Below are 71,632 nucleotides of genomic sequence, written 5' to 3' on the forward strand. Positions count from 1 at the left end.
GGTCATAGCACTTGACCTCGCACTCGTAGGCCTGTTGGAAGGAGGTGCCGATGGTGATGACCCCATGGGGTCCTGACATCTTTAGATTGAGGTATGTATAGTTGGGGATAGCCATGAACTTTGCTTAGCATGGTCGTCCCATGATGGTGTGAAAGGTTTTGGGGAACCCAACCACCTTGAAGGTGAGGGTCTCAGTCCTATAATTGAACTAATCCCCGAAGGTGATGGGCAGATCGATCTGTCCCAGTGACATGGCCTGTTTCCTAGGCATGATGCCATGAAAAGGCGCTCAGGGTGGGCGGAGGTTCGTCCGGTCGATGCCCATCTCGTCGAGCGTCTTGGCGTACATGATGTTGAGGCCGCTGTCTCCATCCACCAGTACTTTGGTGAGTCACTTTGGGCCGATGATTGGGTTGACGACAAGTGGATACCTCCCAAGGTGCGGGATGGTATCTGAATGGTCGGTCCGGTCGAAGGTTATGGCGGACTCTGACCACCGAAGGAAGGGAGCTGTGGTCGGTTGGGCTATGTAGACCTCGCGATGCGTGACCTTCTAACAACATTTGGAGTCGTAGGCCACCGATCCTCCAAAGATCATATGGTAGCCATCTGGTGTTGGAAAGCCGTCGTCCTTCTCCACGGCGTCGTCCACAGTGGGGGTAGGTTCCTTTCCCTGCTCTCCTTTGTTGGAGCTTCCAGACAAGAAATTCCACATGAGGCCGCAGTCCTTGAGCAGATGCTTTACGGGAAAGGCATGGTTCGGGCATGACCCCTTGAGTAATTTTTTGAAGTGGTTCAGAGTGCCCACCATGGGCTTCTAACCACCCTTATAGTCAACAGTGGCCATGAGAGAGTCCTCGCGCCATTGCTTCTTGTTCTTCCTTTTGGCAGAACGATTAGAGGTGCCTTCACCGGCACCCTCATCCCGCCTTGCCTTGCCCTCAAGGCAATCAAAGATCGCTCTGACCGCCTCTTCTCCTAAGGCATGGCTGGTAGTGATGTCTAGGAGTTCCTTGGTGGTTCGTGGGCCCTTGTGTCCTAGCTTATGAACCAAGGACTCATAGGTCATCCAGGACAGGAAGGCTCCTATCACGTCGGTGTCGGTGATGTTAGGGAGCTCGTTGCACTATCAGAAAGCACCGGATGTACCCGTAGAGGGTCTCATTGGCCTTCTGATGGTAGTTCTTGAGGTCCCATAAGTTCCTAGGGCGCTTGTACGTGCTTTGGAAGTTTCCCACAAAGATCTCCTTCAGATCTGCCCAACTCTAGATTGTGTTGGACGACAGGTGTTCCAACCACGCTTGTGCCAAATCGGCTAAGAATAGTGGAAGGTTGCGGATAATGAAGTCATCATTATTCACACCACCGGCTTGACAGGTAAGTCGATAGTCTTCAAGCCAAAGTCCAGGGTTTGTCTCCCTGGAGTATTTAGGGATATTGGTAGGTGGTCGATACCTTGGCGGGAACGTAGTGTTGAGGATGTGTCGGCTGAAGGCCTAAGGCCCTAGCAGGCTAGGGCTCAGGCTTTGGTCCTCGCCACTGTCGTAGCATCCGCCACATCAAGGATGATAGCCGCGGTGGTCTCCTTCCCTTGCGTCGCTGTAGGTGCACCTATGGGCGTCGATGGTGCTACGTGCGTCGGGGTTACGGCCGAGACATTGATGTATCTAGGCCGCAGCGCGCTGCCTGCCGCCTTGTGGTGCTTGGTGGACTGATGCATCCCTAGTGGGATGCACCGAGGGCGTACGCTGGCTGGTGTCGAGCTCACGTCACCGGGACAACAAGCTTTTCGCCTGCTACACCGCTGCATGCTAGAGCAACATGCGTATTTCATGGTGGGCCCGACGATCCTCGGGCGTTGTGGCCTCTAGAAGGCCATGAAGCAACGCTAGTGTGGCGATGATGTTCTGGCTTGCCCGAGCGAAGTGAGGAAGGGTTTCATCATCGGTGATGATCCTTTGGTTTATGTCACGGTCCACGGTGCGTGCGCGCCCACCATTTCTATGGCGTTCGATCTCCTGATTGACCTCCACGTACTCCCGAACAAGCTGTTGTCCGGCTTCGTCTATCTCCTGCTTTTGGGCTCTCAGCTGCTGCACCCCTACGTGAGACGGGGCCGTTGTCCCCCCTTCGGTTCCGCCATCGAGGTTGCCTGTCGGAGTAGTCTCCTCCATGGAGATGCTTTCGACGTGTCCCTCGGGGGTTTCCACCATGAAACATTCCCGAGACGGGTGATGGCTCCCCCTGCTGGAGTCAGAGCTAGAGTCCGACCCTAGCCCCTCCATGAGGAGGCCATGGAGGGATTCCGTGATGCTTTCGATCCTCTCCATGAACTCGTTGTTCACGGGGGACGGGATCGTGCGCTGTGCCACAAGGTGGCTAACGGTCGTCGCGGCGTTGCGGAGACCGAATAGAAGCACCATCGGGGCACTCTGTGCGGAGTGTTTTGGAGAGAGGGTGAGGCGGCATGGGTCCTCCCTAGAAGGCTAGGGTCCAGGGGAGACACCGGGCTAGCGCTCAAGCCTCCCATAGCTGGAGCCAATGGAGGGGAGGGACTGGATGGCGACATGAGCCCACGCCAACTATCCCTCCACCGTGATGATGAAGTCCAGGTCACCAAAACGCACGTGTGTGTCTGATACCCAGCTGATTGTGTGGTTAGCCATCCGAGGCCTGATTTGGAACGCGCAAAGGCCCCTACCTGGCACGCCAACTGTCAGTATTTCAAACAAGCACTAGCTAGTAAATTTATAATTGCTACACGTTATGCTCAGATGGTGTACTAAAGGACACAAGGTTTATACCGGTTCGAGTAGAACATCCCTACGTCCAGTCTATAGCTGCTCATGTTATTGGTACCGAAAAAGGTTTGTAGTAGGGGGTACATACGGTCGAGAGAGGGACATGTACCAAGTCTCTGGTGGAAAGGTCAAAAGGACGCCAAGAGCTTGGTTGCTGCTTGGCTGTGTGTTGTGTGTTGAAAATGATCGATCAAAAGTCGGTCCCCTTAGTGGGGTGCCCTGCCCTCCCTTTTATAGACCAAGGGGGGCAGGGGTTATAGATGGGAGAAAGAGGGAAAAACAAAGGTAGAGAAGGTCCTTCGGGGGAGTCGGGTCTTCCTTTTCATGTGTGCCTGCCCTGCTAACATGGTAGACCGTGTTAGGGATGGCGTGTTCGCTGATCCATATAGGGCCGTGCCCTAGCCCCTATCAGCAAGTGGGTGCGTCCCATCCTACGCCGGAGGATGGTGCGGCGTGTCAGAGGGCCAAGCTGCGACCCTTCAGGGAGTAGACAGGGAAGTGACCCTACGTCCGTAACTGTAGGTGATGTGAATTCTATCTTGGATCATAGTGGTTGTCGCATGCTTGTGTTAGTATCTACGTCCGAGGGCTGATGGCGGCGCCTACAACACTGTGGGACAAAAGTCAGCGCCTACAACACTATTTGGGCACTGTTAGGTCAAAAAGGGCTTAAAGCGCCCATCCCATTGTATCCTGACGGTGCCTTCCTGTATGCGTATAGGGCATGGCCCTCGATACTACGGTTGACTCGAATGTCTTGTCGTACCCTGTGCTCGTCTTTATGAAGGATCAGGGTGCAGTCATTGGGTGAGGTGGAGCTAGCCCTTAGTCGTCAGGCGAGGCAGTGCTAGCCCTCAGCCGCTGGGTGAGGCGAAGCCCGCCCTCGGGCGTCGGGCGAGGCGAAGTCTAGCCCTTAGCCATCGGGCGAGGCAGAGCCTGGCCTCGGACGTCAGGCGAGGCAGAGCCTGCCCTTAGCCATCGGGCGAGGCGGAGTCTAGCCCTCGGGGGTCGAACGAGGTGGAGCCTACTCTCGGACATCGGGCGAGGCGGAGCCAGCCCTTAGCCATCGGGTGAGGCGGAGTCTAGCCCTTGGGGTCGGGCAAGGTGGGACCAATCTTCCGTCGTTCAGGCAAGAAACGCAGTAACATTCTTGTCTGACCAAAAGTATCAACACTCGATGGTTATTAGTTCTACCTCACTGGGTACCCCGGTATTAGGTCCCCGACACCGGGCGTTCCTGTGCCGAGCAAAAACCCAAGAAGCGAGCCCCACCTTACGTACAAAAATATTTCCTCCACATATCACTCCCATTCCTATTTATTTTATTTTAAGTTTTAATCCGATTAACTTCCACCAATAATTATTTCACGCAAAAGTTCATACCTTGCACTAACCCATAGAGACAAAATATTTAAGTACTATTTAATTACTTTGCTCAATATAGTTTGTCAAAAATGGCATTTTAAACATAAGCTCAGATATTTTAAATTTTAAAATCCAAGAAAATCATTTCAGAAATTTTTCTTAGGCCTAAATCTCGGTACTAAATGAGCTCGTAACACCAAAGGTGTTACAGAAGGACTGGCAGTTGGAATATATTGATAACTTATACATATGATGGAGAAGTAAACTATAACCAATATTCTACTCATAATAGGGGTAAGTCAAGAGATAAATGTATATGAATAGTAAGCGATAACTAATCATTGATCACTCAGAGTACTCCTTTCTATGGCATTAGCATGGCTAAGTAGATATTAGAGAAATAATTCATAAGTCATTCTTAATTACAAGTCAAAGCATACATTGATTAGTGCAATTACACTTAGTAGTCATGGCTAAGATCAACTCCATATCTACACATAAGGGATATTACTAAGGAAGATCAAGAACAAAGCATGACTTTCGTAACTAGATCCTACTTGACCTATATTCGGGGAGTGGACTACAAAGGACTCAACGGGAGTGTCACATCCGCGATCTACCACATGGCCCGGAATATAGGGTGCATCCGTAGGTAAACAACATATAAGCACCACGCTTACACAATGTCGACCACTCACCCTATGTACATTAGGGCGAACACTATACGAACTTATGCTTGAACATGATGATAATCTAGCTATACTAAGCATATAATCAAAGTAGACGATGAACATAATAACTAGGAACATGAATAATATTAAGAACAATGTCGAAGCAATTGTAGCAAACATATGAATAATAAAAGATACAAAAGAGGGTACAAGGGGCTATACCAAGACACGCTCTTGACAAGATCAGAAATCCAAGCGAAACTTGCTTCCCTCTAGATCTAGCCTAGCTAGCTATGCCCTAGAATATGGTGGAGCTCTAAGGTTCTTCTCTAATTAGGGTTTCTGGATGATGACTTGATGATCAGTGTTATGCCCTGGGGGTGGCATGGGCTGGTATATATAGGGGGGAGCGTTAATCCTGAGCCTCGGATCAAACTGACTTGAAAGAACGGCGTAGATGCAAACCCTAAGGCGGTGGAGAACCAACGTAGGAAGGAGAGGTAACAGGTGGGCCTAGGGGGCGGTCGGCCCCACCTGGCTGTCTCTCGTGGTCTTCTTCGGTGGTTTGCCTTCTGGTGTCCTCTAGAACCTTCTAGTGTTTTTTCGTCTTGGATAAGCGCGATTAATTCTGACGTTTGGGTCCACCTTGACGGTTTTCTAGATAAACCCTGCTGAAAACACAGATTTACAAAAACTTATGGAATTTGTTAGTTTAAACCCCTAAACCTATGTTGATGATTATTTTCATGCCCTTATACAAGTTATATTGACGGTTCATGATGGTTGTTAACTACCGTCAACAAACTCCTCTAAGGTTAATCTTTGCTCGTCCCTGACCAATGCTAAACTCAGCAATGGATCAGTAGTTTCTTCAATGTTTTCTCTCCTCAAAAGTACACATGCGTTCAAACAAGAATTCTCTTCCGGATTAGAACAAACTATTCTGACTTTCAAACTTACCCATATTACCTTCAACCATAGAGCTTCTTAGCCTTCACTTGGGTCTTGAGCAATTAAAAAACAGAACAATCAAGTCAAGCACTATGTCTCAAGTTCTTTGTTCAACCATTATTCCGGAGTTTTTATAGGTTTTCAAAATAAAACTCAGAGCTTCCATTGTATGACATCCTCAAGTCTCTCAATATATGTGATATTTATGGATCCTCACCAAGACAATAGTGATATTATGTCTTTCCTTTCCTACAACTAAGCCTTATGTGGAGCTCATAGGAGTGGAAATAGCATGAAAGAGCATACTTACAACACATATATTGTAAAGTCAAACCTCGGATCAAAGAGAGTTGAGTCATACAATCAAATCAAGATGTGCATGTGTGTGGATATATGATGGATATATATATAGTGGCTAACCTAATTTTACTATGCTCCTTGATAACATATCTCTCTTTTAAAACTTGGAAATACTTTTGCAAGAGAACATAGGCTATCTTATTCATTATTTCTTTCTCTTTTTTAGGCGGGCGTCTGAGTATCCATTGTTTTAGATATCTCAGACACTTGTCCTTTTTTTTCCAATTCTTCTTTTTTTATCTTTTTTTTATGAATAACTTTTGCATAGCCTATGCTTTCTTTTCTGCAACAAAATTTTTGAGAGATAGAAACAAAAACTTTGGAGCATTTATTTGGTGGATGGTAAAACCTATCAGACATGTTTTTGCTATTAACTCCCAGTATAGAAGTAAAACATTTTTGGGTGAATTTAAATGGAATGGCATATTTTTGTGCCTACTACCAGCGTAGGAGTAGTGCATATGTGGGTGGTGTGTACGTGATCTTGATTTTAAGAGCAAGACAAACCTCTCATAAGAATCAACAAAGCTTAACTAAACTCAATGCAAAACAAGCAGCATATATGTGTAGAAGTTTTCCTAGCCTAAGAACATCTCCAAGAGAGTTGGGATCCAACTTGCTATTTATAGTTTTAGCTAACATGCAAGAAATTTGGCATCGAAGAGACTAGTTAACGCCATTGCCATTTCATTTGGCGTGCTATCCCGTGAGAGTTGGAAGCCAAATTTGGCTGGACGGTGTGCCTCGCTATATTGGCGTACGTGACACTGACAGCTAGTATCATATTTGTGTTGCTCCAAAATTTGATTTCTTTCTCCTCCTTTCATAGAATATGAAGTGTGAGACATGGCTAGTCCGTTGGAGTCTGCTTTATATAGAGAGAATTTTTATAGAGTGGCTAACCAAATAAAGATATAGAATGCTCTAAGTATCGCTATACACAACTTACCGGACACGGGTAGTACAGTAGTTTAAAATTCAGACTGTATGCAGGCTGCAGCTGAGAATTAATGCACATCATCACCATTTCCATCTTTTCTGAATGCGGGTCCACGAATCACTTCCCACGAACGACGCCTCCTCGCCGTCTTCAAAGAAGGCGCCGGTGATTCCGGTAGCAACGTCACCTTTATCACGTTGCCCGCGCCTTCCTGGGGCGTCAGGAGCCCCGAGTGTCAGGTTATATCAGTCTTGATGTAGCCAGGATGAACGCAGTTGACGCGCAGCGCCGGTTGCTTTGCCGCTAGGATCCTCGAGTACGCGTTCATGGCCGCCTTAGCCGCCTTGTACGCCGCGAACGCTGCCGGCCACCCGCGCGCGTCAACCTCGCCGGCCTCAAAGTCTTTCAGGAACATGTCCACCAGCTCGTCCAGCCTCTCCTCGGTTAGCTTGTCAACGTTGTACAGCTCTTGTTTCAGCTCCTCGTTTCTGAAAAACTGCATTTGCAATCGCAAGAAATATTTTCTTTCCGTTTCAGCTGACCTCTCTACAAATAGTACAAAATATAAGATGTCTTGTACTACATAACTATGATGTGTTGGCATTGGATCGGAATTTAGAGCAGCGAGTGATCAAAAGAAGTTACCCTAAGCAGCCCAAAGTCTGAGGAGACATTAACAATTCTTCCATCGGAGGAGGCTTGCGGTAGAGGCAGTAACGCTTCGATCACATGCTTCGTGCCATAGTAGTTTGTCTGCAGGCCTTTCTTTGCGGCGTCATAAGTCTCCCGGGTATTTCTCCACAACCATTCAAGCCTCTGAGCCCTATCTATGCCACTCAACTACCACAAGCATCAACAAACAAACTTTGTTCAGTTTAGCCTACGAGCAAAATGTTCAGAAAGCTCATGTAGATTCTTCTACATTGCTCCAGATGTACCGGTTGCTGCCTGTTCCATCGAGGCATTGAGCAGAGCACACTAAGAAGGAAAAACCTCCAATTAGCTAAAGATGTAGAGCTCACCTCTTCTTCGCTCGTTACTGACCCATCATCAGCAGGACCCCGGGCATATTCGACGCCCCCAAATGCAGCATTATTTATCTATGTATGTACAAACAGAGCACCTTCATCAACCAAGCAACCATGCAGCATCACAATACCTGCTGCCACAGCAAACCTTGAAAGCTTGGAAAGAAGGCTTACCAGAATGTCTAGCCTCCCAAAACGGGTCTTCAAGAAATCGGCCAGCCTAGCAATGCTCGATGCATCTGTGATGTCTAACGGTGGAACATGACATCGGAAAGGCCCAGCTCTCTGAGCTCCTCGACGGCAGCCGCGCCCTTGGTCTCGTCCCTAGCTGTTAAGACAACGGTGATGCCATTCCCGGCCAGCTGCCGGCACACCTCTAGCCCAATCCCTTTGTTTCCGCCGGTGACCACAGCAATCCTAACAAATTAATGAATCATGCAACCGGGATGATGACTCTGTAACACAGATCAGATCGTAGCTAGACTAGTACATGTCAAGAGTGAAGTGCATACCTTGTGCTTGGGAAACTAGAGATGGCTCCCTCCATTAGCGTGCACCACGAGCTCTGCTTCTCTGGTCAACCTGGTGGCTGGTGCTGTATGCGTAGTAGGAGTAGGTCTTATCAACAAGCTAAAATAAGTTGAGGATATAGTATGTACAGTACCTCTCAACTTTATGCTCTTTAATATTGTGACAGTGGAACCACAAGAGGCCGAGTTCAGATTGCTGGTTCACATTGGGCATGTCTAAAAGAGATGACAGGACAAGTCCCTGGATTTTTAATCTTTTTTTTTCATTTGGGACAAATCAACATGGCATCATCAGATCGCATATAAAGATATAAATAAACCGACCAAAGCCCAAAGGAAGCAGCTGTCAGCTGCCGCCATCATTCAGAACCAATAACCAAAAAAGGTAGACATGCTAGTGACATTTAACAGGTAAGCACTGAAGCATGCAGAACCAAAAGCGTGAAAACAAATGTTCCCAAGATAGAACGCAGGAAAGCCTGACATGGCTCTGAATATTCCGAATTGAAATGTTACTACACTTCAATAGGCAATTCACTAGTGGTCATTAAGTTGAGGAGCAATTTCAATTTTCATGTAGTGTGAAGTTTGGTGAGTACCCAACAACTTGCTAGACTATACTATATTCAATAACTCAGAAGCAATACATACTGAATTACTGATTCTGAATCCAACTCCAACCAATTTCTGGAGGGACTGGCCATGTAACTTCTCAGTTCTCACCAATTTTCTGCTTGTGAACATCTTCACCTTCACCCCTAGAGAAGTCAAAAAGACAATGCATTATGCTCCAAAGTAGCTTGTAGCCGCCACACGCCCACGGGTACCATATCGAGAGTTCGAGACAACAAGCCAAATTAAAGAGGCGACCACATATTAAGTAATGTCCTCTCAAGGACGTTTGGTTTAGAGACTTTTCCCCAGTAATGATTAACAGTGCCATCACTTTACATTACTTAATGATTAACAGTAGTGTCCTCTCCGGAGGGACCCGATGCGAGCCTGCTCAACGCGGATGCCGCCCACCTCCGGCCGTTAAATGATTACGCGCCATTGCTTTGTCCAACCAAACAAAATCTTGTTAATGAATCCCACCATCGATTCCCCCCACAATCCACTTTCATTCCCGTTGCCATTACCAGTTTGCCAACCAAACACTACCTAGTGCGACCAAATCTGTCAAGCACTGGTTCATTGCAAATATACAATCATGACCAGAGATGTTATACAGAAGATGAGGAATCCAGGTGTTGAGCTCTACGGTTTGCTCAACGTGCTAGTTTGAGTACACAAGTCGAGCTATAATACTTACTGGCACTAACTATTTTATAGCCCTTTCTTTTATTCTGAAGCCGAAAAGAGAAATATCATCACACAAAGGACGCCTCGCCATTCAGATCAAAATAAGCACCAGTTGGTCCGTCGTCAGGCAAGAGAGCAACCTTCACAGGGTTGCGGGCACCCTCTTCAAGTGTCAATACCCCCATATGCATAGACATATCGGTCTTGACATAACCAGGTGTCAGACAGTTGATACGCATTGTAGGATACTTCTTAGCAAGAATCCTAGTATATGCATTAAGGGCTGCTTTGGCAACTTTGTAGGCTGAAGAGCCACCTGTTGGCCACCCATGTGCCTCTAGTAAGTTGGCCTTGAAATCTTCAAGGAACAAACCCAATAGTTCTTCCAGTCTCTTTTCAGTAAGGTTGTCAATGTCATCAAATTCCTTCCTTAGTTCTTCACTGTTGAAGTGCTGCTCAAAAGGATAACATTTGATCTTCAGTAACTAAAAGTGAACAAGAACAAGGAAAGCCAAGTGGACTGAAACAAAGTTACATTTTATGCATGAGACTCCCAGTAGAAATAATGATCGGTAACATCATTTTAAGTTCTTCCATATACTGAAAGAAAATTGTGGAATGTGGAGACAAACAAGAATGCCCCTCCGAAAGGCTACTGGTTGTTGTGCAACAAAAAAAACTCAAAACAAAAGGTGGGAATTCAAGCATGCTACTGCAAAAATATTCTGGCAAGCACTATGCTGGTGATGAACTGTGAGGAATTACATTAATTATTTAAATTTCCAGTTCAAATGCTTTGGGATTTGCGGAACTTACTCTCAGCAGTCCAAAGCCGGAAGAAACATTGACAATTTTTCCAGAGGATGATAACTGAAGAAGAGGAAGTAGTGCCTCAGTGACAAGTTTGGCACCATAGTAGTTCGTCCTCATACATTGTTTAGCTTCCTCGTATGTCTCTTTAGAATTTTCCCTCATCCATTCAACTCGTTGGTTCACATCCATACCTTCAACCTATCCTTGCATAAACATATTAATTAGTCCAAAGTTAAACAGATACCTTTTATTTTCCTAGACCTGTATGCAAATATATTAATGTAATAAGTAAACAGTCAAATTGTAAGCGAAGGTACAATCTAACAAGGATTTCACTTTTCAAATATTGTGATTGCCTTGCATAACTTAAGGATCATTAATCTTAAAAGAATATGTTTACCACATAACATCTCAACATCTTGAAAGACAGCAGCAAACAACTATAGAAACAGGAAGCTATAATAACTACAATAACTTTGCTTTCTTGTGAAGTATAATTACACAGGAATTGCTCACAAACTGCTCCTGCAAAGCAACAGTGCGTTATAATATTCTATTTAGTTAAGACTTAAGAGTACCTGATCCTTAACTTTGGCAACCAAAAGTGGATCCCGATCAACACCTGAAACCCCAGCATTATTGATCTACAAACAGCAAGAGTAACAAAATGATGGTGATGCCTTGCAAATGATTCAGACAAGAATCATTTTGTTCAAACACTAATATGTGATAATGAGGAAAGTTCACAGACGCAAAAGCTACACAAAATTTTCATTAGATTTTTTGTTTTCTGGATTTCGACACAAAACGGACTCTATACTGGCAGCAGAGTTTAGAAGAGTGGCACAATCATGAAGGTTGCTGCTTGCTCGAAATGCTGAATTGCCGATGGAGTATCTAAAACAGAACTGAGAGCAACATGGCCTAGCTCTTTTGTTGCTCGAGTGTATGAGTATGGCATCGGGTGTGCTTAGGGCCCCCTCGCGATGTACTGGTCTTTTGCTCACTTTTAATATATGTAAACAATACAAAGTTCAATTTACATTGACGAATAAAACGTGTAGCTCTAACGATCTCTCTACTGAATCGATTCCCACTCTCCCAAATTCACAAGCGAGCAAAGCGAGCGAAACGGATTAGGGATCCATACCAGGATGTCAAGCCTCCCGAACTGACCCCTAATGAAATCCGCCAGCCGGGCGGCGCTGGAGGGGTCGGTGACGTCAAGCTGGTGAAAGAAAACCTCGGCGGCGGCGCTGGAGGTCCTGATGGCCTCGACCGCTTCCAACCCCCTCGCCGTGTTCCTCGCTGTCAGGACGACCCTGAGCCCCTTGGTCGCCAGGTGCCGGCACGTCTCTAGCCCGATTCCCTTGTTTCCCCCGGTGACCAGCGCGATCCTGGACAGCACGGGAGAGCCAACGAACTCGCGAAATCAGAGGAGAAAGAAAAACCGCCCGACACCAGCTAGCAAAAACTCAAATTACCACTAGCCTACCTATTGCTCCACGGATTCGAGACGGCCGCGTCCATTGTTCCCTCTCCGGTTCGGGGCGGCGCGGGGCGTGCGGAATGCCGAATGCGGTGCCCTAGCCTTGAGTTGGAGAGGATTCACGAGTCCACACAGCCCGCACCTTTTTCGAAAAAATACATTGGCCTCTGTCGCTATCAAACTGCTCGCGGCCTGCCAAAGTGCCAATGCAATGCAAGCGCCCGCGTGCGTGCGTGCTTTTCCCCGTCGTTTCTTGCTAGAGCTTTGGGCTATGCCGCTATGCGGTCAAAAAGTGGCCCGGTTCTGGAGCCCAGGGCACGGTGAGGGTGCGCACGAAGGCCCAATGTTTCTTTTCGGGCTGAGCTGCTTTACGGCAGCAGCGCAGCAGATACCCGATCCAATTCCCATATCGGCGATCTCGCCGAAAGAAGCAAGAAAAGCGATGTGTTTGTTTACCCGTGTGCCCACGCATCGCAATCCAAGACAACCAGTGAAGTCGTACGAGCTCTGGGACAAAAAAAAAAACACTCAGCACGAGGTTGATGTCAAAGCTTGGATATATTTACCCTGTTACGTGCCCTGCTTATATAGTAGTAAAGTCTCCGTGTACGTGCGATCTCACATATGCCCTGTTTACTTCGCTGATAAGGCATGATTAAAAGTATTATTGACTGATTTCTTATGAGAAAAAAATATTATTCGTGGCGCAGTTTTCTTCGATGATGTTCGGTGGGAAAACAAGTAAACAACCAAGTAAAAAAGAAAGTTTACAAGCTGCCCCAGCGGTCATACGAATCAAAGTATATCTGACGCACTAAAAAAAGGACATCCCCCTAACTATAAATATGCTGAAAACAGAAATTATGGCTAGAAATTATAAAACAATGGGCTCGGCGGCAGCCTGGGGCCCGGCCCCGGGCGTGCGCGCTCTATCTATCCCTTCATGCAGCCCGATGGCAGAAGACAAGGATCGTGATATCTCTTCCGGCAGCGATCGGTGACGAGCACGCCGTGCCAGTGGCGAGTGGCGTCGTGATAAATGATAACATATTCAAGTAACACCGCGGGCCGCGAGTGCCGAGTGCGATGCCAATTGCCAACGGCCGCGCCGCCGTGCCGAGGTCAAAAGAGATGATAGAGAAGTGTGTCCCCTTCTCTCTGAGTCACAGATGCTGTGATGCGATGTTTCTCGTGACGTCGAATGCTCCAGCCTCGCGGTCTAGCAAATCGCATTTCACAGTCACACTCGGAGAATATTTTACAAACAGTACCAGTACAAAATCAGTACGGCGAGAAATTTACCACTCTGGGATTACAGTTACAGTACAACTATGTCACAGGAAAGACCTAGCAACGCAAGACGGGCAAAGGCCTACTCTGACAGCGACCGTGTCCCTTGTTCACCTTCCGCCGGAGAGGCCGGACACCGAAGAGAACCCGCCGGAGACGGGGCTGACGCCCGACGTGACCGTGGACGGGAACGACATGGCGAAGGAGTCGAACCCGTCGTTCTGCGTCAGCGCCAGCATGGTGTAGCTCACGTACGTCGGCGCCACCTCGGGCATCGGCGTGTCGCCCTCCAGGTACTGCACGACCTGCCGCATGCCGGGCCGCGCGTCGGGCAACGGGTGCGCGCACATCAGCCCCACCCTGATCACCAGCCGGGCCTCGTCGGCGTCGTACTTGCCGCACAGCCGCGCGTCCACCGTGTCGAGGGCGGCCCCCTTGCGGTCGTGCTCCTGCACCCAGTCCAGCAGCACGTTCTGCTCATCGGGCGCGATGCACCCGAGCGGGCGGCGGCCGCAGGCCACCTCCAGCACGAAGACGCCGAAGGCGAACACGTCCGTCACCGGGGTCGCCTTCCCCGTGCGCACCAGCTCCGGGGCGAGGTACCCCATGGTGCCCACCACGTGCGTCGTCTGCGGGTCCACGCCGTGGTCGTACAGCCTCGCCAGGCCGAAGTCGCCCAGCCGGCCGTTCATGTCGCCGTCGAGGAGCACGTTGCTGGCCTTGATGTCCCGGTGGATGACGATCTTCTCCCAGTCCTCGTGGAGGTAGAGCAGGCCGGAGGCGACGCCCTTGATGATGTGGAACCTCTGCTCCCAGTCCAGGACGGGCCTGGTCTTGTCGTGCAGGTACTTGTCCAGGCTGCCGTTGGACATGTAGTCGTACACCAGCAGCAGCTCTCCCTTCCGCCTGCAGTAGCCCAGCAGCTGCACGAGGTTCCGGTGGCGGAGGTGGCCGATGCTGACCACCTCCGCGATGAACTCCTTCATACCCTGCTTCGAGTCGTGGGAGACCCTCTTCACGGCGATCTCAAGTTTGGCCTTGGGGAGCACGCCCTTGTACACCCTCCCGAAGCCGCCGGTGCCGAGCAGCATCTTGTTCTTGAACCCCTTGGTCGCGTGGTAGAGCTCCTTGTACGAGAAGCGGTGGGGGCCGAACTCCACCTCCCAGTCCTCGCGCACCTCGGCGTACCTCACCCGCCTCCGCACCAACAGGAAGGCGCCGATGACCAGCGCGAGGACGAACGCCGCGGTGGCGATCGGGAGCACGATCTCCAGCACCTTGGACCGGGGCTTGGGCCCGAACCGCGGCAGCGCCGGGAGCTTCGAGATGTCCAGCGGCGGGGCCGCGCCGTCCGTGGCGAAGCTCCAGCCCAGAACGTAGTGGCGCGTGTAGATGACACCCGTGGCCGCCGAGAAGCCGACGTAGGCGGTGTCGTCTGTCCCGACCGCCGAGAGGTTGACCGGCGCGGAGATGAGCGGATTCCTGGGCTTGGGCACGTCGAGGGGCGCCATCGTGACGTCCAGCCGCGTGGTGGCGCCGTCGTAGTCGACCCAGACCTGCATGGCCTGGCGGCTGATGAGGCTGAGGTTGTTGAACACACCCGTGGCGTCGTCGTAGTAGCCGGCGCTGTGGTTCTGCAGCGACCTCATGCTGTTCACGTTGACGCCGAGGTGGTTGCTGTTCATGTCCTGGAACTCCGGGTTGAGCATGGTGTCGAGCTCGACGAACAGGACGCGGTTGCCGTCCTTGCCGTTGTCGGTGACGTTGAGGATGCCCAGGTACTGCCCCGCGTTGAAGGTGGACAGCCTGGTGCTGGGCGCCACCACGAACGCCATGCCGTTGTCGCTGAGCACGGTGAAGTTGGAGACGATGGCGAAGACGAACGCCGCCGAGAAGGACCTGACGGCGCCGCCGGGGCCGCCGTCCCGCAGGCGGACGGGCGCCGGGTGGAACGCGTGGCCGGCCATCTGGCTGGTGCCGTTGCTGAGCACCAGGAGGCCGTTCGGCGCCACCACGGACATGCCGTCGAGCGAGAGGTTGGCGCCGCCGAAGCCGTTGTAGGTGAACTCCTCGGCGGCGGCGAGCACGGCCGCGTGGTCAGAGGAAACCGCGGCGAGGAGCAGGAAGAGTGGGAGGAGGTGCAGGCGGGGGCAACCCATCGCGTCCGCGTTCGCGAGCCGCGTTACGCTGCAACACAGGCGCTCTAGACGGGAGCGATTGGAGTGAAGTAATAGAGGAGTAGTCTACGACTGAACTTCGCTCTGGCGTTTCAGTGCGAACGATCCGATGCTGTGAGCCTTTGACCCCCGAGGGCGACTTCTTGACTTCTTGTTCAAAACCGCCCCCAAGATCACGAGAATTCAAGAGGGCGTTGGTTCGTAGCCTGCCTGGTGAGGCAATCGGACCCGTCCACGGTCACAGTGCGAGGCACATGTTGCTTGGCGGACGGGTACGTCAGCCAGGCAGGCCCCCGCTTGCCATGCCAACCTCGTCCCACTGATTTTCAACGCCATTGCTGATCCAAGTCAAGAAAATGCCGATAAAAATATCCAGTAGCCAGCGATGACAGGAGTGAGTGGTTAAGTGTCACATACTCGCATGTCACATTGCAACACAGCACGCTTGGATTAGAGCAGGTAGCCAGCCAGCCAGGTACTATCTACTGAGAGTAACCAATTTGGCTTGGTGTCGTCTGGTGGGCTGCGCCCTTTTGACTGTACGCCACTGTGGCCTGGTTTAGATTGAGGTTAGGAATCTGTATTTGGTACTGTAGCATTTCGTTTGTATTTGATAATTATTGTCCAATCATGGCCTAACTAGGCTTAAAAGATTCGTCTCGTAATTTACAATCAAACTGTATAATTAGTTATTTTTTTATCTACATTTAATACTCCATGCATATATCCAAAGATTTGATGTAATGGAGAAAGAGTGAAAAAACTTACCATCTAAACAAGGCCTATCTTTTCTTACACTTTCCGTGCCCTGGTTGTTTAAGGTTACTCGACATGATCCAGAATCGCAGGTAGTCAAAAGGACTGGCTTATTGTACTGGCGCTAAAATCTCGCGGTAGACGAGTGTGAATCTCTTTTGTGGTGGGTGCCGTGAGGACGGCTCGCGTTTCCCTGACTTGAGTGAGCTCCAACCACCGCAGAAAATGAGGCCACTGGAAGCAGACAAACGACGAGCCCCGCCCCCACGGGATGCAAGGCAGACCAAAACAAAACGCAAAAAAATGGCAAGGGGCTGCAGGGGAAGCTTCTTGTGACCACGCGGTACGGGAAGCCAGCCACCAGCCCACCACTACGGAAGCCTGTGGCCTGCGGGCGGGGCCTGCGCGGCGACAGGTGTGCGGCAGATAGGACGAGTAATTGCGCTCACGTAATCGGCGACTTCAATCCGTGGGAACGCGAAAACAAGAGGCCGGCGGCTGACCCCTTGACCTGTGGATCGGACCAGCGGCTGGGAGCGGGGAGTCGGGGACCGAGGGACAAGGGCACAAGCATCCGCACCAGGGCAGGGGGCAGGCACACGAGGAGCAGGCGTCACGCGTGCACACCGACCCGACCCACACCTGTTCCAATCGTGGTATGATTTCGCAGGGTAATTCAGACCGCGACGGCCAAAAAAGGAACCCAAAAGGTGAAGACGCATACGGCCGGCCGCGTTAAACACCGGGAGCCCCCCCTGACGACGCCACAGAGGCCAAATCATTCGCCACAGTCGCCACTCCCCAACCGTTCGAGGGAGGCTCAGCACTAGCAGCCATGCTGCCGCACCTCGCCTTGCTTCTCTTCCTCGGCCTCGGCGGGCTCCTGCTCCTGCCTGCGGCGATGGCCGCCGACGAGCAGTTCGTCTTCGACGGCTTCAAGGACGCGAACCTCAGCTTCGACGGGATGGCGACGGTCACGCCGGACGGGCTGCTCATGCTCACCAACGGCACCAGCCAGCTCAAGGGCCACGCCTTCTACCCGGCGCCGCTGCGGTTCCGCCGCGCGCCCAACGGCACGGCCACGGCGATGCAGTCCTTCTCCACGGCCTTCGTCATCGGCATCATCGGCGCGTACGAGGACCTCAGCAGCCACGGCATGGCGTTCGTGGTCGCCAAGAGCAGCAACTTCACCTCCGCGCTGCCGGGCCAGTTCATGGGGCTCGTCAGCTCCGCCACCAACGGCAACGCCACCAACCACCTGTTCGCCGTCGAGTTCGACACCATCCTCAACTCCGAGTTCAACGACATGAGCGGCAACCACGTCGGGGTCGACGTGAACGGGCTCAACTCCGTCGACGCCGACAACGCCGGCTACTACGACGACGCCACCGGCGCGTTCAGGAACATGAGCCTGGTGAGCCGAAAGGCGATGCAGGTGTGGGTGGACTTCGACGGCCAGACCATGCAGGTCAATGTCACCATGGCGCCCCTGGAGGCGGCTGCCCGGCCCAAGAAGCCCCTGCTCTCCACCACCGTCAACCTCTCCTCCGTCATCGACGACACCGCCTACGTCGGCTTCTCGTCGGCCACTGGCATCCTCTTCTGCCGGCACTACGTGCTGGGCTGGAGCTTCAAGATGAACGGCGCCGCCCCGGCGATGAACGTCTCCGCCCTGCCCACCCTGCCGGTCACGTTCCCGAAGCCGAGGTCCAAGACGCTGGAGATCGTGCTGCCGATAGCGTCCGCGGTGCTCGTCTTCGCGGTGGCCGCCGCCGTCTTCGCGTTCCTGCGGAGGCGGCGCATGTACGCGGAGGTCAAGGAGGAGTGGGAGGCCTCGTTCGGGCCGCACAGGTTCTCCTACAAGGATCTCTTCCACGCCACCGACGGGTTCAGCGACAGGCGGCTGCTGGGCATCGGCGGCTTCGGCAGGGTGTACCGGGGCGTGCTGGCGTCCAAGATGGAGGTCGCGGTGAAGAAGGTGGCGCACGGGTCGAGGCAGGGGATGCGGGAGTTCGTGGCCGAGGTCGTCAGCATCGGCCGCCTCCGGCACCGCAACCTCGTGCAGCTGCTCGGCTACTGCCGGCGCAAGGGCGAGCTGCTGCTGGTCTACGACTACATGCCCAACGGCAGCCTCGACAAGTACCTCTACGACCAGAGCAAGATCGCGCTTGGCTGGGGGCAGAGGTTCCGCATCCTCAAGGGCGTCGCGTCCGGCCTGCTGTACCTCCACGAGGACTGGGAGCAGGTGGTGGTGCACCGGGACATCAAGGCCAGCAACGTGCTGCTCGACAGGGAGATGAACGCGCGGCTGGGTGACTTCGGGCTGGCGCGGCTGTACGACCACGGCACTGACCCGCACACCACGCACGTGGTGGGCACCATGGGGTACATGGCGCCGGAGCTCGGGCACACGGGCAGGGCCTCCAAGGCGTCGGACGTGTTCGCGTTCGGCGCCTTCATGCTGGAGGTGGCGTGCGGGCGGAAGCCCGTGGTGCAGGACGCGCGCGACAACCGCCTGGTGCTGGTGGACTGGGTGCTGGACCGCTGGCGCGCCGGCTCCGTCACGGACACCGTGGACCCGCGCCTGCAGGGCGACTTCGACGAGCGCGAGGCGAGCCTTGTGCTGAGGCTCGGCTTGCTGTGTTCGCACCCGCTCCCCGGCGCGCGCCCGGGCATGCGTCAGATCGTCCAGTACCTCGACGGCGACGCGCCGCTGCCGGAGCTGTCGCCGACGTACCAGGGCCTCAACATGCTGTCGCTCATGCAGGACCAGGGCTTCGACCCCTACATCATGTCGTTCCCGATGACGTCGACGGGGACCAGCACCATATCTGACCTGTCCGGAGGGAGATGAAGTGTTGATCGTCGAGTCAGTTTAGTTATCGTACCCAGTGTCTAACTGGAGTTCAATCCTGTTCTGTACCTGGTGCGTGTAGCGCAGCACGGCAGCAGTGAGCAGTGCGCTTGAATGTAGTGTGGATGACTTGAATGTAAAGAGTCTGTCTACCCAACAACCATGTGTTTTATACAGTTTTAACATATGATTTTTTTTTGTACCATAGAATTAAGATCCAACAGCCTACACTCTTCTTCTACCTCCAGCCTCTAGCCTTCTTCTATCTCCAGACAATCACAAATCACAAGATCATAGATCCACAGATCACAAGAAACAAATTTTTTCTATAGAAGGACAAATCACAGCAGAGGAGGAGGAGAGGCCTACTGGAGCCGGCTCACGAGCACGCGTGCGTCAGAGAACGAACGAACGCGTGCGTCAGAGAACAAACGAACAAACTACGTGGTCAGAGAACGCATGCGTCAGAGAACGCATGCCTCAGAGAACACGTGCGGCGGCAGCACGGAGTGCTAGCATAAGGGAGGGAAAGAGAGTTAAAAAAATTCATATGTTTTTTTTTGCGCTAAAACACACGTGTGTTATATAGCATTTCTGAAGATATATGATCGGGTTAGCTTGATGTTCAGATTACAAATTACTAATCACACCTGGAGATTGAGGTTTCATATCCCAAATCCCAAGCCACTGCACATGACTGAGTGACCGACTGAACTTGCATGAGGTTTCAACGGAGCGTGCAGAGTTCATCCTCCAATTTTAACTCGCTTAAGCCTCGAAGTTGAAGGCAAACTTAAGAACTTACTAGTACGCGTTCCAATTTTCCAAAGGTATCAAAAAATTATTTGGCCCGCATTTTCTGGCATAGTGACGGTTAAGACACGGTTTTTCTCATCTGTAGCCATTTCGATCCATGAGAATGAAGGCTAGGTTTGGCTTGTCAACAAAGTTAGGTCTCGACTGTTCTTCGGTGCCTTCGATTTGCACGACATTTTTGCATCTTGGGTAACTCGAAGATGGCGTCTTTATTATATAAAAAAAAATCGAAGATGGCAGAAATACCATGCATGCGTATTAGTAAGAGGTGATTCAGGCTTTGAAGTCATGGCTGATGCAGGTCTTTGGTGCCATCACGCAGGTCTTTGATGTCATGGCTGATGCAGGCTTTGCGCCTTTGCCCATCCAGATACAGAGCATGTGTGAAGTAGATTCGAGCTCCACCAAAACAAAAGATGTGCTATGAGATCAACTGCATCGAATTAATTTTACATTATGAGCAACCATGCAGCAACAAGTGTCAGAGCACAATTGTTTAGGGGAGTGGAGGCGCCAAAGCACTTTCCCTCCAAAGTTAGTTAAGCTTAGATAAACAGAAAAAAAAAACAATTCATTGCAAGGTTGATCTATAATATGATACCTCCAAGCACAAATAGATATTGGTTTGGCTTCCCTGGTCGTGGTCGTTTTTTCACTTACTTCCTGTGAAGCGTGTTAACCTAGTTATGTGTTTTTCTTCCTCCTTGCCCCTAGCAGCTTTGTATGGGACTGTTCTTAATACAATGATACGTAGCAATGAGTCGAGAAAAAGCATAAAGACATTAACATACTGCAAGAGGTGAGTTGCAAATATTAAGTGCCAGGCTAAATGCCAGTCAAAGTCATATCATGGAAACTTTAATATTTGTTATTAGACCACAGGGCCATAACAGTAGTGTCAACATATCAAAGTCTATTTGAATTCCCCCAAAAGCACCATAGTATCACCACCAACAATACAACAACAACAAAGCATTTAAGTCTCAAACAAGTTGGGGTAGGCTAGAGTTGAAAGCCAGCAGAAGCCATCAAGGTTCAGACATGTGAATAGCTGTTTCCATGGTCTAGATTAGTATCAGTTTCAAAAAAAAATGGTGTTTGATTAATTCCAGGTATGGACCTATCTATTACCAGTAGAAGGGAAAGATCAGCAGCTCCAGTGTCTTTTTTTTCAATTTGAAAACCCTTACTGGACTAGTGGACCTAAGTCCAGACAGAGCCAAAATGGCAAATCTCGTTTTCCTTGGTGGCAGGGCAGATTCCTCCTAATCCATTAATAAAAAATGAGATAGGAATCCAAGCAGAAGCTGCAAAAATAAAATAAAATAAAGTAAAAAAAATCGGTTAGCTTAGAAAGATGGCAAATAAAAACTAAAAAGACCATTAATAATTTAACAGACCCCAAGAACTGAAAACTGCTATGCATTTTCAAGACAGACTGCAAGTACAACTTGTGACAAGTAATGATGGGAATATTGGGAGTTGCCACATTGAGCTCAGCCATTACATTACAATATGTTTCTCTTGGTAATATTTTTTTTCTGAGATACTCAGATTGATTAGGCAGATATACAGGTTCTTGGTAGTACATTTTTAGAGAGGGAGAGAGAAACTATCAGACTAAGATTGTTAGGCAGACATACAGGTTCATCCAATCATGAAGTTGAGAGTGCTGCTCCATTACCAATCACTGAATTATTGCAACTTTTATAATGAAAAAAACTTTTGAATTTACATTGTGGGTGCCTCTGATTTGCAATTTAATCATGCAAGTGAACAACATCGTTCTTCAAGTTTCAGGCAGGTTTCACCAATTTTGCTGGGTCGGGGGAAAATACCATTTAGTTTAGCCAGTTCTTGACTTCTTGATCAGTATCAGACATTTACAAAGTCTAATCGCTAATTTACAGAACTACCAGCATGCAAGCCCCTATTAGGAGTGGCTACCTGGCCAAGGACCTGGAACCAGTTTTAGTTTTGAAATCCTTGTCAGCAAACATACTTATTTTGCAAATAATTGTTATTTGCAGGAACAAGTACCACATGCGCACGGCATGAAACACTATAACTTTCATCAATTTCACAGAATATTATTTCCTTTTTCACTGTATTTGAAAATAGGTACCTGATACACATGAGAGCTCACAGCACCAAATTGTATTCATTTCCTATTTGAAACAACAAAATTATAGTAGTCCTCCTCCCCATATAGTCTCCTGAAAGATTAGAAGAAATTGGTCATTAAGATGAACTGACAAGGAAGGATATGTGGACAGTACATGTTGCAGAATAAGTGATGTATAGTTAAGAAAATAAGATCTGCTGAATTTTCATAAGGACATGTGGACAGCAACGGCAGGCTTTTCAATGTGGATTTCAAAAATCAACAGACCAAGGTGATATGAATCCACTATTTTCAAAGAGTGGGTGGATTGGGGGAGGGGGCTGGAGTATCAGAAACATGACATGGACGGATAGCTAGCATCCTGGACCTATCGTGAAAGTAAGGTGATATGGTATTTACCATAGCACAAATTTTAGTAACACAGGTGGACACAACAATCAGTGGATAACATTGTCCATGAGTAAACTAGTAACATGTTGCAAACCTCCAAGTAAACTAGTAACACAGGTGGACACAACAATCAGTGGATAATGCAAAAACATACAGCTTAGTGAACATGTCATGTGCAAAAGAAAACAATTAAAGTTGTATGAACTTACGCTACATCTTCTGATGTATCACACTTTATAACACCTTTCCCCTCAGGAAGTTCAAGGCAAGAATAGTGCATTATCATTTCTTTCAAGGTATGTTTCGTGCTCTTCACATCGTTGTCCCACAATATGCTCTGCCACATAGTTATAATGCAATATGATGTCAGTACCAATTGCCAAATGCAAGCTGTGATCGCTTGTGCTACTTGGGCTGCAGCTGCAGCTGCAGCTGCAGCTGCATACCTTCCAACTGTTGCTGCTACTACCCAGCAGTTTAAATGTGTGCAGCTGCAGCTGCAGCTGCAGCCCAAGTAGTAGTACAACCCATCAGGCTGAAACAGGGAAAAAAGAGCACATAACTCCTAACTTTTGATAGACACTCATAGAAGTTTCAGTATGTTTTTGTACCCATGCAAAATGAATAGGATATCCTCTAACAAACACAACAGTAAAATTAAATACCTTTCTCACATACTCTCTCTTGACATCCTCCCAAGGTGTTTTTCCTTTGGCACAAAAGATAGAGGCATTCCACATGGCACCTCTAGCAACCATAATAGAAGCAGCACCTAACAGTAATAGGAACAAATATATCAACTACAACTGAAAATAACAAGAAACGAAGGTCCATCTACCAATACACATTAGACAACATGTACCAAGGATGAAAGTATCTCAGAGTCACTTATTCAGAAACCATTTTATATGCATTCTTCATGAAAAATAAAGTGATAGTTACTTCAGCTGTTTAATGGCATACAGCGTTCAGGAAACGATTGAAGTTTTGTGGCAGTCCGAATAGATGCATATTAAAAAAAGCAGTTTCAAGATTGCTAACTGATAGAGGTGAAGACCCAAATTTAACAGAGCAAACTAACAAATGACAGGGCAAATAGAAACAAAAACCTGTAGCATCTTTAATTCTCTTAAAATCCTCATACTCAAAGACATCTCCATTAGCTATAACAGGAATTGACAGCGCTGACACAACATCGGCTATCTCATCCCACTTGGCAGGATCTCTTGGTCTATCTTTAATCTTTCTGCGTTTCAAAGAGGCGTAACATAAGCGAAACCAATTATAAACAGGCATACTCAAGAAAAGAGGTGGAGATATTGACATCATTGAAAAATGCAGATAGCTAATTGCATGCTTCCAAAGCTAGAGCAAGAATGGTTTCAATTATCTACCAGACCACCATAACAAAAAATACAATTCTATGTGTCATTACCTTCCGTGGACAGCAAGAGCAGGAACACCAGTTTTCTCAATCCGGCGTGCCAACTCCACAGTGTCTTTAGGTGTGTTCAGAAGACGGATTTTACATGTCACTGTTGTGTCCAAGTTCCTCCGCAATGTTGTCAAAATCTATATGTATACTATGCATAGCCTGAGTAAGAGCAGTGGATGTATGTAGAAAAGGCAAAAGGAATCAATTAAGAAATGTACATCATGTATAAGCTCAGGCTTGGAGAGTAATGCAGCACCCATCCCTCCACTAAGCGAAAAAGACTTTGGACAGCCCATGTTGATATCTATAGCAGAAACATCCTGGCACCTGTGAGGACGAAATACTTTGGTTAAAGAAATATCCAAAGTAAAACTATGTAGTCCAATGCTATCGATTGGCACAAACACAGAATTTATGTTAGCAACTTCAGGACTTGGATACTAAAAGGTTTCAGAAATAGAGCTTACACAAGCTGAGCAGCTTTAAGTGCCCTCACAGCATTTGATGTGCCCATTTGGAATACAACCCTACCCCTTTCTTGTGGGCATGTACGGAAAACTACACTGTCAGTCCCTTTCTCCACAAAATCAGTAGTCCCAAGAGATTCTGGTAAACAATGTGCAACATGATTAGGATGTGTCGAATCATACAGCCCCAGAGCAATGCAATAAATCTGAACAACAGATGGAACAAATAAGACAGATACTGGAAGTGCTATGGAGGCACCCAAGCTTCACATTTAAAATAGCTTTCTCTTCACTTCATGAAGCACTCATAAAGTTATTCTAGCATTCATCGAATCGTTCCCCAATAACCAACTACAATAATTTTATCCAATAGTCCTTTAAGATGAATATACCCAATTATTGACTTCAGATGCAACATTATTGGGGTAAAGCTATTTGCAGTCCTATGATACTCAACATATTAGATCTTAAAAGCAGGTGATAAATAGACTAAAACACTAATGCAGTGGAGATAGTTGTAGGACCAACAGACCACATCAGATACCAAATATCAATTGAATTATAATACCATTTGTAACACGCTCACACTTCAACAATTTGTGATCAATAATTTCTTCTCCATAAGTAATATCAGCACCATATTCAGCAGCCAGTAGCCTAAATGGCAACGTGCCCTGCAAAAATAATTAACAAAATAAGGCAGATGCTATATTTGATAGTAAGTTTGCAAAGGAAACTAGAACTAGATTAATCGAAAACTTCATAACCATGAGATGAACAACATGTCACAAACTAAAGGGAGTGATGATGCTCTTGACTTGAGCTGTTAATCAAAACCTCCGAACTTGTGATCGGTTACTAACCATGCTGTTAGCAATAGTGGCATGGGAGTTTATTGGTAAATGGAAACGGTGCATGTTCATTTAGTGATATTGTCTATTCATAAACTTCAACGGAAATACAAAAGAAGAATAGAGTAAAAAATAGCTAACCCCCTGATGGAGTGATTCTAGTGGGGGAGTTGGGAAGTGATTCTGGAGACTTTTTTTGAGTGATTCTTGTGGGGATTGAATAGCAAACCGTGAACAGCAGGAATTTTAGGTCTCAGTGTAAATTGAGAAGTGATTATTGCGTGATCCCTACTAGAACCTGTGCAAATTTATTGTTGAGAAGCTGCTCCAAGGAGCGCTACCAAGTGCCAACCGGCCTTAAGAAAGGGGAGGCCCAAATCCAGGGATCCAGACGTTTCGAACTACTCCTAGCTCAAATCCAAAGTCATATGCACTAGAGGGGAATCGGCTAAGTAAATCCAGCCAACGGATTCGTGGGAGGGGCTCGGGTCGAGAGGAGTTACCACGCGGACCATGGGCGCGAGCACCAGCTTGTCACGGTAGTCCATCCCCACCTCGTCACTGTGCCGCAGCGCGGACCGCGGTTGCTCCGCCTCTGACTCCTACACCTTCGCCCCCGCGAAACTTGGAGACGAGACGAGGGAGGGAATACGCGGTGAAACTTGCTATGGAGGAGAATAGGCCAACTTGACGGCGCGCACGCGCTGGTGCGGGAAGCAGAGCAGAGGGCATCGTTTCTTCTCCGGTCTCGCAATCGGACGTCGTCTGTCCCATGCTTTGGTTGGGTCGGGCTGCTGAAAAGCGTGGCTATTACCCTCTGCTGGACCGAGAAGCCCAAACCCCGCAACCTGGTGGGGCATGTCATGTCATAAGCCGCCTGCCTTTTGGGGGCTTTGTAGACACGTTCTGGCCCACTTTACACAGGGCCAAACTGGCGCAGAAAGCTCTTGTGTGCAAGTTCGAGGCGCACGTGGCGATTATCGATCGGCTCAGTCCTTCGGACATGCTCATAGCGGTAAGGTTTACGTACGTGTATTCATAGGGTGAGTGTGCGCACATATTATGGACATCTACATTGTACTATATAATTCTAAAAAAAACATACGAGTTAGGAAAAATATACTTCTTGCTCAAAAAATAGGAAAAATATACTTCTGCTAAAAAAATAAGAAAAATATTCTTTTCACCCTCCTAGCTTTCATGGTCATGCGATTTACCCTATCATATACATAACACGCCACGTCAGCCACAAGAGGTAAACTGAACTAAGTTCAAAGTTCAAGTAAATTGAACTAAAAATATTTTCAAAAAGTATATAAAAACATAAACAATAATTTTCAAAAACTATCCAAATAATTTTACATAGAAAGGTAATGCAATTAAAAATCCCAAAACCTAGTTTAATATTAGAAAATTCATAGAAAATTTTTTAGCTCAAAAAACCAGGTTTAATATTTTTTTAGAATCATGCTCTATCTTATAGTGCCTACTTGAAATTTTAAATCTTAATGGACTCATTTTGTAGTCTATTTGCTAGTGGAATCCCTCGTTATCTATTATAATTAGTCGATGTTGATTGTCTGGACTATGTAGAAACGTTGGTGAATCGTAGGACTTAGGACCATAGTGGGTGTTAGTTTCCTGTTCTAGATAATTTTTCAAAGTACTTATTGTCGGGGACCTAATACCGGGTACCCAATGAGGTGGAACTAATAACCATCGAACGTTGACACTTTCGGTCAGACAAGAACGCTACTGCGCTTCTTGCTCGAACGACGGAAGATTGGTTCCGCCTTGCCCGACCCCCGAGGGCTAGACTCTGCCTTGCCCGACCCCCGAGGGCTAGGCTCCGCCTCGCTCGACGTCCGAGGGCGGGCTCCGCCTCGCCCAACGGCTAAGGGCTAGACTCCGCCTCGCCCGGCGGCTGAGGGCTAGCCCCGCCTCGCCCGACGTCTGAGGGCAAACTTTGCCTCACCCGACGACTAAGGGCTAGCTCCACCTCGCCGACGACTGCACCCTGATCCTTCATAAAGACGAGCACAGGGTACGACAGGACATTCGAGTCAACCGCAGTATCGAGGGCCATGCCCTATATGCCTGCAGGAAGGCACTGCCAGGATACGATGGGACGGGCGCTTTAAGCCCTTTCCGACCAAACAGTGCCCAAATAGTGTTGTAGGTGTTGACTTTTATCCCACAGTGTTGTAGGCGCCGCCATCAGCCCTCAGACGTGGATACTAACACAAGCATGCGACAACCACTATGATCCAAGATATAATTCACATCACCTACAGTGACGGACGTAGGGTCACTTCCCCATCTACTCCCCGAAGGGTCGCAGCTTGGCCCTCTGACACGCCGCACCATCCGTCGACGTAGGATGGGACGTACCCGCTTGCTGACAGAAGCCAGGGCATGACCCTATAAGGATCAGCGAACACGCCATCCCTGACATGGTCTGCCATGTTAGCAGGGCAGGGGGCATACGAGAAAAGGAAGACCCGGCTCCCTCGAAGGACCTTCTCTACCTTTGGTTTTTTTTCTCTTTCTCCCATCTGTAACCCCTGCTCCCCCTTGGCCTATAAAAGGGAGGGCAGGGCACCCCACTAAGGGGACCGACTTTTGATCGATCATTTTTGACACACAACACACAGCCAAGCAACAATCGAGCTCTTGGTGTCCTTTCGACCTTTCCATCAGAGACTTGGGACCTGTCCCTCTCTCGACCATTTGTACCCCCTACTATGAACCTTTTTGGTACTAATAACATGAGCAGTAGCAGACTGGACGTAGGGACATTTTGCCCGAACTAGTATAAACCTTGTGTCCTTTAGTACACCATCTGATCCTAACATGCAACAATTATAAATTTACTAGCCAGTGCTTGTTTAAAACACCGATAGTTGGCACGCTAGGTAGGGGCCTTTGCGCGTTCCAAATCAAGCCTCGGATGGCTAGCCACACAATCAGCTGGGTCCCAGGTGCACACGTACATTTCAGTGACCTAGACTTCATTGTCATGGTAGGGGGAGAGCTGGCATTGGCCCACGCCACCACCCAGTCTCTCCCCTCCATTAGCTTCAACTACGGGAGGCTTGAGCGCTAGCCCGGTGTCTCCCCTAGACCCCAACCGTCTAGGGAGGACCCACACCACCTCACCCTCTTTCTAGAACACTCCGCACGGAGCGCCCCGACGACACTTCCGTTCGGTCTCCACAACGCCACGGCTACCGTTAGCCACCTTGTGGCATAATGCATGATCCCATTCCCACGAACAACGAGTTCATGGGGATGATCGAAAGCGTCACGGAATCCCTCTATGGCCTCCTCGATGAGGAGCTAGGGTCAGACTCTGGCTCTGACTCCAGCATGGAGAGCCATCACCCCTCCCGGGAATGTTTCATGGTGAAAACCCCTAAGGGACACGTCGAGAGCGTCTCCGTGGAGGAGACTACTCCGGCAGGCAACCTCGGTGGTGAAACCGAAGGGGGACAGCCACCCCGCCTCACATAGGGGTGGAGCAGCTGAGAGCCCGAAAGCGAGAGATAGATGAAGCCGGACAACAGCATGTTCGGGAGTACACGGAGGTCGATCAGGAGATCGAACGCCATGGAAACGGTGGGCGCGCACGTGCCGTGGCCCATGATGTAAACCGAAGGATCATCGCCAATGATGAAACCCTTCCTCACTTTGCTCGAGCAAGCCAGAACATCACCACCGCAATGGCCTTGCTTCATGGCCTTCTAGAGGCACAATGCCCGAGGATCGTCGGGCCCACCGCGAAATACGCACGCTGCTAGAGCATGCGGCGACGCAGCAGGCAGAAAGCTCATTGTCCCAGTGATGTGAGCTCAATAGCAACCAGCATACGCCCTTGGTGCGTCCTGCTAGGGATGCATCAGTCCACCAAGCACCACAAGGCACCGGGTAGCACGCCGCGATCCTAGTACATCAACATCTCAGACACAACCACGACGCATGCAGCACCATCAACGCCCATAGATGTGCCTACAGCGACCCAAGGGAAGGAGCCCACTGCAGCTATCATCCTCGATGCGGCGGATGCTACGACAGCAACGAGGACCTGAGCCCGAGCCCTAGCCTCCTAGGGCCTCAGGCCATCAGCCAACACATCCTCAATGCTACATTCCCACCAAGGTATCGACTGCCTACCAATATCCCTAAATACTCTGGGGAGACAAACCCCAAACTTTGGCTTGAAGACTATCGGCTTGCCTGTCAAGCCAGTGGTGCGGATAATGATGACTTCATTATCCGCAACCTCCCACTGTTCTTGGCCAATTCGGCACGATCATGGTTGAAACACCTACCATCCAATGCAATCCAGAGTTGGGTGGATCTAAAGGAGATCTTTGTAGGAATCTTCTAGGGCACGTACAAACGCCTTGCGAACCCATGGGACCTCAAGAACTACCATCAAAAGGCCGGTGAGACCATCCATGGGTACATCCAGTGCTTCTCCCAATAGTGCAACAAGCTCCCTAACATCGCTAATGCTGATGTAATAGGAGCCTTCCTGTCTAGGACGATCTACGAGTCCTTGGTTCATAAGCTAGGATGTAAAGGCCCACGGACCACCAAGGAACTCCTGGACATTGCCACCAGCCACGCCTCAGGAGAAGAGGCAGTCAGAGCGATCTTCAATCGTCTCAAGGGCAAGGCAAGGTGGGACGAGGGTGCCAACAAAGGCACGTCCAATCGTTCCACCAAAAGAAAGAATAAGAAGCAACGGTGTGAGGACTCGCTCATGGCCGCTGCTGACCGCAAGGGTGGTCGAAAGCCCACGGAAGGCGCTCTAAACCACTTTGAAAAAATGGTCGAGGGGCCGTTCCCAAACCATGCCTTTTAAAGGTCCTAATATGGCTAGAGGGGGGTGAATAGCCTATTTAAAAATCTACAAATCAACTAGAGCAATTTGATTAGTATGACAAATAGCGAAATGCAAACTTGCTCTAGCTCTACAAGGGTTGCAAGCCACCTATCCAACAATTCTAGTTGCAATGATTATTAGGCACACAACTTGCAATGTTACTACTCACTAAGAGCTCTCAATCTTGCTACTCTAAAGAGCTCCACTAGATGAACTTAAAATAACAAAGCAAGCTCTCAATTCTAATTACACTAAAGAGCTTGCCACAACTAGTTTGCAATAATATAAATGAGTGAGTAGGGTGATTATATCACCGTGTAGAGGAGTGAACCAATCACAAGGTGAATATTAAATCAATCACCGGGAGAATACCAAATGGTAAGAGACAACCAATTTTCTCCCAAGGTTCACGTGCTTGCCAACACGCTACGTCCCCGTTGTGTCGACCAACACTTGGTGGTTTGGTGGCTAAGAGGTGTTGCACAAACCTCGTCCACACAATTTGAACACCACAAGAACCTACCCACAAGTGAGGTAACTCAATGACATAAGCAATCCACTAGAGTTACCTTTCAGTGCTCCGCTGGGGAAGGTACAAATCTCCTCACAATCACCGGAGATGGCCACGGATAATCACTGACTCATGCCAATCCTCCTCCACTGCACCAAGCCATCTAGGTGGTGGCAACCACCAAGAGCAACAAGTGAATCCCATAGCAAAACACGAACAACAAGTGCCTCTAGATGCAATCACTCAAGCAATGCACTTGGATTCTCTCCCAATCTCACAATGATGATGAAACAATGATGGAGTTGAGTGGGAGGGCTTTGGCTAAGCTCACAAGGTTGCTATGTCAATGCAAATGGATGAGAGAGTGAGCTTGAGCCGGCCATGGGGCTTAAATAGAAGCTCCCATGAAATAAAGATGTTGTACACCTTCACTAGGCACAACTTGGGGTGACCGGACGCTCCGGTCAGTTCGACCGGACGTAGGACCCTAGCGTCCGGTCGCCCGATGCTTGCCATGTGTCATTGGCTTCAAACATCGATCGCCCGATCTCAATGGTCAAGTGATGACCAGATGCGTCAGTTACAAAGTGACCGAACGTAGGACCCCAGCGTCCGATCATTTCTAGTAAGGTTCCAAACACAAAATTTCATGACCAGATACGTCCAGTCATGCTCGATTAGACTCACCCGATGTCTGGTCACTCAACGTTTTCTCTGTGCGCCTCACGTCAGCGTACGTCAGCACTGACCGAACTCAGACCCTGAGCGTCCAGTTAGTTTACACGCCAACGTCTAGTCACAAGACCGAGACCGTGTGCTTACTGCTGTCACTGACCAGACTCTGAACCCAGCGCCCGATCACTACACCACTAGCGTCCGGTTACTCTGTGAATCCCTATTTTTTTGTATAGGGCACCAGTGGCACCGTCGGACTATCCGTACTCTACGGGTGGACACTCCATCGGTGAAGTTTCTAACCCTTGCTCAAATGTGCTAACCACCAAGTGTATCACCTTATGCACATATGTTAGCATATTTTCACAAATACTTTCAAGGGTGTTAGCACTCCACTAGATCCTAAATGCATATGCAATGAGTTAGAGCATCTAGTGGCACTTTAATAACCGTATTTCAATACGAGTTTCACCCCTCTTAATAGAACGGCTATCTAACCTAAATGTGATCACACTCGCTAAGTGTCTTAATCACAGAAACAAAATGGCTCCTACTATTTATACCTTTGCCTTGAGCCTTTTGTTTTTCTCTTTCTTCTTTTCCAAGTTCAAGCATTTGATCATCACCATGCCATCACCATCGTCATGATCTTCGCTATTGCTTCATCACTTGGAGTAGTGCTACCTATCTCATAATTACTTCGATAAACTAGGTTAGCACTTAGGGTTTCATCAATTAACCAAAACCAAACTAGAGCTTTCAATCTCCCCCTTTTTGGTAATTGATGACAACCCTTTCACAAAGATATGAGTTGAAATTCAATTGAATCCATGTTGCTTGTCCAAACATATTTACCATGTATAAAAAAAATATGGACAAGTTTCATGAATCCCATATGGTAGCGATTGCTCCTCCTACATATGTGCTAAGAGTTTGGATTGAAGCTTGCACATATGCTTAGATAGGAAATATAGGATACAATGTCTACCAAATGATGCTAAGGTATAAGAGATGAACCTTTGAAGCGTGATACCAATCAAAGTGCACCAATATACCATCCTTAGCACCATTGGTAACTAGACATATATAAAAACTAGAATACCCCAGGAGAACAACATTATAAGCAAGGGTCTAGTTTCCATAGAATGACCATAAATCTAGTTACTTTAGCCTATGCATGCTAGTTTCTCATTTCATCATTCAAGCCTATAACTAGCATACACCACACAAGCATGGATATTGAAATTTAAAACTTGTGCCATGCAAGCAAATATATGAAATGCACATTCAAATACAACATACAAGTTTATGAGCTTGCTCCCCCTACTTGTGTGCATTTTTTATTGATCCCCTTACAATGTCATTTCATTTGTTTGCTCCTCCTATCTTACTATCTTTGTGAATTTCTCTCTCCCTTTGTCAACAATTAGCACAAAAGGTGAGCTCAAATTATAGATAGTTTGAGGTGAAACCATATGAAATGAGGATTATTTTCCCAATTTGGTTCAATTTAGATCACTTGCAAAAGATATTTAACTCAGTTTGATCCAAGGACAAGCTTCTTCACACCTCTAAATAAGGGTTATCTTGTACCATGTTGAGTTAAACACTTATAGCTTATTTTTCTAGATCAAACACTAGGTTTACAAGCCTACAAACATGTCATATGTTACCACTAGACCATTTCAAGTATACAAGCAATAGTGGTACCATATAAGCATCAAATTCATTTGATTTTCATGAATGAGCCTAGGATATGATAGGAATGACTAGATGCACTAAACAAGTCCTTAGCAATGGATGGATGACATGTCAATCAACTTTATCTTGCTTTGCTCGAAGGAGAGGCATGTCATATAATGGGTTGTGCATCAACACATATTTGAGAAATCAAGTATGTTCAATTCATTCCTTAGCTTGCAAAACCTCTTCTCATCAAGTGGCTTGGTGAAGATATTAGCAAGTTGATCTTTGGTGCCTACACTCTCAATGCAAATGTCCCCTTTTTGTTGATAATCTCTTATAAAATGATGGCGGACATCAATATGCTTTGTTCTTGAATGTTGAACCGGGTTGTTGGTGAGCTTTACGACACTTTCATTGTCACATAGCAATGGCACTTGCTTGAAATTGATTCCAAAATCACTCAAAGTAACATTTATCCAAAGTAATTGAGCACAACAACTACCGGCTGAAATATACTCCGCTTCAGCGGTTGAAAGTGTTATACTATTTTGTTTCTTTGATGACCAAGACGAAAGTGATCTTCCCAATAGTTGACATATGCCTGATGTGCTCTTTCTCACAACTTTGCATCCCGCATAATCGGAGTTCGAATATCCAATCAACTCAAATCTTGCTCCTTTGGGACACCACAATCCAATATTTTGTGTATGCTTCAAGTACCTCAATATTCTCTTTGTTGTCTTCAAATGACTTTCTCTTGGTGAGGCTTGAAATCTAGCACACATACATACACTAAACATCACATCCGACCTTGATGCGGTCACATAGAGTAGGCTTCCAATCATAGACCGATACATCTTTTGATCCACCATGTTGCCACTAGCATCACTATCCAAGCTTCCACTTGTTCCCATTGGTGTACTAATAGCTTTAGCATCATCCATTCCAAACTTCTTAAGCATGTCCTTGATGTACTTGCCTTGGCTCACAAATGTGCCATTCTTCATTTGCTTGATTTGAAGACCAAGGAAGTAACTAAGCTCTCCAATCATGGACATCTTAAACTCACTTGCCATCATCTTGCCAAACTCTTCACAAAAATCTTAATTTGTTGACCCAAATACGATATCATCAACATAGATTTGCATTACAAACAAGTCATTTTCAAGCTTCTTGGTAAAGAGAGTGGTGTCAACCTTTCCTATTTTGAATCCCTTAGAGAGTAGGAAATCCCTCAATCTCTCATACCATGCTCTTAGTGCTTGTTTCAATCCATACAAAGCCTTTCTCAACTTATAAACATGGTTGGGTTTCTTTTCATCTTCAAAACCGGGAGCTTGCTCAACATACACAAGCTCATTGATGTACCCATTGATAAATGCACTCTTCACATCCATTTGGTATAACTTGATGTTGTGGGCATAAGCATAGGCTAACAAGATCATAATTGCTTCCAATCTTACAACCGGGGCATATGTTTTTCCAAAGTCAAGACCTTCAACTTGAATGTAACCTTGAGTCACTAATCTTGCTTTGTTCCTTATTACTATCCCATCTTGATCTTGCTTGTTCTGAAAGACCCACTTGGTTCCAATCATATTATGATCCTTAGGCCTCTCAACTAACTCTCATACTTGGTTTCTTGTGAAGTTGTTTAGCTCTTCATGCATAGCATTGATCCAATCAACACCCTTCAAAGCTTCATCTATCTTCTTAGGTTCAATAGATGACGCAAATGAGAAATGCTCACAAAATAAAGTCAATCTTGATCTAGTTTGCACGCCTCTTAAAATATCACCAATGATAGTGTCCAAGAGATGATCTCTTGCAACATTGGTTGGTTGAAGCACTTGCACTTGATTGCTTGCAATTGATAGATCACTTGGTTGAGATGATGAACTAGCCACTTATTGTTGATCTTGCACTTTGTCATCACTAGTTCTTGCTTAAACTTGATCATGAGAACTACTAGCTTATACATTTGAGTTAGAAAGCACTTGATTCTTGTCATCTTCAACATTAATCACCTCTCTAGGCCTTATATTACCAATGTCCATATTCTTTATTTCATTGACCAATTGAGTGCCTCTTACATTATCTAGATTCTCATCTTCCTCTTGGGAACCATTTATTTCATTAAACTCCATATCATGAACCTCCTCAAGAGTACCACTAGCCAAATTCCAAACTCTATAAGCCTTGCTAGTAGTGGAGTAACCAAGTAAGAAACCTTCATCACATTTCTTTTCAAACTTGCTCAATCTAGTGTCTTTCTTCAATATGTAGCATTTACAACTAAAAACTTGAAAGTATGCTATGTTGGGCTTTCTTCCATTCAAAAGCTCATAAGGTGTCTTCTCCATCATGGGGTGACAATAGAGTCGGTTGCTATAATAGCAAGCCGTGTTGATTGCTTCAGCCCAAAATGAATAACTCACATTGTACTCACTCAACATTGATCTTGCCATGTCAATCAAAGTTCTATTCTTCCTTTCAACTAAGCTATTTGATTGAGGAGTGTACTTGGCCGAGAATTGATGTCTAATTCTAAATTCATCACACAACTCATCAATTCTAGTGTTCTTGAATTCACTACCATTGTCACTTCTACCTTTCTTGATGGTTGTTTCAAACTCATTGTGAATACCCTTAACAAATGATTTGAATGTTGCAAACACATCACTCTTGTCAACAAGAAAGAATACCCATGTGTATCTAGTGAAATCATCTACAATCACAAATCCATATTTGTTTCCACCAATGCTTGTGTATGTGGTTGGTCTAAACAAGTCCATGCGTATCAACTCAAATGCCTTAGATGTGCTCATCATGTTCTTCTTAGGATGTGTGTTACCAACTTGTTTTCTGGCTTGACATGCACTGCATAGCTTATCCTTCTCAAATATGACATCTTTCAAACCTCTAACTAAGTCATGCTTAATTAACTTGTTCAATTGTTTCATTCCAACATGACCAAGCCTCCTATGCCATAACCAACCCATGCTAGACTTAGTGATCAAACATGTTGTCAATTGAGCTTCTCTAGCATTGAAATCAACCAAGTATAGATTTTCGTATCTAAATCTTTTGAATATCAAGTTAGAGCCATCTACACTTATAATCTCTACATCATCCACACCAAATATGCACTTGAAACTAAGATCATACAATTGAGCTACCGACAAAAGATTAAAGTTCAAGCTTTCTACTAGTAGCACATTAGAAATGCTCAAGTCATTGGATATTACAATCTTATCAAGCCCTTTGACCTTGCCTTTGTCATTGTCACCAAATGTGATACTATCAATCCCATTGTTCTTATTTTTATTGATTGAATTGGACATTCTTGGATCACTGGTCATGTGTTGTGTGCACCCACTATCAAGCACCCAATGCCTTCCTTTGGCTTTGTAATTGACCTACAAAAGAAGATCTATTCTTTTTAGGTACCCAAACTTGCTTGGGTCCTTGAAGGTTAGTTACCAAAGTCTTTGGTACCCAAATAGCCTTCTTCTTTGGGCACACCATTGAAACCCTTAACAAGCATATAACAAGAATCAAATTTAATTGAGGATACAATAGGTAGCTTGTTCTTGTTAATCTTGCAATATTACTCTATATTCCCAACTTGCTTGCATCTATTGCAAAACCGACCATTGCCCTTCACAAAGTTAACTTTGGGAGTGACAAAGGCCGCCTTGCCTTTCTTGGGGGTATAGCCTAATCCCTCTTTATTGAGAGAAAACCTTTGGCTACCCAAGCACTTTAGCAAGCGGGCATCTCCACCATAGGCATTGCCTAAGGCACGAGTGAGCTCATTCACCTCCTTCTTGAGGGTCTCATTTTCCACCATTAATGAGACATCACAAGTGAGACCATCACTCAAAGGTGAAGTAGAAGTAGTAGTGCTACAAGAAGTGTTAGTGGGAGCAACTATAATGGGCTTATAAAAATATTCATCAATAAGATCACATGTTAGTCCTACATCATATGATACAATCACTTGCTCCTTCTTGGCTTCCTCTTTGACTTGCTCGATGAGAGAGGAGTGAGCTTTCTCAAGCTTAGAGTGAGCTTTACCAAACTTCTCATGGGCTTCCATTAGCCTCTTATGAGTGGCATTGAGCTCATCAAGGGATTGCTCAAGAATTTTGACTTTCTTGTTCAATTCCTTGCACTCATTTTTCTTCATCTCAAAGCAAGTATGCACTTGGTCACACATGTCCATGGGCTCCTCCTTGGAGTACTCATCATCATCATCACTCCTATAAGCATCACTTTCACATTCATCATCATTACTCACATCATATTTTACCTTGGTGGGTTTTACCATGAGGCATGTTGAAGGAGTGTCGAAGATGGAGGGCTTATTATTGATGGCGATGCTTGCTAGTGCTTTCTTGATAGATTTCTTGCCATCATCACTAGAGTCATCACTATCCGAAGAGCCATCACTATGCCAAGTAACCACATAGCCTCCACCCTTTTTTCTTTTGGAAGGTCATTATCTTCTCCTTTTTCTCCTTATTTTCTTTCTTATCCTTCTTGTGCTTCTTCTTTTCATTCTCATCATTGTCACTATTGTAGGAACAATTTGCTACAACGTGATCAGGACTCTTGCAATTGTAGCATCTTCTCATATATTCTTTGCTTTTGGTGTGATATCTTCTCTTTCTTGCACCATAGCCCTTCTTCATGAATTTTTCCATCTTGCGTACAAAGAGGGCCATAGCTTCATCATCAATATCACTAAGATTATCATCATTACTTGATTCTTTCTTGGACTTGCCCTTGTTCTTGGATGATGATGAGCTAGCCTTGAATGCTATACTCTTCTTCTTCTTGTCTTCTTCTTCCTTATTGTCATCCTTGTCATCCCCCTCCCTTTCCATATGGTATGTCTCTTGGGTCATGACATCACCTAGTACTTGGTTAGGGGTAATCTCCTTCAATCCTCCTCTTATGATAAGCAATCTCAACATCTCAAATCTTGGAGGTAAGCACATCAAGAACCGATGAGAGATATCATCATCCTTGATCTTCTCTCCTAAGGCCTTCAAGTCATTTACAATCACTTGCAACCGATGGAATATTTCCGGAATGCTCTCATCTTCCTTCATCTTGAAGCTTGTCAACTTATCCTTGAGAATATACAACTTAGCACTCTTCACTGCCGGTGTGCCCTCATATGTTTCCTCCAATCTCCTCCACACCTCATTTGCTCTTTCACAATCCTTGATTTGCTCAAACACCTTGGAATCAATGGCATTGTATATGGTGTTGAGAGCCATTGTATTGCATTGCTTGTTGGTCTTGTCTTGGTTGGTGGGGTCATCGGGATCAATGATAGCATAGTCATTCTCAGTCATCTCCCATACTTGATCATTGATTGAACCAAGATACATCCTCATCTTTCTCTTCCAATAATCATAGCATGTGCCATCAAAGAACGGTGGTTTGCCCCCCCACATGGTTGAACACAACTTGAGCCATAATTTGACACCGAAGTTGTTAAGCCTTCAATCAAATGGTGACCACGACTCTGATACCACTTGAAAGGTCCTAATATGGCTAAAGGGGGTGAATAGCCTATTTAAAAATCTACAAATCAACTAGAGCAATTTGATTAGTATGACAAATAGTGAAATGTAAACTTGCTCTAGCTCTACAATGGTTGCAAGCCACCTATCCATGGGGCTTAAATAGAAGCTCTCATGAAATAAAGATGTTGTACACCTTCACTAGGCACAACTTGCAGTGACTGGATGCTCCGGTCAGTTCGACCGGACGTAGGACCCCAGCGTCCGGTCGCCCGATGCTTGCCACGTGTCATTGGCTTCAAATGTCGATCGCCTGATCTCAATGGTCAAGTGATGACCGGACATGTCAGTTACAAAGTGACTGAACGTAGGACCCCAGCATCTGATCATTTCCAGTAAGGTTCCAAACGCAAAATTTCCTGACCGGATGTGTCCGGTCATGCTCGATTGGACTCACCTGGCGTCTGGTCACTCAACGTTTCCTCGGTGCACCTCACATTAGCGTACGTCAACACTGACCGGACTTAGACCATGAGTGTCTGATCAGTTTACACACCAGCATCTGGTCACAAGACCGAGATCGTGTGCTTACTGCTGTCACTGACCGGACTCTGAACCCAGCGCCCGGTCATTGCACCACCAGCGTCTGGTCACTCTATGAACCCCTATTTTTTGTATAGGGCGCCGGTGGCACCGTCGGACTGTCTGCACTCTATGGGCGGACACTCCACCGGTGAAGTTTCTAACCCTTGCTCAAATGTGCCAACCACCAAGTGTATCACCTTGTGCACATATGTTAGCATATTTTCACAAATACTTTCAAGGGTGTTAGCACTCCACTAGATCCTAAATGCATATGCAATGAGTTAGAGCATCTAGTGGCACTTTGATAACCGTATTTCAATACGAGTTTCACCCCTCTTAATAGAACGGCTATCTAACCTAAATGTGATCACACTCGCTAAGTGTCTTGATCATGGAAACAAAATGGCTCCTACTATTTATACCTTTACCTTGAGCCTTTTGTTTTTCTCTTTCTTCTTTTCCAAGTTCAAGCATTTGATCGTCACCATGTCATCACCATCATCATGATCTTCGCCATTGCTTCATCACTTGGAGTAGTGCTACCAATCTCATAATTACTTTGATAAACTAGGTTAGCACTTAGGGTTTTATCAATTAACCAAAACCAAACTAGAGCTTTCAGCCTTCCCCGTAAAGCATCTGCTCAAGGAGTACAGCCTCATGTGGAAGTTCTTGTCTGAAAGCTCCAACAAAGGGGAGCAGGGGAAGGAACCTGCCCCCACTATGGACGACGCCAAAGAGAGGGATGATGGCTTTCTGACATCGGACGGCTGCCTCATGATCTTCGAAAGATCAGTGGCCTACGACTCCAAACGTCGCTAGAAGGTCACACACTGCCAAGTCTACATGGCCCAACCAGCCACACCTTCCTTCCTCTAGTGGTCGGAGTCCGCCATAACCTTCGATTGGACCGACCATCTGAATGTTGTCCCACACCTGGGAAGGTATCCGCTTGTGGTCAACCCGATCATCGACCCAAAGCAACTCACCAAAGTACTGATGGACGGAGGCAGCGGCCTCAACATCATGTATGCCAAGATGCTCGACATGATGGGCATCGATCGGACATGCCACCACCCAACCCGAGCGCCTTTTCATGGCATCGTGCCCGAGAAGCAGGCCATGCCACTCGAGCAGATCGATTTGCCTGTTACCTTTGGGGATTAGTTCAATTATAGGACTGAGACTCTCACCTTCGAGGTGGTTGGGTTCCCCAGAACCTTCCACATGATCCTGGGATGACCATGCTATGTGAAGTTTATGGAAATCCCCAACTAAACATACCTCAAGTTAAAGATGTCGAGCCCTCACAGGGTCATCACCGTCGGCACCTCCTTCCGCACGCCTACGAGTGTGAGGTCAAGTGTTGTGGCCACGCCATGACAATCGTCGTTGAAAGGATCAAGATGTCCAAGAGGGGGCAGGGTGAATTAGGTTAATTCTAAATTTCTTTATAATAATTAAGTCCTATGATTAGCCCAATTAACCCCTTTTGCCTAGAAAGTCTTTCTATTGATCTACCATAGAAAAGTTTAGCAACCTATGTTCCAGTCCTACTCTAGCATGGCAATTCTATGAATGTAAATGATAAGAATTGACTTGCTCAAAGTAAATTCTTAAAGTAAAGAGAGAAGGAGGAACATGGTGATGTTTTACCGAGGTATCGGAGAGTCGCCACTCCCCACTAGTCCTCGTTGGAGCACTCGCACAAGAGTGTAGCTCCCCATTGATCTGCGCAAGGATCAAGTGCTCTCTATGGGTTGATTCTTCGACACTCCGTCGTAGTGAATCACCCACAACTGCTCACAACTTGAGTTGGGTCATCCACAAGCTCCAACGGATGATCACCAAGCTCCCAATCACCACTAAGCCATCTAGGTGATGACGATCACCAAGAGTAACAAGCACAAACTCTCACTTGACCACGACAAGCCTAATGAGAAGGGTGGATGCACACTTTGCTACTCTTGCTTTCACTAATAAGGGCTCTCTTTGGGATTCTCAAATCCCAATCACCTTACTAGGACCTTGCTCTTCTTGGCACTCTCAAAGGTGTTTCTCAGCTGTTGGAATGAGCAAAAGTACCCCCTCACACGAATGGAGGAAGTCTTTATAACCTTAGTTAAAAAACGAATCGTTATGTGCCTCTGCAGGGTGACCGAACGCTCCGATCAGTTCTCCTCGAGCACCAGTGTTTAAGTTGTGACCAAACGCATTCGGTCATGATTTTCCCTCTTTGGAACCTTACTAGAGTCGACCAGACGCTAGCACCCAGCATTCGGGCACTCACCTCTCAGCGTCTAGTCACATCTTGACAATTTCACCTTAATCAAATGAACTGACTGGACTCTGCGCCAGCATCCGGTCACTCTGGAACCAGTGTCCGGTCAGCATTTGACCATCCATTCACTTCCAACTCTCAATCATACGTGAATGAAGTCTGCTCCAATGGATCTAAGGGCTTTTTAGGAGCTACCTAGTGCTAGATTTAGCAAGTGTGAACCACACCTAACCCACTAGACTCACCTAGGTCAAGCTACCCATCCATACCCCCCTAAATAGTATGGCCAAAGGAAAAACAAAGTCCTAAACTACTCTAAGTGTCTCCTCAACACCAAACAACACTTAGAACTAGTCCATCCTTAACCTTGTCGTCCATCCTTTGAAAATAGAAACGATTTCCATCATAGGGGCATGACCACCATGATAGCCCAATCGATCTCTATTACCGTGACCTAACTTAATTGCCTCTGTAAAGCACACGTTAGTCACAGTAATCATGTATTGTCATTAATCACCGAAACCTAGCTAGGGGCCTAGATGCTTTCAGTCGCCTCCAAGGAGCTCGCCACTCTCAGGGAGGAGGTCACCAAAGAAGCACCCGATGCGAAGAAATCAACCGGGTCATTCGAATCGGTAGAAGGCTTCAAGGGGGTCCTCATAGATCCCAGCAGCTCCAAGAGTAAAATGGTACGCATTGGTACCACGCTTTCCTCTGAATAGGAAAACATGCTCGTTGACTTCCTCCGCAATAACAAAGACATCTTTGCGTGGAAATCCTTGGATATGCCAGGCATTCCAAGGGAGGTCGCCGAGCATACCTTGAAAATCCATCCAGGCTCCAAGCCGATGAAGCAACGCCTACGTCGCTTCGACGAGGAAAAGTGCAGGGCCATCGGTGAAGAGATAACAAAACTATCGGCCACCGGATTCATCAAGGAAGTACACCACCCAGAGTAGTTAGCTAATCCTGTTCTTGTATGAAAGAAGAGTGGGAAATAGAGGATGTGTGTTGACTATACGGGCCTCAACAAAGCGTGCCCAAAGGATTTGTTTCCTTTGCCGCACATAGACCAAATAGTCGACTCTACCTCAGGGTGCGAAACCCTCTGCTTCCTTGATGCATACTCCGGCTACCATCAAATCATGATGAAAGAATCCGACCAGCTCATGACATCTTTCATCACCCCATTCAGATCATTCTGCTATGTCTCAATGTTGTTCGATCTAAAGAACGCTGGGGACACGTGCCAGCATTGTATGGTCAAATGCTTTGGGGACCTTGTCGGGCAGACCATTGAGGCCTACGTTGATGACATCGTGGTTAAATTCAAGTGGCTTGACCACCTCGTTGCCGATCTTGGGCAAACCTTTGTGAAACTCCGAGCAAATGGCATCAAACTCAATCCCGAAAAATGTATTTTCAAGGTCCCGAGGAGCATGCTGCTCGGCTTCATCGTCTCCAAGCGTGGCATCGAAGCCAACCCAGAGAAGATTTCCACCATCACAAGGATGGGCCTGATTTAGAACATAAAGGGGGTTCAGCGAATCACAGGGTGCCTCACCGCCCTCAGTCGATTCATCTCGTGCCTCGGCAAATGAGGTCTCCCCCTTTATCGACTCCTGAAGAAAGCCGACCGCTTCAAATAGACGTCTGAGACCCAGGAGGCACTTGACATGGTCAAACTACTTCTGACAAGGCCCCCGATCCTATTTCCTCCAAGCGACGAAGAATCCATCCCGCTATACATAGCGGCCACCACATAGGTGCTCAGCGCTGCCCTGGTAGTAGAGCGGGAGGAAGAGGGGCATGCCCTCAAGGTGCAGTGTCCTATGTACTTCATTAGTGAGGTACTATCCAACTTCAAGACCCGCTACTCCCAAATCCAGAAGCTCTTGTAGGCCGTCCTCATCACCAAGAGGAAGCTATGCCACTACTTCGAATCACACACCGTGACGGTTGTGACGTCGTTCCCCCTCGGTGAGGTCGTCTAGAGCCAGGACGCCACAGGAAGAACCGTGAAGTGGGCACTTGAGTTGATGGATCAAGGCATCACATATGCCTCCCGAATAGCGATCAAGTCCTAGGTGTTAGCTGACTTCATCACAGAATGGACCGAGGTCTGAACACCACCGGCGGTCGTTGATCAAGAGTACTGGATGATGTACTTCGATGGATCGCTGATGAAGAAGAGCTCCCATGCGGGGCTAGTCTTCGTATCACCCCTCAGGGTCCGCATGAGGTACATGGTTTGGCTCCACTTCCTCTCATCAAATAATGTGGCTGAGTATGAAGCGCTCATCAATGGCCTATGAATTGCCATCGAGTTGGGCATCAGACGCCTTGACATCCAAGGCGACTCCTACCTGGTCATCAACCAAGTCATGAAGGAGTCTAGCTGCCATGACACCAAGATGGTTACGTACTGCCAGGAGGTCCAATGGCTAGAGGACAAATTCGATGGCCTCAAACTCAATCACATCCCAAGGCGTCTCAACGAGGCGTCCGACGCACTTGCAAAAGCGATGTCTGGTCAAGAGCTAGTGCCAACGGGCATCTTCGACAGTGACCAACATAAGCCCTCAATGTGCTACGAAGGATCAGAGCAGGCTGATGATGGCCTGTCTGATCCAGCCCCAAGGACTGACCAACCGATGGCTCCCTCCGGCCCTAAGGTCATAGAGCTTGAAGAGGAACCAGCGATAGAGCCCGACCCTCTAGACGAATGGAGAACACTCTACCTCGACTACCTCCTCCGTGACGTGATGCTGATGGACAAGATGGAGGCTCGATGGCTCACGCGTCGTGCCAAGTCCTTCATTCTTGTAGAAGGCAAACTCTACAAACAGAGCCACACCGGGATCCTACAGCTCTATATCCCCATCGAATAGGGGAAGCTTCTGCTGAGCGATATCCACGGTGGGGTCTGCGGTCACCATGTTGTGCCCAGAACCTTGGTTGGGAACGCATTCTGACAGGGCTTCTACTGGCCCACTATAGTAGCCGACACCGAACAAATCATACGTACCTACGAAGGGTGCCAGTACTATGCTCGGCAAACTCACCTCCTAGCCCAAGCACTCTAGATGATCCCCATCATGTGGCCCTTCATGGTCTAGGGGCTTGATCTGGTTAGGCCTCTCAAAAAGGTGCCCAGGGGCTACACCCACTTGCTTGTCACCGTTGACAAGTTCACAAAATGGATCAAAGCTTGGCTGATCTCCATCATCAAGTCCGAGCAAGCTGTGTTGTTCTTCCCTGACATCATCCATTGCTTTGGAGTACCAAACTCCATCATCACAGACAACGGCACATAGTTCACTGGTAAGAAATTCATTCAATTCTGCGATGAACAACACATTCGAGTCGATTGGGCTACTGTCGCACACCCCCAAATGAATGGGCAGGTCGAGCACACAAACGACATGCTCCTATAGGGCCTTAAGGCTAAGATCTTCAACTGGTTGAACAAGTTTAGCTCACGCTAGGTCATCGAGCTCCCTGCACTGCTCTGGAGCCTAAGGACAACTCCCAGTCGGGCGACCGGCTACACACATTTCTTCATGGTCTACGGTTCTGAGGCCGTCCTCCCTATGGACCTCGACTATGGAGCGCCAAGAATCAGAGCATACGATGAACAGGGAGCTAAGGCATCCCATGAAGATGCCATGGACCAGCTAGACAAAGCCCACGACATCGCTCTCCTCCATTTGGCCAAGTACCAGCAGGCGCTGCATCGGTACCATAGCCGACGGGTGTGGGACTGAGCCTTCAACATCGGGTACCTAGTTCTCTGCCTCGTGCAGAGCAACAAGGACCATCACAAAGCTCTCCCTACACTAGGAGTGGCCATATGTCATCGCGGAAGTACTGTGGCCAGGTGCCTACAAGTTGAAAACTGTCGATGATGAGGTCTTCACCAATGCCTGGAACATTGAGTAGCTACATCGTTTTTACCCTTAAATAAACACATACTCTTTCTTATCGATTTTTGTCTCCAAAAATCCCCAATCTTTAGTGACTTCTGACTCCTACGAAGTGCGAGGGGTCAAACCTCACTCGAGGGCTAATATAAGTACGTTTATCTTGCAAACACTCTCTATATTGTCTTTGCAAACATTCTCTGAGTTTTTCCTCTTTTCTCATAGCGAGTCCTGAGGGCAAGGATTTTGAGAACAAAATCTGAGTATAACTGGTAGGACTGCGAGAAACCCATGCCCCGATGGCTATGGCCTCCTTGCTCACCAGCGTGATCAGAATTGGCTCACCCGTACTCTGAGTTTTCATGACCTTAACTATGGGAAGGGTCGGAAGGCACCAAGCCTCTTTTACAAAAAGAGGGAGAAAAGCCAAAAAGTTATTTGCCATAACGAGAGTTGAAAACTTATTCATTTTTCACACAAATTCATCACTTACAAAGTAATTTCATCACAAAAAGGACTGATGTATTCGTAAATACAAAAACTATTCACTCAGGGGCTCTCCCACAAACTTATTCGATTACAGTTTCTGACCAGTTCTACTATAAGTACTACTACGATCACCGCGCCACGCTCTCCATCGGTGATATCCTACCGCTCTGTGGGATCCTTAAGGGTGCCATCATCTGCAATGTCGAGCACCACATCGGTGACTGGGTGCCTCTGCTAGAGCATATAGGGACTGCGCCACCGTCATCAGCCGCAACCCTAACAACAGCACCTCCACCAGGGCATCCAGGGACTGCACCATCATCATCAGCCGCAACCCTGACAATGGCGCCTCCACCGGGGCATCTAGGGACTGCGCCATCATAATCAGCCACAACCCTAACAACGATGTCTACGCGGGGGACATTCCCCACTGAAGAAAGGCCGCCACAAACGACGGCGAAACCAATGACGCTCAACACCCTATAGTGCACCTCCTCCTTCGATGGAAGCGGCCCCTTCTCGGCAAAGGTGGTCGACACCATCTCATCTATGTTGGATGACCTCCAGCTCGACATCACGCTCTAGATTCACGAGCAGATCTTTGAGTTTTTCTCTCCCTGGCATTACCCTCTCTCACTTAGAAACTATTGCGATGCACGAACGCATTCGGTGGAAAGGAAGGAGAAGAGGTAGCGGCTTAGAGGCATGCTAAGTAATGGGATGAGAACTCCCCTCTCCATCCCTATTTAAGGAAGAGGTGCAATAGTTGAGGAAAGGCAAAAGGTTAGGACGAAAAACTCTCTTCCTTCTCCTATTCAATGTAGATGGGAAATCAATGCCGACGGGAATCCGAGGCGACGCGTCTGGACCGACGGGATGTGCCAGGACCGATGGGACATGCCCTGGTCGATGAGATGCCGCCTGGTCAAATGGGATGCTACCTAGGCATGGCCCACCACCACCACACACAGGACATGAGAATCAGGGTGTACCCACATGCAGGCGACTCTCCACTTCCTCAAGCTGGACCATGGAATGACCCGACGACGGAACCCTCGTCCTGGGGGCTCGACAGGCCTCCTAGGTCGATTGGACCACCCAGGTAAAACAACGAATGAACAATCACTAAAAGATAAGCACCTCAGTTACTTACTTTGCATGTTAATTTCATTACCGAGTGTCCGACACCAGCAATGGTAGGGGCACAGACATTGATCGGGGACTACTGAGGGTGTCTACTTGTTTAGACATCCTCATCGCTTGACCTATCCTTATGTTTAAAAACTAGAGATACCGGGTGTGGGTGTATAACTTTGAGTAAAACCAGACAAACTGCTAGACCCTACGCCCCGGTGGCTACAGTGTTTTTGTTCACCAGCATAATCGAATTCATAGTTTCCCATAACCCAAGTTCTTGCATCCGCCTTCTTAAGAAGGGTTCAGAGGGGTCCGCCTATAGAATCTCCTTCAAGGAGACGCTATCAGGTCGCTTAAAGTCAATCGAACGGCTCAAATCGCCATTGAGAGATGAAAACAAAAAATCGCAATGCTCGTGCAGGTCACGTCGGCCTCGTCGCAAATGTTGGACTCAAACCCCTCACGAACATGTCCGGTAAGAGCCTCTCGTTGCCCATACCACCAAGGTAACATTACCAACCCCTGCTTTTGTTTCAATTAACTCATACATTAATCCCATCATCCGCACATTGCATATGCGATCGTCGCATCTCTGTGTCGTGCCATGAAGCGGCGCCCATCTCATTCGATATGAGTGGCAATCGACCGAGGTTCGAAGGTTGGCCCATAAAGGGCTTGAGTCTGCCTTGTGTCGAATAGAGCCAGGGGAGAAAACCCGTGATGAGCCCCAGTGGCCTTGCTCGACCCCGCTCAGAAGCAGACAGGGACATCTTGACCTTTCTTGTTCGATTCTAACCTCGAGCCAAACCCATAGAATCTCCATCGAGGAGAGGCCAACGGGCCACCTGAGCCTACCGAACGACTCGGGCATCTACCGGGAGGTGGGTTAAGAAGTAGTTGAATGCCACATGAGGGCTCTACCGACTCCATCAGCGAATGATGGACCTGGATTCCACATGAACATACTCATTAGCAAGCTCATTGAGCGCGACACTCAAGCCATCGAGGCAAGTGTCATCAACTTAGCCCCTTCGGTTGCGGAAACTAAGGACGGGGTGATGCGCAAAACACGGCTGACCCCTATCAGACCCTAAGGGGCTTGGGGGCTTGATCCGAGATTAAGAGACCAAGGTTTTAAGGCTGACCCATGAAGGGTCTAAGGCCACCTCGCGTCCAACAAGAGCTAGGGGAGAAAACGCATATGAGCCTTAGTGGCCTTTGTCCAGCCCACATTGAGGTGAGAAGGGTCATCTCAACCTTATAAGTTCAATCTAGCCTCTTGCCGAGCCCATAGAGTCCCCATTAAGGAGGAATCTGTTGGAAGGTAGGTCAAGGAGCAATGAAACGCCGCCCGAGGGCTTTGCCGACCCTGTCGCAAAGCAGCGGGATCGGATTCCATTCGAACATCCCTATTAGCGAGCTCATCAGGCACATCGCTCGAGCCGTCAAGGCAAGTGACATCGCCTCAACCCCTCCAGTTGCGAAAAACCATGGACGGGGCGACAGTCACAAAATGAGCTGGCCCTTGACCGAATCCCCACCACATGTGGGGGCTTGAGGAAGGCCGGGCCAGTGATAAGACCAAATGCACGGTCATGGAACCATCGCCAAAATCCAAAGTAAGGGGTACATGCGAATACAAGAGCAAGTTCGCTACCCTCGTTTCGGTCTCCAGTAACATCCGACCCCAACGGCCGTATGGGGTCGGATCTTACCTGGGGGATGACAAAGGTATAAATACCTCCTCTTTTTTTGAAACACTTGTTGCATTAGACCTTTTCCTTGCGCTAAGATTGGCGGCAAGGTTTGTGGGAACAGATAAACGTGCATGCCTGGTAAGACAGCAAAAAGCCCATGCCCCGACGGCTATGATAACTTTGCTCAGTAGCATAATCAAAATTTCCTTCCTTATACACCTCGGGCCCTATGGTCTTAACAAACAGAAGGGTCAGGTCGCATAAACCTTTTTTCTCGATTGCAAAAGGGAAGAAAGTAAGATCAAAATGAATGAAACAAAATTACGAAACAAAACTATTTCCGGACACAAAAGTACCGATACTTGTCCACATATTACAGATAAATGTTTGGCAAACTTATCCAACTAACTACTTCCTCAAAGGGAGAACCATGTCTTTCATCCTGTTCACCAGGTTCCACGCAATGGGAGTCACCGCCTTCTTAATCTCATCTAGCTCAGAGTTTTTGTAGCCAGGCGCGAAGCCGAGGCTCATTACCTCCAAGTTGATTTCCTTATCATAGTGAGAGCGGGCAATAGTAAAGGCTTGGGTGATCCCAGCGTGAAAGGCGTCCTCTTCAAGCTGGCCCACCCGTGCCATGATACCTGCGGCATGGGCCGCAAGTGAGCTGGTTTCCTCCTACTGCGCCACCCCTAGGTCATCGAAGACCACACTGATGGTGGCACGTAGGAGATCGTGCTCATCACTCTCAGCCTAAAGAATCCCTCGCACCTTAGTGAGCTCCGTGCCTAGCCCGACAGAGACGTTCTCAGCCTCTAGCCTTCAGGTCACGGTGACTCCAAGATCCACCCAAAGGGAGTTGACCACCTGGCGCACCTTGTTGCACTCTCAGATGGCCCGGTCACACTCCTCATGGACCAAGCCACGCTCTGACCAAAGTCTTTCTACGGTTTGGCACAACTCATCTTGCTCCCTGTGCAGCTGGGCGATCTCCCTGGTGTCCTGATTCGCCCTCTGCAGTAGGGCCACAGACCTTTCCTCAGCCCTTAGCTTGAGATCCCGCTCCGTCTCTAGCTCAGCCAGGAGGTCGATGGCCCGCTGGCTAGCCTCGGCATCCTTCTGGAGTAGCTCATCCTGCTCCTTTCGGACCCTGGTAGCTGCCTCCTCGTCCCGCCGCACCCTCACCGATAGACCTTGGAACATCCCATGGACCTCCTCCACGTCCCGACATGCCTCGGCTTCCCGTTGTTGGGCGACAGCAAGCTGGGCGCTCACATCTCCACACAGTTGGGCCTCCTCAGTGAGGCGGCCCCATTTAGCCTTCTGCTCACGGAGGAACTAGGATTTCCCCCGTCTATGAGCAATAAGGGACTGAAAAGAAGACTGGTAACAAAAATACAAAAATACAAGAATACATGAAGAAAAGAAGAAAGCGAGAGAGAAGATCAAGCGCATACTTGGCCAGTGCGAACGATGACATCACGCAGGATGCCCCTGGCTTGGCTCAAGGCATCCATCATGGCCGAGAACTCAATGTTGAGACTCTCCAACTCCATGCTCTCGGAAGCATCGTCGAGCGATAAGAGAGTCAACGTTGGGTCCTGAGGTGCCATCCACTAGAGCGGCGTCTCACCCCGGCGAGTGACCCCCTGCTGATCCTCTCCACCACCACCACTACACTCAGGGACCCTCCGACCATGTCCTCCTCCATCCGGCCCACCTCAGGCGCCGCCACTAGGGCCGCCGGTGGCACAGATTGCGCCACTCCCTTGGACACTGCCGTGGCTACATTCTGTAGCTCCCGACTTGGTGCAGTCACAGCCACTATGTTTACGACGCTAGGGGCTCGACTTGCGATGCCGTGCCCACCACAGGAGGCACCATAAGCATGGGCGGTGGCTTTGTCCCCTCCAACATAGGCGACAGAGTCACCTCCACCGTCGTCTGCTCGGTGACCCCCGAGGGCGCTTCCTCAGCCCTGACGCCCACCTAACCCACTGAGGGCATGGGCGCCACTGCTGGCGGTGCCCGACCGACCAATGAGGCTACAACATCGGCTCTGCTCCTGCCTAAAATAGGAGCGACGTCAGGCGACGACACCGGTTTTGCTTAAAGAGCAACACTCTTCTTAAGCGCCAGCGCCAAGGAACGGCCCCGTCGCAAGAGTCTACAAAAAGTTAAAAGGCATAAGGTCACACTAAAAATAGAAAAATAGGAAAAGGAGAGGAATCAGTGACTTACTCTGGCACTGTTGGGCGGTAGGGATGTTTTGGGGATGAACCCCTAGTTTCCAGCCCTAACTCGTCTGGGCGGGGCCACTTCGAGCCTGCCCCCTACTCATGGGTAGAGGGGCTCATCTCCCTTATCTCTGAGGGCATGGCGATAGAGCCACCCCTCTCTATCAGTGCCTCAGGCATGATGGTAGACCCGCCCGCCCCTGTTAGCTCATGGGGCACGGCAGCGGAGCCGCCCCCCTCTATCGGTGCCTCGAGCGAGGCAGCAAATCCACCTCCCCCCATCCAACGGTCCTCCACCAGCACCCCGAGCGCGACGACAGATCCACCCGCTCCCGCCGGTCCTGAGGACGGGCCGACAATTTGGCCTGCCTCCACCGGCCTCATGGACTCACTTCCTCCCGCGTGGTCCCTGTGTCGACAATTGGGTGCCTGTTAGTGAATCCTCACCCTCCAGGACATCCCAATCCACGCCAGCTACTACCTCATCAAAATCCTCCTCATCGTCGTCGTCACTGCCTGTCTCCTCTCCATGATCTCACGCTTGCTGCTTCCATAGCATCTTCTTCTTCTTGAGCTCCCTCGTCCTCCTATCCCACTCCGCCATGGTGTGATTCGCTGTCACTAGGATCTGGTCCTTCGGCAGCGGAGCTGAGCTATCCCCGAGAACAAGTCTACGGCTGGTCCTACTATCCCAAGGTCAGAATCAAGGGGCCAGGAATTCAAAGAAAAAGGAGACACGGGGGAAAAGAACTTATGAAATCAATGAACCCCGGTTCCGGCCGCATTGGGGGATGCCCCGGCACCGAATACATGAAGTCGAGGACAACACCAACGTTGTCCTTCACAGGCTCCATTGCCTCCATGATGCGCTATGCCACTTCAATGGGGGTGCTTCATCGACAAGCGTCGTCCCTTCGAACGATGCCTCGGGCGCCATCAGGTATAGAGGCAGCGCGTGGCTCATCAGTGGCGCCACCCTCCATGAATGGTAGGTGCCGATGATCCCCAACCCCTTCACTCCCCTCTCCTTTAGAATTTGGAGGGCGGCAAGATGGTCCTTGATCCTCTTCTTATCTTTGTTTGGGACACCCCACTTCCATGACTCTGGGACATCTTCGATGATGCGCCCGGAGAACATCGGCAAGGGGGCGGCCACATCATCCTTGACGTAAAACCACAGCAAATGCCACCCCTTGTTGGAGGTTGACAGACGCATCAATGGGTAGTCGTTCGCCCGGTTGTTGCGCAGATGAATGCTGGCACATCCCATCAATATGCTCAGCTCTTACTTCCCAACCCACTTCTTTGATAGGTTGACAGCAAAGAAATACCACCACAGATCGAAGTGGGGACTAATCCCCAGGAACCCCTCGCATAGGGCGACGAATGCCGCAATATGCTAGACCCCATTGGGAGTAAGGTTCTGCAACTACACCTGGTAGTAATCCAACAGCCTCTGAAGGAACTTATGAGCAAGTAAGGTGAATCCCCACTTATGGAAGAGAGCAAAGGACATGACATATCCTTCGAGTGGTGATGGCTCGTCCTCATCACCGAGCAGCCGCCACTCCTCGACGGCAGACAATGGGCGAAGAAGGCCACGATGGACAAGGCCCTTGAGGCGCTGAGGGGTGATGCTGGATCCACACCATGGCTCCATTGAAACAATGGGGAAGGGGGTGGATGCGGGCTTGACAGCGGCTATGATACGGATGCGAGCTTGACGATGGCAGCGATGCGGGTGCAGAAGGCTCAGGCGATTGGTGGCGAAGGTTGTAGATGTGAAGGCAAGGAGGCGAAGTATGGAACCCTAGGGCGAACCCTGTGGTTTTATAGGGGCGAAGGATGCAAGAAGAGCAACTGTCCACCTTGGTCTTTGAGCCAGCCATGATACACCACCACGTCACGTCGTGGGATATGCGCCCGCGATCCCTATCCTTTCCCACCAAAATTGCACCGGACATTTTGCCTTCCCAAGCGGACCGGACTCTTTTCCGACCGAGGGGATACGGGGCAAAAAGCTTCTTCTCTGGCCCGCCTAGGCCCAGGAGTCCAAGAGCTAGCCCAATAGTCTCGACAGCCGTCCCAACAAGGGATGGACCCATGAGCGACCAGGACTTAGGTACACTAGCATTAGTGGAGCCTCGATCCACAGTCGAGCCCTAGCCAGGCTGACCCTAGATGAAATCCCCACGAACGAGATACCAGGGTTCACTTAAAACTATCTAGTTGACAAAAACCAAATCTCACAGCCTTACCCGTGAAGGGTTCAAAATTGCCCCCGGGCGATTCTGCCTGAATCACCCGAGGCTACACCCGACGGGTGCGCTCGCGCGCACCCTGGCTAGTCAAAACACCCCCGGACGATTCTGTTTGAATCACCCAGGGGCTCGAGGGCTACTATCAAGGACCTAATACCATGGTACCCAATGAGGTGGAACTAATAACCATCAAACATTGATACTTCCGGTCAGACAAGAACGCTGCTGCGCTTCTTGCCCGAATGACGGAATATTGGTTCTACCTTGCCTGACCCCTGAGGGCTAGACTCTGCCTCACCCGATGGCTAAGGGCTGGCTTCACCTCGCCCGACATCTGAGGGCAGGCTCAGCCTCGCTCGACCCCCAAGGGCTAGGCTCTGCCTCGCCCGATGGCTAAGGGCGGGCTCCACCTCACCCGATGGCTAAGGGCTAGACTCCGCCTCGCTCGACCCCCAAGGGCTAGGCTCCTCCTCGCTCAGTGGCTGAAGGCTAGCCCCACCTCGTCCGACGTCCGAGGACAGGCTCTGCCTCGCCCAACGACTGCACCCTGATCCTTCATAAAGACGAGCACATGGTACGATAGGACATTCGAGTCAACCGTAGTATCAAGGGCCATGCCCTATACGCCTGCAGGAAGGCACTGCCAGGATATGATAGGACGGGCGCTTTAAGCCCTTTATGACCTAACAGTGCCCGAACAGTGTTGTAGGCGCCGACTTTTGTCCCACAGTGTTGTAGGCGCCGCCATCAACCCTTGGACGTGGATACTAACACAAGCATGCGACAACCACTACAATCCAAGACAGAATCCACATTACCTATAGTGACGGACGTAGGGTCACTTCCCCATGTACTCCCCAAAGGGTCGCAGCTTGGCCCTCTGACATGCCGCACCATCGGTCGACATAGGATGGGACGCACCCGTTTGCTGACAGAGGCCAGGGCATGGCCCTATAAGGATCAGCAAACACGCCATCCCTAACATGGTCTACCATGTTAGCAGGGCAGGCACACGGGAAAAGGAAGACTCGGCTCCCCCGTAGGACCTTCTCTACCTTTGGTTTTTTTTCTCTTTCTCTCATCTATAACCCCTGCTCCCCCTTGGTTTATAAAAGGGAGGGCAGGGCACCCCACTAAGGGGACCGACTTTTGATCTATCGTTTTTGACACACAACACACAGCCAAGCAGCAACCGAGCTCTTGGCGTCCTTTCGATGTTTCCATTAGAGACTTAGGACATGTCCCTCTCTCGACTATTTGTACCCCCTACTACGAACCTTTTTCAGTACTAATAACATGAGCAACAGTAGACTAGATGTAGGGACATTCAGCCCGAAACAGTATAAACCTTGTGTCATTTAGTATACCATCCGAGCCTAGCACGCAACAATTATAAATTTACTAGCCGGTGCTTGTTCGAAACACCGACACTTATGTTAGCCTGTGTGGCTACATGCACCATGCCACGTGTATGCATGCATGCACCCTTCATTTAATATAATTAATTAAGTTTTAATACAATGAATTATGGAGCATGCTGCGGTAAGAAAATCTAGATGGTAGCACACAAGACATGATGTTTGTACCGAAAGGATCATATGACTTGTGTTAGTACTAATAGTATTAAGTATGATGTGGTTATATAACGCTTGTGTCGAAATCACTTGGTTGTCAACACAGACTAATTATAATAGACAATAAAAGCATCTTGTCGGTGTTTCAGACCGGGGGGGTCCTTAACCAACCAGTAAATGTGAACTGCGTGTCCCTAATCCTGGATGGTGATGCAAAGAGACACAAGGTTTATACTGGTTCAGGCAGTCGATGCCCTACGTCCAGTCTGAGAGATCGATCTTGTATTCCTTGTACCGAAGCGCTCGTAGTAGGGGGTTACAAGCTAGGTGAGAGAGGAAGCTAGTCTCATGTCTCGGCGAGGAGTGGTTTGGGCTGCTTGAGACGTTGCTCTCAGGCGACTGGGATGTGTGCGTGTGTGTGTTACAAGGTGTTCTTCTCTTCTAGTCCTCTTTCTAAGTGGCCCAAGTCCTCTCCTTTTATAGTCAAAGGGAGGGCAAGGGCAGTACATGTGCTAACTATACGGCATCGTGCCAATAGGGGTGGCATGTCTGAGCCCTGTGGCCTGTTCCTGTGGCAGTGTGGTCGTCGGAGTGGTCCATCCTTGGAGTACTGGGGCGGCGTGCCAGTCCCATCCGATCCTGTGCGTCGTGGGGCCCCGAGACTGCCTTGGAGCTGGTGCGGCGGCGGACGTGCAAGCCGCTATGGACGGACTGTGCGCGAGGCCGAGGCTTGGTCGGTGCCGAGGCTACACCGCAGTGGGGGCTCTCGGCGGGCACAAACCCCAAGATAGCCGAGACCTTGGTGCACAGTGCCGAGGCCCGAGTGGGCGGCTGATCTGGTGCGCCGGCTTGGAGGCGGTGATGACCCGGGCCAAGTTGTCCGTGCGATGTTGTTTTTGAGGTGGGGATCGCGGGACACAGTGTAGTGTGGACGCTGATCGTGGGCACAACGTCAGAACACAGTGGCCGATAATCCCCGCCGCACCCTGTCCCAGCCGGTATGGCGCTGATGCGACCTCAGGTCCCGTCGGCTATTCCGTGGCGTCGAGCCATCGTCTGGCTGAGATTGAGGGAGTGGTTGAAGTATTAATGAGACATCACGCGCTATCGGGAGGGTCGGTCGAGGCGGGGGGCGATGGGCTGCGGACGAACCGGCCTCGAGCGACACGGAGAGTGAGGCCTCACGCGAGACGGAGATCGGACTCCTTGCCGAGGCCTTCTACGAGAGGCCTCGCGCGATACGGAGAATGCACCCCTGCCGAGGCCTTCCGTGGAGAGCCTCGCGTGAGACGGAGATCGTGTTCCCTGCCGAGGCCTCCCGTGGAGAGCCTCCCGCGAGGTGGAGATTGCGTCAGGACGCCGAGACCTCCTGCGTGAGGCTCGAGGCGAGACGGAGGGCCTGGTGGGCTCGGACGTGGCGGGTGAGGGGCCCACGGCTTACCTTCTAGCTTTATTTTTTGATGGGACATTAGCGACCCCTTTGATGTTCGCTCGGAGTACCCCGTTCTAAGGTACCCGACACATCTACTACCAAATAAGCACCAAAAGGAGTCAACATAAGATTTCAATTAATTCCAATTTAGGCGCCATAAGATAGCGAATGATTTTAGGAAAATAGTTTCATATATTCTTTGGTTGTGCTAAATAAGAAATTTTATGGGTTTTTTTAAGATTAAACTAGTTTTTAGGATTTTTTTATTGTATAATTTGTTTAAAAATAATAGGAAGTTTTTTTAAAAAATATACTCTGATTTACCCCCTCTGAACTATCAACATAGTTCAATTTAACCTCTTCTTAGTTGACTGGCGCCACATAGGAAGGTTGATGTAGCACCATGTCAAAAAAAAACATCAAAACCGTTTGCGTGTAAAAGTAAATGGTTTTAAAAGCTAAGGGAGGTTTTAGAAAACCGATTTTATAGATGAGTGAGGAAAATCGGACGACGATCGAGGGGGTGGGGGGTTAAAAGGATTTTTTTTCCATATGAGTTACGTAATTGTGCAGTTATTTGCCTCTTCAAAGACAGATAAAGTTGATGTAGACCGATGGTAATGGGGATAAAAGCAAAAACAGCGAAGTATCGCTTTTGGATCTTTCTGTGTGGTGGAAGCAATGCCCTCATCACAACTGGCACTACAGTCAGACTAACGGTGACCGGCCCCATCTTTATTAGCAGTAGATGATATTTTCCTATCGTATTCGAAACCGAATTCGTTTAGAGGGGTTGATATTCAACATCCGATACCGTATTCGTATCCAAATACTCAAATCGCATATTTATGATGTCGATATCCAATCGTATCCTATCCGACGTAGTTGACACTATCCGTATTCGAATCCGAATTCGGACAGAAATATAAAAATAAATATAATATCGGTGATATCCGTCCGTATCCTATCGTTTTCATCCCTAATTAGGAGCGCGCACCGGCCGGCACCGGCACCACTCGCCCACGACACGCAGCGCAACACAGCAGCGTGCACAGCACAGCAGACGCATACAAAATTCGCTCGCCTCCGGTACCAAGGCGCTTGGCGTCCTCCCCCTCCCTGCAGCCTCGCTCGCTCCCAGCCACATCCCCGGCGGCCGGCCCGACGGCCCCGACCCGAACATGGAGAGACACGGCATGAGCGCACGGCTACCAGCCATGCTGCTGGCAATGCTTCTGCTGCTGGCGACCGAGCTCGCCTCCTTCGGCTGCTGCGGCCACGGGATTCCCAGAGCGGACGTGGCAGCGTGGAGGCACGGGCGGGTGGCGTTGGCGGCGACGGCGACGACGACGATGGCAGGCGCGCGGGCTACGCCCCGCTCCCCCACGGCAGCCCGGGACGCCGAGGCGGTGCTCGGCGAGTCCAAGAGGCTGGTGCCGCAGGGCTCCAACCCGCTGCACAACTAGGAGCGAGAGCGAGGAAGCAAGCGCGGGCAGGTTCTTCAATTCGTTCGGCTAGAGCTTCCATATTTTTCTCCCCCTGCAAAACCACACACAGCGATAGATGTGCGCCTGTAACTGTAATTAGATAGCGCCGCAGCAGTAGGGTAGGGCTCTGGATCCAATCCAACACAGAGCAAGAGTGTACATGCATGCTTCTTTTGCCATGTTCTTCCGATCCGATCGAGCAAAGATTTGATTCATTAGATAGGGAGGAAGCAATGATTGCGAGCTGCTGTCTTTTGGTTCGTTGCTGCGAGAGCTGGGAGCGGAGCATCAGCTGGCCGGCTGGGCCTGTTTTTTTCTTCTCCCGGAGTTCCAGCCAGCAGTGGCAGTGCAGGGTGTTTTGCGTCATTTCCGCTCGCCGCCGCGGCAACGTCGTAGCGAGCAAGCGGACATGGGAGCCCGGACAAGCTGGGGCTTTGTCGCGCCTCGCTGAAACTATGATTTCGAGTTACTAGCCTTTTTGTTCGCTTGCGAGCAGAGCATGCACGCCAACGCCATCCTCAGCGGCATGCCGGCATCCTACATATCTTATCGCCCAGATGACCAGATCACATGGCAAGGATCGTCGTGTACTAGGACATAAAAAATTCGCTAGTGACTTTAGGTTCGTCTACTGGCTCAGCGGAAAGACGGGGCAGGGAGGCAGAGAGATACGGCCGTGAAGTGCAGCGCAGTGCAGGCGCAGCAGCTAGCCGGAGCCCGGAACGAAGGTCAAAGAAGACCCGGGGACCGGGCCGAGGCCGCTATGCGTGCGGTTGAGTGAACGCTAAGCCATGGTCCAGTCTCATCATCCGAGACATGGATGTCAGAGGAAGGCATGCACGGTGCTGATTACCATGCTACCTCTCCATGCACGAGATGTCCAGTCCCGTAGAGCAAGATGATTTCATGGACCCTGTATTCCTGTCCCCGTTGAACACGGAATGGAGGCCCTTTCAGGGTTCAGGCCTCAGGGCCAGGTGATATCCTACCGCAGTCACACGGCCTCTTGTAATCGCGACAAGTTAGGCCCCGTTTAGATCAAAAAAAAATTTGGATTTTGGCTCACTGTATCATTTCGTTTGTATTTAGTAATTAGTGTCTAATTATGGACTAATTAGGTTTAAAAGTTTCGTCTCGTGATTTCTCGACCAACTGTGTAATTAGTTTTTTTTTCGTCTACATTTAGTACTCCATGCATGTGCCGCAAGATTTGATGTGACGAATATTATGCAAAATTTTTTGGCAACTGAACGGGGCCTTAACTGAACATCAAAAGTGGGGTCAGCCATAGTTCACGCAAGTGGCCAGCACCATTATTATTACAAGTTTTAGTACAGGAAGTACAGGACCAAGGCATCACATATTAGGGAACTGGTTTTAGAGTAATAAGTTGCAGGGTTCTACATTAAGTTGTAAATGCACGCTCACTGATGAACTGCAGTAATACATCAATAGGAAGAATATGTCTGCTTCTTATAAGACGACTGCGTGCTTCCAGCCACGCCAATTTATCCTCAGAAACCCTGGTCACGAGAAACCTGCTTATAGAAGGGACATTTCAGCAGGCTGTAGCAAGATAAATTCAGAACAAAACCTAGCTCCTAATCTTCAGGGAAATGGAAAAAAAGAAAACAGGAAAGAGAGATAAGGGACGCACATGCACTATCGCAAAGTACAATATATAGTGTTTGCCACGGACAGAAACTGGATAGGAAAAGCTAAAGGAGGCAAAAGAAACATCGACACCCCGCGGCAGCTATCACATGGAATTTTTAGCAAAAAGCAATCTGAAAAACTTACATTTTTTCTGGTTTGATGAAAACGAACCTACATTTTAAATCACAAAAGCATTTTTATAATAGATTATAGACAGAGACTTCTCAGTGTACGTATTACATTTCTAAATCCAGCTTTGAACATGGATGTGAGTGACTATGTGAGATGGTTACCTCTAGAGTGAAAGTGATACCAACTTTGATTTCTACGCGGTATTCTTCGTCTTTCACAACACTGTAAACAGTTGGAGGGATGCTTCCTTCTGTATAAATTGCTTCCAGAGGAATCCTGCAAAACCAGAGGCACTCGATTGAAATAAAGGCCTGTTGGTAACAAATGAATGCAAAATAGAGGAAAAAAAGAAAATGCAGGAATGAGGTGTAGGTGCCGTGGGAAAACAGAGGAATGAAAAAAAATACAAGAAACATATAGATAAGGGTGTTTGGAACGTGATGTGTGAAAAAAATACAAGATTTCCAAAACATGTTGTGTGATTAAAAGAGATAAATACTTGTTTTATTATTCAAATATTTTTCATTACAACGTCATATTTTAATTAACAAATAAACATGTGTAATTTTTTTGCAAGGAGTAAAGGAAAAATTAGTAAAAATTTATAATATAATTAATAGACATGTGATTGTTCCATGGCGGGAGCGAGACAGGAATAAGCAAGCGCGTGAATATGTAACCCGTGAATTGAAAAAAAAAATCTAGATGGTAAAAAGCATTTATTAATGTCTAGCAACAGATTAATTAGCAAGCACATGATTACCTGTGGGACACTGGGACGTTTGGTCCATGAACTAGGTCTATCCACCGTTCGCAAGCATATCATGTTATTCTTATCCAATGATGGTCCTGTTCGGCTGGTTGGAAACACGACTGATGCTGATGCTGATATTGATTTGTTGTGAGAGAAAAATGCTCGCTGAAAATAGTACGGCTGAAAAGTTCAAGCGAACAAGGCCCATATCGGATTGGAGGGACATGCCAACTCGTGGTTGCGGGTGCTCATCAGTCACTCGGTCGTCGCGTAGGACGGCGGTGCTTGGTGCGGCGGCAACGGCGAGCCCATGGCACACGGGTCGCAGCGCGAGCACATCGAGGTCAGCAAGCGCCACGGGGTCGCATACTCCGGCAAAAAGGTTGGCCATGGTTGACCTGTTAATCCTCTCTTGTTGGCGTGAGACGGCGAGTTGCCCCGGGCTTCCGCAAAGGAAGAGAAAACAAGGGATCGGAGTGGATTTGATTTTTCCTATGAAATCGGTATCTAGCTACAGTATTCCTAAGGAAAGGGTTTGCTATTTCCTCCGTTACAAACGCTCTACCACCGATCCTTTCCTCCGTTTTTATTTCCTTTGATTTTCCTGTGAAAATCCTATGAACCAAACGGGGCCTATTCGCTTGGTCGTATCTGACTTATAAGCCATGGCTTATCAGCCAACGAACAATATTTTTCTCTCACACCAAACCAGCCAACAGTACTTTCAGTCATGATTTATAAGCCAAACCAGCCCAAACGAACAGGCGACATCGTAGACGTTAAAACTGGATCCCAAAACATTTCCAAAACTGCAAACCGCAAGAGGGAGGCAAACTAGCGTCACTGTACATGGTTTATCATCACTTTGTAGGTGCAGGCGTGATTGGTCGAGCTACAACTTACAGGATGTGATTACTTACGTTGCTTCACCAACAAAGTCGTCATCCGTGCCACCGTCACTGTCTAGGAGCTTGATGAATAGCTCTGTTGCGCCATCGGAGACGGTGAACACAAAGGTCTCGTTCTATTTAGGTTCACATCCTTTGCCTGTAGTGCACAAACAGATCAAGTTACAAATTGCTCTCAATTTGCGGCAGGGCCAATCAAAAGTTACAAATTGGCAGGGAAGCCAGGGTTGAAGGATACATAAGGTACAGAACCACATGTAATTTTTTGTTTTATAATGCACTCGACTCTTCAAGTGTGCTGCCTTATTACTTGCACAGTGTAGGTTCCTAGTCACATGAGACGGTAACTTGAGCTTGGTTTTTTTAGCTTTGACAGCACTGGAGTTCTTTGTTTCTGAGTCTAGAACTACCTACTGTACGTCTTAACTCTCCTTTTGGCTTTTGCTAACAGCAGACTATTGACTACTAGTAAAACGTAACTTAAAACAAAAATTTCAACAAATCAAAGTATCTAATATGAAAGCAACTAAACAGAAGCTAAACAGAGACATATACCAGATGCAACGCTGCTCTTCTGTTCATGGGAGCGACACTGCAGAAGCGCGTAGGGATCCATGTTACCTGCGACCAACCACACCAAAACTCGTTAGCAAGATAGTCCATGACTCCATGTCACCTTCTTCGAGAGCAGTGAAGCTACAAATGCTCGCGCAAGATCTCGCGTAGGGACCCTTGGCTCCGACGAGCAGCACCGCCAGCGTCTCCCCTGCGCCATCTCCCTCAGCGGTCGGCCTGTCTGGTTGCTGGATCGACCACGAACTTGCAGCGAAGACAAAGGGAGAAAAAACGCCTAGATTGCGAGATAGATCCAATTCGGTCCATCTCGCCAGGGGCTATATAGAACTATAGAAGGCGTTGAAATGAACGAGCGCGTTTGCCTCCCCACATGGAGGCGGGCGGGCGGCATCGCTACCGGCGTGGCGGCGTTGCGTCTGCAATGCAAGTCAACGTCGTCCGAGCCGCACCGACGGGTAAATGGTGGATGATGGCTTGTCGTGTCGCGCCAGTTTCGCGCGTAAAAAGCCGGAGAAACCGGCCGCCGGCCGGTTCGGCAGCTCGTGCCAAAGGACGGGCTTTGATCCATCCTGGTTGACTGTCACCGACGCACGACGGCTCGTGCTGCTGCTCCGTCGGAGGCTCGAAGCACCTTGGCGCCCTGGGGAAGAGACGTGGTATAGGCTAGCCGGCTAGTCAACGCTTGCGAGATAGTCAACGCTTACTAGCTGCGGGCCTGCTGCCTGGACCTGGCCTGATTGCTATGCTGATGGTGCCAGGGCCAGTTGCCCAGTTGTGTAGATTCAGGCCTTTTCCCCTGAGGCCCTGTTCGGTTCCCGGGGAATGACCTCCGGAAACAATTCCAGGCTGGATCGGTAGTTTTATTTATATTAGCTTTTCAGGGCTGAAACTGTTTCTCGTGTCACAGCGCTGTAACCGAACGGAGCCTAACTGACTACGTAACTGAAAACTCATACTGGAACGACATGGAACTTTTTTTGTTTTAAGTAACAAAAGAAATTTCTACATGAACTCTTCCTTCCGGCTTGTTTCTGTCACGAGTTTTAGGCCCCTCTGGTGGAGCCCCGACCCACTTTGGCTCTCACTCCACCGTACGTACATGTGGTAAAGAGCACCTTCAACAGAAACCCTAAACATGGCTCCTATTCTATTTGTGTTGCCAAACTAAAAAAAAGGACAACTCAAGTCCCTGCTTTATGGAGGTCCTCATCAAATCTCCTCCCTCGGTCCCAATTTTTGATGCCATACAAGTATTAATATTTTCTAAAGTAGTTAAATTTCTTGATTAAAGATAAAACTCGTTTTACATTATTATCAAGACATAGTTACTCCCTCCATATAAAAAAGTTGCAATTTATAGCTGGTCAAAGTCAAATTAATTTAACTTTGACTAAGTCTATAAAAAATAATATCAACTTTATAAATATCACATGATAAATATTAGTATTTTTTAGTAATAATTTGGTTATACTTAGCATTACGGGATACAAGCCCCTAAAACACTCGGCAAACCATTTGCCGAGTGTTACACTCGGCAAACGACACTCGGTAAACGGTTTAACGGCAAACGCTGTTTTGCCGAGTGTTTTTTGTCGGGCACTCGGCAAAGACTTTGCCGAGTGCCCCAAAAACACTCGGCAAACATTTTTTTTTGAAAAAAAAACAAGCACCAGCCACCGGCTGCCACCACCACCTCCTGCTCCGCCGTAGCCACCACCACCAAGGCCACCTCTTGCTCCGCCAGCACCACCGCCGCCACCACCAAGCCCGCCTCCTCTGCCTGCTCCGCCACCACCACCAAGGCCACCTCCTGCTCCGCCTCCATCCATGCCACCACCTCCACCACCACCCATGCCGCCTCCCCGCAGCCGCGCCGTCCTCCCCGCGACGACCGACGCAGTCGCGCCACCTCCCCATGGTCCCGTCAGCCTCCCTGCGCCCTCCTCCATGCACTGGATCGGAGTTGGGAGAGAGAGAGAGAGAGAGGAGAAAAGCTCGTCGGAACCCTAGATCTAGGAGGAGGAGGGCCTACCTTGTCGGGGTCACTGCGCCACTGGATCCGTGCCGCCGCCACGCCGGGGTTGCCGCACCAGGGCCCGTCTATGCCAGCGCTGCCGCGCCTGGGGTCGCTGTGCCAGGCCACCGCGCCGAGGGCCTCCCGCTGCCGTCCATGGAGCGGCGGGCGTGGTGGGGCGCTGGGAGGAACGCAGTGGGGCGGGGAAGGAGCGTGGTGGTGCATCGTGGGTGGGCGTGGTGGGAGGCGGTGGGGCCGGATCCAGAGGGGAGGGGTGGCGCGGCGGCTGGATCCGGGGAAATCTGGGATGGAGGGAGGGAGGAGGGGGCCGAGAGCGGAAGAGAGGGGCGGCGGCCGGATCCGGCGAGGGAGGGAGGGAGGAGGGGGCCGAGAGCGGAGGGGAGGGGCGGCGACCGGAGGGGAATAGGGCGGTTGGGAGAGGAGGGGAGGGAGGCGGCGCTGGCGGGAGGAGGGGCGCTGGGGGCCGGGGCCAGAGGGGAAGAAGAAGGGGTGGGGACGGGAGGGGTGGGGCGCTGGGGACGGGAGGGGTGAGTTAAGTAGGATATTTTTTGTTTGCCGAGTGTCCCAGATCGTGGCACTCGACAAAGTTTTTTTTTCATTTTTTTCTTCTCCTTTTCCAAAAAAAAGATTTTATTTCTTTGTCGAGTGTTCTAGATCTGAGCACTTGGCAAAGTTTTTTTTATTTTTTTCTTCTTCTTTTCTAGAAAAAAGGTTTTATTTATTTGCCGAGTGGTTTTTAGACACTCGGCAAACTCCCTCTTTGCCGAGTGTTTTTTTTACACTCGGTAAACCACATCTTTGCCGAGTGTTTTTTTTTTCCGAGTGTTTTTAGCGCAGCACTCGGCAAAGATCTAATTTGCCGAGTGCCTGAGAAAATACAATCGGCAAACATAAAAACACTCGGCAAATTTGAAGATTCCGGTAGTGGAGGATGAGTTGACTAAGCAACGGACGGAGAGAGTAGTACTCCCTTGGATCTCAAATGAATGTATATCTCTTTCTTTGATAAGTCAAACAATTTAAATTTAATTATACATATATATTAAACCAAAATAATAATAATGTGGTATAATAATTTTGTTTAGAGATATAAATGTTGATATTATTTTTATAAACATAATAAATTTTTAAAAAGGGTTGTGCCGCCTGCTTTGATGTCAATATCAGTCACACCCAGCCACGCCTGACGCGCCTGGTGCGGCGGTGCTACAGATGGTGGCGTGAAAAAACAGCGTCGTAGTAATTGTAAGAAAACATCTGCAACCTCTAAAAAAATCTACAAATAAACGGAAACTCGTGTGCCATATACTTCTTTTATTCTAAATTATAAGTTATTTTAATTTTTTTTGTATATATATTTTACTATGCATCTAAATATAATAATAAGTCTAAATACATAGTAAAATTTGATATGCATCTAAATATAATAATAATAAGTATAGATACAAAGCAAAACAAAACGGACGAAATTAAAAAAATTTAAAGCGATTTATAATTTAGAAAGAGGGGTACTAAAGATTAATTACTAACCAAGCACCTGCTTGCTTTTTTCTGTGGCTGCCGAAGCTTAGGCGTAGCGATTAGCGAATGAAGGCTGGCATTGGCAACCAAGACAAGACCCTAGGACGCTGGTCCACTAGAACTGCATGCTTTCGCGCGTGGCAACGTGTCAGCGCTTGTCCCATCCCAGGTAAAATGCCGACACTGTCGGTGGCACTTTTGTAGACCGACAGGCTGTTCGCTGGTTGGTTTCAGCCAGCCCAAACCAGCCAGCTAACAATGTTTTTCTCTCACAATAAACCAGCACCAGCCAGCCCAAACCAGCCCAGAAACCAACCAGCGAACAGGCCACGAGACAAGATCTGCCATCTGCTTACAGCAGCAGCACCGCAGGGAGTATATACATGTGGCAGATCAAGTCACGGCTGTCACGCAGCCCAGCGCCGTTGAAGCGAGCAAGATGCGTAGGGGCCGGGCATCAGTTTTGAAGGAGTGACCTGTTCAGCTGAATTTTTTACAATTTAGTTTTTTTTTTAAGTTTCTCACAAATAGATCCCTGACGAAAAGAATTCAGAAAATAGACCCTTATCTCGGCGTCATTGATGCTGGCGCTGAGGTAGGCGCCAGCGTCTCTGGCGCCAAGCTCCTGGGCACGGTGGATGACATGGCAGGGAGCTCGGCGCCAGTCACTCTCGGCACCAACATCTACGGCGCCGAACTCGGCGCCATAGTGACTGACGCCAAGCTCCCTGCAATTAACCTCGGCCCAACCTTTTTGCCCGAACGTTCTTCCTCTTCTTTCTCCTCCCTCTCGGATTTTTTCTCTCCCCACTTCACCCTACCTCACGAATCGGCATATTGGACATTGAAAACCTTGATTTGATCCGTAGATCTTCGAGAGCAAGGTATCCTCGCTCCCCTCCTAATTTTTTTCGCATCGATTCGGTATATATTAGTCGGATTTTCAACCTAAGAATCGTTATCACTTAGGGTTTCATTGTATCCCTCAATATATATATTATACAACCGTTGGATGATGCCAATGCGTGAAAAAAGCTAGCAAACTTAGGCGCATGTAGTTATATTATGGGTTCATTGTTGTGCATCAAATGGAAAATCCTAGGTTTAGGGTTTAATGTTAACTGCTTTCGTTTCTTAGAACGAAATTGATTGTATTGTAGTTATGGTTCTCATTGATATTTATTTGTGATGTTTTGATTTATGTTTGTTAAATTACATCCATTTTGTTAGATGCAAGAAATGTTTCGAGAGGGGTTTTGGCGAAAATGGGGTCGTCCTCGAGAATTATACCCCGACGCGTCTAGCAAAGATGCCCCCGTCTCTCCTGACCTCCGTGTCCCTAACTGTGACTGTGGTTTCCCGGCCCATGTTTTTCAATCGAAATATCTGGACACAGCGGCACGTTGCTTCTACACATACAGTCGTTTTAATGTAAGAAATTGTTTCCACTATCCTTTTTCTTTATTTGTGTAAGTATGCTACTAATATTTTGTTGGAATCTCGTTGTGTAGGACCATGAGAAGTGCTTTTTTTTAAGTGGATCGATGGTGTAGACAAGTTTAATCCTAGGTACCTTCTTTTCGACGATTGGTTTAGAGGGAGACATCCATATGAGCACTTCAAGCGGTGGGTTTTACCCCTCTAACCCTCCGCCAATGACGGCTAAGGAGAAGCACCTAGCCGCAGTTAGACGACTCGAGGAACCTCCTCTGTGCAATTGCGAAGATCGAGCTGTGATAAACCCTGAGAATACGTTGGAGTTTATGTGTCCAAACAAGCATGAAGTAAGTGCAAAGTGTATGTGTTCAAATCTTGAGCTATATGTGTTCATGTACTAATGTCGCATTATTTAGGTGTTTTCAATGGTGAAGTATCGTTTCAAGGAATGGTTGTATGGTCCTAAGAACCAATGGCCGAAAGAACCGTGGAGGGTTAAAGAAAAGAAGAAAGAAAGGGTAATCTACAAAGCACCTCCTATCATGTGCGAATGTGATGTTAAATCCAACTATGGCCTAGTCCCTTCAGAGCTTGGAATAGGCCATTATTGCGGCCATATGATTGAGTACGATAAGGTTCATTATTTTTGTGGTAAATATGGAATCGTATTTTGTTTCTTTTGCTAAGACATATATGATATAATATTTCTTTTGAACAGAGCACTAGAAAATACAGGTGGGAATGTTATGATGATCAAGCTAAGTTCTTGGATGAACTAAAGAAGAGGCAACTAATTGCACGGAAGAGAGGATATGAACCTGACTACGTCAACCTATTCGTTAAACATCACAAAGAAAAGATACGTGAGTTTGCTAGACAACGCGGTATTTGCAACCCGATCGATGTTGGGCTTAACAAATGGAGATTGAAGAGGCGGATGACGTTAGAGGAGGAGAGGACAAAGAATGAGGCAAGGGAGGAGACAAGAGTACAGATGCATGTCTTGAACGAGCATGTTTCTACATTATGTGCCAGTGAGTGCTTGAAAGTATTTTTTCGTTGCCTGATTTTAAATGTAATATAATCACGTTGCTAACTGATTGCATTTTATATATGAAGGGATTGGTTGCAGCGAGGAACATGCCGCAGAGGTGGCTCATGCAAGGTATGAGAAGAAGAAGTTAGATGAGCATAGATCGTGAGCTGGTCGCACCGTTCAATCATCGATTGTGTTGTCTAATGAGGAGGACGAGGATGAGGATGACACTAGCAGACTGAGTGAGCTCATTGCTCTAGCAGAGGCGGGCATATAGATGTAGGAGGCTGAGGACGACACTGGCAGACTGAGCGAGCTCATCGCTCTAGCACAGATGGGCATGCAGGCGAAGGAGGCTGAGGACGACACTGGCAGACTGAGCGAGCTCATTGCTCTAGCAGAGGCGGGCTTACAGGTGAAGGAGGATGATGACGCGTTCTTCACTCAGGCCGCAGCGGCTACAGATGAAGCGGAGGCCTCTTACTACAGGCGTCAGGCAGGTTAGAGCAACGCAGGTGATCCTAGCCACAGCAACAGGATTGTGGTAGAGGACTGGTACTCGGATGATGAGTTGCTTACTCAGTACGTTTTAGACTGAGGATTTGAAAGTGCATTTGCCCCTATGTCTATTGTCGGCACGTACTTCTAGTATTAATATGTTGTGTAATGTGGCATAGTATTGAACTTTTCATTATGTGGTTGTTTTCATTATTTATGGTCTTAATATTCCGCTTAATGATACAGACGTATTGAAATGTGAACACTTGCTGCAAAAAAACCTAACGACGTACGGCATTATATAAATCAACACACGAAACACATGAAATGGCATGTGACTACATGTACCGAACCTGGGTACAGAGTTTCCTTCGACTAAACCTAACATGCCTTAGGTAATTAAACCAAACAACAAACATATAGATGTGGTATGTGAAAAAAAATAAAGTCATCCTAGTAGTGTGGCTACATAGCAAATTGTGTTGCACCTTCTCTATAGTAGCCTCCCGTTGTTGTTGTTGGTGGTGGCAGGGGTGATGGGGGAGGCCCCTTATTATTGTGGTTAGGGCAGGTGCAATATGGATCATTGCAGAGTGTCTCCTGTGAATCGGCACCATTGTTGTTGTCGTCCTATCCATCGTCCTTGTAACCGCTGCTAACTTCCCTTTCTAGATCTAAGATATGGTCCTGTAGGTAGTAGATGTACTCCGCATATGGATAAATAGGTCGAGGATCGACACACCTACTGAACCCACAGTTTTCTTCGACCAAGGAAGACTACAATAAGTATGTCGTGTAAGTTATATACAAGAGAAATATATTGAAGAAACAAAAAGTAATAGCAATTACCCATGCTCGCGGGTATTTGAAGAAACGACGACCTCCATCTATTCCCTCGATGAACATCTGCACTAGGTAGTCCTCACCATGCATGCATTTTGACCATTCTTCTTTCCTTTCATCGTATCCTCTTAGTGGTGCCTCTTTGGTGAAATCATTTTTGCTCTCAACTAGAAACCTCTCATAAAGAGTTTCATCAAAGAAATTGGGACCAAGAGGACCCTCCCACCCCAGGTAGTTCCCTTCCCCTTTCCTCTTCTTCTAGATGACCCTCCAGACATTGGTACTGCAACAAAAGAAAATGCTAAGGAGTGTTCTTCTTCCTTGTTGTGTGTGTGAATGAGAGGGAGTGAGTGGTTATTTATAGGTTGAGAGGAGGAATGGAGGCCTCTCAGTGTGCCATGTCAGCGATCTGTGTGCCTCTTCACCTAAGCCCTTGGATCAAACAATAATAAGATGGATGGTGGAGATAGAGTGGAGTTGTGTTTCCTTGCATGCCAGTACTATATCAGTGATGTGATAAATTGCTGCTGTCTCTGTATCTAAAAAGTATTTTTATTATCTAAAAAGCATAGAATCATTCGATGTTGCTTGGTAACCCTAGATTCATCTACAAAGCGTATGTACAATACGTTTGGACCTCGCCGTTGGATGTTGTACCATCCCTATGCTCGACCAGATAAGTCCCTATGGCGTGGTCAAAGCATGCAACCTCATGTGTGCCAGCCCTTTCTCTTGCCTTCTCTAGGTGTGCCTTTGGTTTCGGAGCCCATATCTCTTCATCACTCCGCAACTGCAATGCATGGGCGTGTCTATCGTTGAACCATGCAACAAGCTTATAGAACGTGAATTGAACGATTGCATTCACGGGCATACCACGTATCCCTAATAGCAACTTATTGAATTACTCTGCCATGTTGCTCTGAAACTCGTACGTCCATCCACTGGCGTCATGGGCTCTCGTCCATTTCTCCAAATCCCTCATCAGACCTGTGAGCCATTTTCTGCCTTCTACATTTGATACGGTTCTAACATGCTCCAACTTTTCCTTAAAGTACTTGTCCTCAAGCTGTCGAGCAGCCTCCTAGAACATATCAAAGTTATCCTTGACACCATCCTTTCGGAGTAGATTCTCGGCAAGGTGCCGAGTACACTAACGATGGTGCAAAGGTGCATACCTATCTGCTCTCGCACGGTATTAAGTATGCCCTGATGCTTATCAGATATGATGTCAACTTTCCTGCTAGGCCCAACCATGTGTATCCGGACTAGCCTCAAGAACCATCCCCAACTGTCATTGTTCTCCTTCTCAACCAAAGCAAATGCCAAAGGAACCAACTTGTTGTTCACGTCACATGATATGGCTATAAGAAGTGTGCCCTGGTATTTGTCAATCAAGAACGTACCATCAATGGAGAAGATAGGACGACAGTGCCTAAAGGCCTCGACACACTGAGGGAAGCACCAGAAGGCATAGGAGAATATCTTCCTCCCATCCTTCCATGCATTAGGTTTTGGGATGTACTCATAATGCATTCCTGAATTTACCGCTTTGATTGCATTGAAAAGAACTGGCAGCTGCTCATACCCATCCTCCCAGTCCCCATATATTATCTACCACACTCGTTGCTTAGCCCTCTATGCTTTACCATAAGTTATCACATATTCTTCATACAACGCCTCAACGGTCCTGATAATTGTCCTCACCTTCATGTTGGGTTCTCTCTGCAAAATTCTCATCAACCGCTTGCCAATGAGGGTAGATGTCAACTGCCGATGTCTCAGTGTCAGCTCATGGTCAGCACAATTGTGTGGCCCGATAACTTTTGTGATCTTTCATTTTCCGGTTACCTATTGCTTCCTTGCACAAACCCTCCATGGATAGTGTTCTTTGTCACACATAACTGTGTAACGGCGCTCCACATATGAATACAATACCCTGTAAGGCCTCTTTCGTATCACTGCAAAAGTCTACAACCACCTCTTCAAAGCAGGGAGGTCATTGAACACCCTCTCATTCTCAATTACCATGTTAGGATCGGCCTCAGGAGCTTCTAGGAGCTCATCATCACGTCCTTCTACAAATGCCTGATCAGAATGAGCAAGATCGCTGAACTCATGAACTCTAGGATCACGGCGGCCGGAAAAGATACGCCTTATCATCTCAACATCACTTTCCGTCAGCTCTCCAACAGGGCGATCATCATCAGAATCAAGAGCCCTAGCCGTCTCATATGGCTCCGAATCATACATAATTTCAACACTATTGGAGCCACAGAATCCATCTTCAAAGTGCACTTACGCAGCAACAGGGGGCACATCCACATTCTCAGGAATGTCTCCTGCAACATCAGTACAGAAATGAGGAAAGAATAAAAGAAATAGATGTAAGGAACAGGGTAAGCTCCCAAAAGTCATGCGG

At 48.2% G+C, this 71,632-nt stretch overlaps 3 protein-coding genes, 1 long non-coding RNA gene and 1 pseudogene across 6 annotated transcripts; 1 reads left to right on the plus strand and 4 right to left on the minus strand.

Moving 5' to 3' along the window:
- Positions 1-7,168: 7,168 nt before the first annotated feature.
- LOC136492083 (uncharacterized) lies at positions 7,169-12,388 on the minus strand (annotated as a pseudogene).
- Positions 12,389-13,515: 1,127 nt separating this feature from the next.
- Positions 13,516-15,952, minus strand: LOC136491015 (L-type lectin-domain containing receptor kinase SIT2-like). The gene has a single exon (XM_066487224.1). The coding sequence runs from the start codon at positions 15,697-15,699 to the stop codon at positions 13,651-13,653; it is 2,049 nt and encodes a 682-aa protein (XP_066343321.1). The 5' UTR covers positions 15,700-15,952; the 3' UTR covers positions 13,516-13,650.
- Positions 15,953-17,231: 1,279 nt separating this feature from the next.
- LOC136491017 (L-type lectin-domain containing receptor kinase SIT2-like) lies at positions 17,232-19,533 on the plus strand. Its single transcript, XM_066487225.1, has one exon. It carries the CDS (start codon positions 17,309-17,311, stop codon positions 19,325-19,327), a length of 2,019 nt encoding a protein of 672 aa, XP_066343322.1. The 5' UTR covers positions 17,232-17,308; the 3' UTR covers positions 19,328-19,533.
- Positions 19,534-20,893: 1,360 nt separating this feature from the next.
- LOC136493271 (uncharacterized) lies at positions 20,894-26,144 on the minus strand. Of its 2 annotated transcripts, XR_010768322.1 has the most exons (11): positions 25,915-26,144; positions 25,129-25,234; positions 24,561-24,699; positions 24,312-24,420; positions 24,094-24,230; positions 23,768-23,904; positions 23,324-23,430; positions 22,868-22,995; positions 22,269-22,359; positions 21,275-21,450; positions 20,894-21,194 (listed from the first exon to the last, which is right to left on the minus strand). XR_010768322.1 is itself a non-coding variant. In XM_066489337.1 (10 exons), the coding sequence occupies exons 1-9, from the start codon at positions 25,957-25,959 to the stop codon at positions 22,305-22,307; spliced, it is 963 nt and encodes a 320-aa protein (XP_066345434.1). In that variant the 5' UTR covers positions 25,960-26,144; the 3' UTR covers positions 20,895-21,450; positions 22,269-22,304. The 2 variants fall into 2 exon arrangements, 1 of the variants encoding a protein (XP_066345434.1); XM_066489337.1 differs by having other exon boundaries at positions 20,895-21,450.
- A 32,970-nt stretch (positions 26,145-59,114) lies between these two features.
- On the minus strand, positions 59,115-61,942 carry LOC136494706 (uncharacterized). Of its 2 annotated transcripts, XR_010768657.1 has the most exons (4): positions 61,823-61,942; positions 61,280-61,406; positions 59,767-59,881; positions 59,115-59,355 (listed from the first exon to the last, which is right to left on the minus strand). It is a non-coding gene; the product is annotated as an uncharacterized lncRNA (long non-coding RNA). The 2 variants fall into 2 exon arrangements; XR_010768658.1 differs by lacking the exons at positions 61,280-61,406; positions 61,823-61,942 and adding an exon at positions 60,369-60,460.
- Between the last annotated feature and the right edge of the window lie 9,690 nt (positions 61,943-71,632).

Source organism: Miscanthus floridulus, chromosome 11 (genome assembly GCF_019320115.1).
Source record: "Miscanthus floridulus cultivar M001 chromosome 11, ASM1932011v1, whole genome shotgun sequence".
NCBI lineage: Eukaryota > Viridiplantae > Streptophyta > Magnoliopsida > Poales > Poaceae > Miscanthus > Miscanthus floridulus.

What these genes read in the sequence shown, in the direction of transcription:
- LOC136491015 (XM_066487224.1), bottom strand. Translation starts at nt 15,699, where the DNA reads ATGGGTTGCCCCCGCCTGCACCTCCTCCCACTCTTCCTGCTCCTCGCC.
- LOC136491017 (XM_066487225.1), top strand. Translation starts at nt 17,309, where the DNA reads ATGCTGCCGCACCTCGCCTTGCTTCTCTTCCTCGGCCTCGGCGGGCTC.
- LOC136493271 (XM_066489337.1), bottom strand. Translation starts at nt 25,959, where the DNA reads ATGGACTACCGTGACAAGCTGGTGCTCGCGCCCATGGTCCGCGTG. An exon ending in GCTCTTGCTGTCCACGGAAG is followed by an intron (nt 23,905 to 24,093) that starts GTAATGACACAT and finishes TTTGAAACGCAG; the next exon opens with AAAGATTAAAGATAGACCAA. An exon ending in GATACATCAGAAGATGTAGC is followed by an intron (nt 22,360 to 22,867) that starts GTAAGTTCATAC and finishes CTAATCTTTCAG; the next exon opens with GAGACTATATGGGGAGGAGG.